Source organism: Arachis hypogaea, chromosome 10 (assembly GCF_003086295.3).
Source record: "Arachis hypogaea cultivar Tifrunner chromosome 10, arahy.Tifrunner.gnm2.J5K5, whole genome shotgun sequence".
Taxonomy (NCBI): Eukaryota; Viridiplantae; Streptophyta; class Magnoliopsida; order Fabales; family Fabaceae; genus Arachis; species Arachis hypogaea.
The window spans coordinates 28,864,772-28,936,860 of record NC_092045.1 but is presented as its reverse complement, the minus strand read 5'-3'; the positions used below and the strand labels follow the sequence as shown (position 1 = coordinate 28,936,860).

Below are 72,089 nucleotides of genomic sequence, written 5' to 3'. Positions count from 1 at the left end.
CAATTGTTTCTATTTCATTCAAACGTGTGTGTGTTCCTATCTAAGATGTTCATTCGCGCTTAATTGTGAAGGAGGTGATGATCCGTGACACTCATCACCTTCCTCAATCCATGAACGTGTACCTGACAAACACCTACGTTCTACATTAGATTGAATGAGCATCTCTTAGCTTCCTTAATCAGAATCTTCGTGGTATAAGCTAGAACTGATGGCGGCCATTCTTGAGGATCCGGAAAGTCTAAACCTTGTCTGTGGTATTCCGAGTAGGATTCAAGGATTGAATGGCTGTGACGAGCTTCAAACTCGTGATTGCTGGGCGTGATGACAAACGAAAAAGGATCAATGGATCCTATTCCAACATGATCGAGAACCAACAGCTGATTAGCCATGCTGTGACAGAGCATCTGGACCATTTTCACTGAGAGGATGGGAAGTAGCCACTGACAATGGTGACACCCTACATACAGCTTGCCATGGATGGAACTTTACAAACAATTGAGTTGAATATTACATTGCAGAAATTCAAAGGACAAAGCATCTCCAAAACTCCAACATATTCTTCATTAATAAAGTAACAATTCCTTATTCCAAACACTTTTACTTCTTACAATTAAATCCAAATAATCTTATTGGCATCCTGACTAAGATTAATAAAATAAACATAGTTTGCTTCAAACCAATAATCTCCGTGGGATCGACCCTTACTCACATAAGGTATTACTTGGACGACCCAGTGCACTTGCTGGTTAAGTGTACAGATTACAAATTCGTGCACCAGCGGATTAATAAATGGTTATGGAGTTTTCGAAATTAATAATAAATAAAGCATAAAGTAAATATAGAGATACTTATGTAATTCATTGGTAGGAATTTCAGATAAGTGTATGGAGATGCTATGTTCCTTCTGAATCTCTGCTTTCCTACTGCCTTCCTTCAATCCTTCATACTCCCTTCCATGGCAAGCTGTATATAGGGCATCACTGTTGTCAATGGCTACATCCCATCCTCTCAGTGAAAATGGTCCAAATGCTCTGTCACAGCACGGCTAATCATATGTCGGTTCTCAATCATGTCGGAATAGAATCCATTGATTCTTTCGCGTCTGTCACCACGCCCAACAATCCCGAGTTTGAAGCTCGTCATAGTCATTCAATCCTTGAATCCTACTCGGAATACCACAGACAAGGTTTAGACTTTCCGGATTCTCAAGAGTGACCACCAATAATTCTAGCTTATACCACGAAGATTCTGATTAAGGAATCCAAGAGATATTCGCTCGGTCTACGGTAAAACGGAAGTGGTTGCCAATCACGCGTTCATAAGGATGGATGATGATGAGTGTCACAGATCATCACATCCATCAGGTTGAAGTGTAACGAATATCTTAGAACAAGAATAAAATGAATTGAATAGAACATAGTAGTAATTGCATTAAAACTCGAGGTACAACATAGCTCCACACCTTAATCTGTGGTGTGTAGAAACTCCACCGTTGAAAATACATAAGTGATGGTCCAGGCATGGCCGAATGGCCAGCCCCCAAAATGTGATCAAAGATGTAAAATCCCAGATTAAAATACAGTAGTAAAAAGTCCTATTTATACTAGACTAGCTACTACGGTTTACAGAAATAAGTCTAAGTGCAGAAATCCACTTCGGGGGCCCACTTTGGTGTGTGCTTGGGCTGAGCTTGAGCTTTACACGTGCAGAGGCTTCTTTTGGAGTTAAACGCCAAGTTGTAACGTCTGTTTGGCGTTTAACTCTGGTTTGAGACGAATTTCTGGCGTTTTACTCCAGAATGCAGCATGGAACTGGCATTGAACGCCAGTTTTCGTCATCTTAACTCAAACAAAGTATGAACTATTATATATTTCTGGAAAGCTCTGAATGTCTAATTTCTAACGCCGTTAAAAGCGTGCCATTTGGAGTTCTATAGCTCCAGAAAATCCATTTTAAGTGCAGGGAGGTCAGATTCCAACTGCATCAGCAGTCCTTTTTCAACCTGAATCAGATTTTTGCTCAGGTCCCTCAATTTCAGCCAGAAAATACCTAAAATCACAAAAAAACACACAAACTCATAGTAAAGTCCAGAAATGTGAAATTAGCATAAAAACTAATGAAAACTCCCTAAAAGTAGCTAGATCCTACTAAAACTACATAAAAACAATGCCAAAAAGCGTATAAATTATCCGCTCATCACAACACCAAATTTAAATTATTGCTTGTCCCCATGCAACTAAAAATCAAATAGGATAAAAAGAAGAAAATATACTATAAATCCCAAACTATCAATGAATATTAGTTCTAACTAGATGAGCGAGACTTGTAGCTTTTTGCTTCTGAACAGTTTTGGCATCTCACTTTATCCTATGAAGTTTAGAATGATTGGCATCTATAGGAACTCAGAGTTCAGATAGTGTTATTGATTCACCTAGTTAAGTATGTTGATTCTTGAACACAGCTACTTTTATGAGTCTTGGCCGTGGCCCTAAGCACTTTGTTTTCCAGTATTACCACTGGATACATAAATGCCACAGACACATGACTGGGTGAACCTTTTCAGATTGTGACTCAGCTTTGCTAAAGTCCCCAGTCAGAGGTGTCCAGAGCTCTTAAGCACACTCTTTTTGCTTTGGATCACGACTTTAACCACTCAATCTCAAGATTTTCACTTGGACCTACATGCCACAAGCACATGGTTAAGGACAACTTGATTTAGCCGGTTAGGCCTGGATTTTATTTTCTTGGGCCCTCATATCCATTGATGCTCAAAGCCTTGGATTCCTTTTTACCCTTGCCTTTTGGTTTTAAGGGCTATTGGCTTTTTCTGCTTGATTTTCTTTTTCTTTCATATTTTTTTTTGCCACTTTTTTTTTCGCAAGCTTTGTTCTTCACTGCTTTTTCTTGCTTCAAGAATCAATTTTTTTTATTTTTCAGATTATCAATAACATTTCTCTTGTTCATCATTCTTTCAAGAGCCAACAATTTTAACATTCATAAACAACAAGATAAAAAATATGTACTGTTCAAGCATTCATTCAGAAAATAAAAAGTATTGTCACCACATCAATATAATTAAACTAATTTCAAGGATGAATTCGAAACTCGTGTACTTCTTGTTCTTTTGTATTAAAAATATTTTTCATTTAAGAAAGGTGAAGGATTCATGGAATTTATTCATAACCTTAAGACATAGTTACTAAACACTAATGATCATGTAATAAAGACTCAAAACATAAACAAATATGAAGCTTAAAACCGAAAAACAGAGAAATAAGAACAAGGAAGTTAAGGAATGAGTCCACCTTAGTGATGGTGGTGCCTTCTTCTTGAAGGACCAATGATGTCCTTGAGCTCCTCTATGTCTCTTCCTTGCCTTTGTTGCTCCTCCCTCATAGCTCTTTGATCTTCTATAATCTCATGGAGAATGATGGAGTGCTCTTGGTGTTCCACCCTTAATTGGTCCATGTTATAACTCAAGTCTTCTAGAGAAGTGTTGAGTTGTTCCCAATAGTTGTTTGGAGGAAAATGCATCCCTTGAGGCATCTCAGGGATTTCTTGATGGTGAGCTTCCTCATGCGTCTCTTGAGATCCATGAGTAGGCTCTCTTGTCTGCTCCATCCTCTTCTTAGTGATGGGCTTGTCCTCTTCAATGAGGATGTCTCCTTCTCTGATAACTCCAGCTGAGTAGCATAGATGGCAAATGAGATGAGGAAAAACTAGCCTTGCCAAGGTAGAGGGCTTTTCGGCTATTTTGTAGAATTCAAGAGAGATGACTTCATGAACTTCTACTTCCTCTCCAATCAGGATGCTATGGATCATGATGGCCCGATCCATAGTAACTTTGGATCGGTTGCTAGTGGGGATGATGGAGCGTTGGATGAACTCCAACCATCCTCTAGCCACAGGCTTGAGGTCCAGTCTTCTCAATTGAACCGGCTTGTCTTTAGAGTCTCTTTTCCATTGAGCTCCTTCCACACATATGTCCATGAGGACTTGGTCCAACCTTTGAACAAAGTTGACCCTTCTAGTGTAGGGGCGTGCATCTTCTTGCATCATAGGCAAGTTGAATGCCAACCTTACATTTTTCGGACTGAAATCTAAGTATTTTTCCCGAACCATTGTAAGATAATTCTTTGGATTCGTGTTCATACTTTGATCATGGTTCCTAGTGATCCATGCATTGGCATAGAACTCTTGAACCTTTAAGATTCTGACTTGTTGAATGGGGTTGGTCAGAACTTCCCAACCTCTTCTTTGGATCTCATGTCGGATCTCCGGATACTCATTTTTCTTGAGCATGAAAGGGACCTCAGGGATCACCTTCTTCTTGGCCACAACTTCATAGAAGTGGTCTTGATGGGCTTTTGAGATGAATCTCTCCATCTCCCATGACTCGGAGGTGGAAGCTTTTATCTTCCCTTTTCTCTTTCTAGAGGTTTCTCCGGCCTTAGGTGCCATCAATGGTTATGAAAAAACAAAAAAAGCTATGCTTTTACCACACAAAACTTAGAATGTTGCTCGCCCTCGAGCAAAGAAAAGAAAAGAATAGAAGAAGAAGAAGAATATATGAAGGAGAGTGAGGGAGAGGTGGATTCGGCCAAGAGGGAGAAGAGAGGGTGAGTTGAGGTAGGTGGGGATCCTGTGGGGTCCACAAATCCTGAGGTGATGCTGTGGGGTCCACAGATCCTGAGGTGTCAAGGTTTTATCATCCCTACACCAATTAGGCGTGTAAAATGCCCTCTACATGCAATCCTGGCATTTAACGCCAGATTGATGTTTGTTTCTGGCGTTAAACGCCGATTCTATGCTTGTTTTGGGTGTTCAACGCCAGCCTGCAGCATGTTTCTGGCGTTGAACACCAGTTCCATGCTTGTTTCTGGCGTTTAACGCCAGCTCTCCTCAAGGTCTAATCCTGGCATTTGAACGCCAGACTGCTGCTTGTTTCTGGCGTTCAACGCCAGATTCATGCTCTGTTCTGGTGTTGAACGCCAGCCAGATGCTCCTTACTGGCGTTTAAACGCCAGTAAGCTCTTCCTCCAGGGTGTGCTATTTTTTATTCTGTTTTTAATTTTAGTATTTGTTTTGTGACTCCACATGATCATGAACCTAATAAAACATAAAAGAACAATAAAAATATAGATAAATAAAAATTGGGTTGCCTCCCAATAAGCGCTTCTTTAATGTCAATAGCTTGACAGTGAGCTCTCATGGAGCTTCACATATGTTCAAAGCATTGTTGAGACCTCCCAACACCAAACTTAGAGTTTGAATGTGGGGGCTTCTCAACACCAAACTTAGAGTTTGGTTGTTGCCTCCCAACACCAAACTTAGAGTTTGATTGTGGGGGCTTTGTTTGACTCTGTATTGAGAGAAGCTTATCGTGCCACTTTTTCATGTTTACAGAGGGATACCCTTGGGCCTTAAACACAAGGTAGTTCCCATTCAATTGAATGACTAATTCTCCTCTGTTAACATCAATCACAGCTCCTGCTGTGGCTACGAAGGGTCTTCCAAGGATGATGGATTCATCCTTCTCCTTCCTAGTGTCTAAGATTATAAAATCAGCAGGGATGTAAAGGCCTTTAACCTTCACTAACACGTCCTCTACTAATCCATAAGTTTGTCTTATTGACTTGTCTGCCATCTCTAATGAGAAAGTGGCAGCTTGTACCTCAAAGATTCCCAACTTCTTGATAAACCACTATTTTATGGTTTATATTGTATTTAATTGAGTGGTTTTATCAAGCTTTTCACCCACTTATTCATATGATTTGCATGATTTTACAATTCCTTCCTAGTTTAGCTCTATGATTGAAAACATGCTTCTCTGGTCTTAATTTAGCTAATCTTAATCTTCTCCTATTACCATTCGATGCCTTGATCTATATGTTAAGTGTTTTAGGCTTTATAGGGCATGAATGAGTGAGAGATTGGGAAGGAAGCTTGCAAAAATGGAAGGAACACAAGAAATTGAGGAGATGATCAGTAAGAAGTGACGCGTACGCGTCAGCGACGCGACCGCGCAGAAGAAAGGAATTCGCAGTGACGCAGCCGCATGGCTCACGCGACCGCATGGATTGAAAAAGCACAAGTGACGCGGAAGCGTGGACGACGCGAACGCGTCGCAGGGAAAAACGCGAATGACACATCCGCATGGATGACGCGATCGCGTGGCGTGCGCGATCTGCAGAATTACAAAAGTCGCTGGCAAAGATTCTGGGCCGCATTTCAACCCAGTGTTCGGCCCAGAAATACAGATTAAAGTCAGGAAACTTGCAGAGACTCAGGAGGCTCTCATAATTCACGATTTTAGGATTAGATGTAGTTTTTAGAGAGAGAGGTTCTCTCCTCTCTCTTAGGATTTAGGATTTTAGGATTTCTATTAGTTTAGTTCAATTCATCTTCATTTCAGGTTCTATATTACTTCAATATTTATTTTTTACTTTTATTTACTCTAATACTTTTATTTGTATTTGATTTATGTTGCCCAATTGGCTTATGAACCTTTCCATGTTATGACTTGAATTTATATTTAGACGTAGTTTGATTGCTTTATTTACATGAATGCTTTTAATTTAATTTAGATATTTTTCCCTTTTGGCTTTGGTTGATTAATTGGTGACTCTTGAGTTATCAAACTCATTGTTGATTGAAAATTGGAATTCTTCAAGAATTGATTCGAGATTCAATAACTCTAACTTTTCCCAAGGAAAGACTAGGACTTGAGGATTCGAATTAATTCATCCACTTAACTTACCTTCATAGCTAGAGGTTAACAAAGTAGAAGAAAAATCCAATTCTCATCACAATTGATAAGGATAACTAGGATAGGACTTCCAGTTCTTATACCTTGTCAAGAGATTTTATTATTGTTAATTTATTTTACTTGTCATTTAAATATACCTGTGCCCATTGCCCAAACTTCAAAACCCCGATTTACAATCTTCATAACCAATAATAAGAACATACCTCCCTGCAATTCCTTGAGAAGATGACCTGAGATTTAAATACTCGGTTATCAATTTTAAAGGGGTTTGTTACTTGTGACAACCAAAACGTTTGCACGAAAGGATTTCTGTTGGTTTAGAATCTATATCTACAACGCGACTATTTTTATAAAATTCTTTACTAGCAAAAATCCTAACGTCACTTCTCCATTACAGAGAGTGGCATAAGATTTATACCTGACCCCAGGTCACACAGAGCCTTCTCAAAGGTCATGGTGCCCATGGTACAGGGTATTAAGAATTTACCAGGATCTTGTTTCTTTTGAGGTAAAATTTTCTGAACCCATGTATCTAGTTCACTAATGAGCAAGGGAGGTGCGTCTTCCCAAGTCTCATTACCAAACAACTTGGCATTCAGCTTCATGATAGCTCCTAGATATTGAGCAACTTGCTCTCCAGCTACATCTTCATCCTCTTCAGAGGAAGAATAGTTTTCAGAGCTCATGAATGTCAGAAGGAGGTTTAATGGAATTTTTATGGTCTCTATATGAGTCTCAGATTCCTTTAGGTCCTCAATAGGGAACTCCTTCTTGTCTGAGAGATGTCCCATGAGGTCTTCTTCATTGGGATTCACGTCCTCCCCTTCCTCTCTAGGTTCGGCCATGTTGATTATATCAATGGCCTTGCACTCTCTTTTTGGATTCTCTTCTGTATTGCTTGGGAGAGTACTAGGAGGAGTTTCAATGATTTTCTTACTCAGCTGGCCCACTTGTGCCTCCAAATTTCTAATGGAGGACCTTGTTTCACTCATAAAACTTAAAGTGGCCTTAGACAGATCAGAGACTATGTTTGCTAAGCTAGATGGGCTCTGTTCAGAATTCTCTGTCTATTGCTGAGAAGATGATGGAAAAGGCTTGCTATTGCTAAGCCTGTTTCTTCCACCATTATTAAAGCCTTATTGAGGCTTTTGTTGATCCTTCCATGCGAAATTTGGATGATTTCTCCATGAGGAATTATAGGTGTTTCCATAAGGTTCACCTATGTAATTTACCTCTGCCATTGTAGGGTTCTCAGGATCATAAGCTTCTTCTTCAGAAGATGCCTCTTTAGTACTGTTGGATGCATTTTGCCATCCATTCAGACTTTAAGAAATCATGTTGACTTGCTAAGTCAACATTTTATTCTGAGCCAATATGGCATTCAGAGCATCAATTTCAAGAACTCCCTTCCTCTGAGGCGTCCCATTACTCACAGAATTCCTCTCAGAAGTGTACATGAATTGGTTATTTATAACCATGTCAATGAGTTCTTGAGCTTCTGTAGGCGTTTTCTTTAGGTGAATAGATCCACTGCAAAATGGTCCAGTGACATCTTAGACAACTCAGATAGACCATAATAGAATATATCTAAAATGGTCCACTCTGAAAGCATGTCAGAAGGACACCTTTTGGTCATCTGCTTGTATCTTTCCCAAGCTTCATAGAGGGATTCACCATCTTTTTGTTTGAAGGTTTGAACATCCACTCTAAGCTTGCTCAGCTTTTGAGGAGGAAAGAACTTAATTAGCCAAGAAGGCCGTGACCAACTTATTCCAAGAGTCCAGGCTATCCTTAGGTTGTGAGTCCAACCATGTTCTAGCTCTGTCTCTTATAGAAAAAGAGAAAAGCATGAGCATATAAACTTCAGGATCTACTCCATTAGTCTTAACAGTCTCACAGATCTGCAAGAACTCAGTTAAAAATTGGTAGGGATCTTCTGATGGAAGTCCATGAAACTTGCAATTCTGTTGCATTAGAGCAACTAGTTGAGGTTTCAGCTTAAAATTGTTTGTTCCAATGAGAGGGATTGAGATGCTTCTTCCATCAAATTTAGAAGTAGGCGTAGTATAGTCACCAAGCATCCTCCTTGCATTATTATTTTCGGCTGCCATTTCATCTTCCTTTTCAAAAATCTCTGTCAGGTTGTCTCTGGATTGTTGTAATTTAGCTTTTCTTAGTTTTCTCTTCAGAGTCCTTTCAGGTTCAGGATCTGCTTCAACAAGAATATTCTTGTCCTTGCTCCTGCTCATATGAAAAAGAATGGAACAGAAAATAATAATAGGGATCCTCTTTACCACAGTAGAAGGATTCCTTTATGTGAGTAGAAGAAGAAGAATAGAGAAAGGAAAAGAGGAAAATTCGAACTCAGAGAGGAAGAGGGGGTTCAAATTTTAGGATGAAGAGAAGTGTTAGTAATTAAATAAATAAATAGAAAGAGATGAAAGAGAGAATTTCGAAAATTAATTTTGAAAAAAGGGTTAGTAATTTTCGAAAATTAAGAGAAGAAGTACAATTAAAATTAAAATTTGAAACAATTAGTTAATTAAAAAATTTTTGAAAAAGAGAGAGGTATTTTCGAAAATTAGAGAGGAAAAAGTAGTTAGGTGGTTTTGAAAAAGATAAGAAACAAACAAAAAGTCAATTAATTAGTTGAAAAAGATTTGAAAATCAATTTTGAAAAGATAAGAGGTTAGAAAAGATTTTTGAAATCAATTTTGAAAAAGATATAATTTGAAAAAGATATTTTAGAAAGATATGATTGAAAAAGATATTTTGAAAAAGGTTTGCTTTTTTTTAAAATAAAATTGATTACTTGACTAACAAGAAACTAAAAGATATGATTCTAGAAATTAAAGATTGAACCTTTCTTAACAAGAAAGTAACAAACTTCAAATTTTTTAATCAATCACATTAATTATTAGTAAAGTTTTCAAAATTTTGAAATAAAGATAAGAAAAAGATTTTGAAAATCAATTAAAAAATATTTTCGAAAATATAAAAGAAAAATGAGAAAGATTCGATTTTTGAAAAAGTTTTGAAAAGATAAGATTTTTAAAATTGAAAATTTGACTTGACTTATAAGAAATAGCTAAGTTTTAAAAATTTTTGACTAAGTCAACTCAAATTTTCAAAAATTATGAGCAAAATAAGGAAAAGATATTTTTTTTATTTTTGACTTTTTAATGAGGAAAGAGAAAAAAGAAGAAAAGATGTCATATTTGTGTTTTTCTCTTTTTTTTTTTTTGAATATACAGCAAGATCGACACACGACATGAAAAATTAATATCAAAACACATAATGCATGCGAGAACACTATGAATGTCAAGATGAACACCAAGAACACTTTGAAGATCAAGATGAACATCAAAACTTATTTTTGAAAAATTTTCAAGAAAAGAAAAACATGCAAGATACCAAACTTAGAATTTTTCAATGCTTAGACACTATGAATGCAAAAATGTACATGAAAAACAAGAAAATATGAAGATCAAACAAGAAGACTTATCAAAAACAACTTGAATATCATGAAAAACACATGCATGAATTTTCGAAACATGCAAAAGTTTTAAAAAAACATGCAATTGACACCAAACTTAAAAATTGACACTAGACTCAAACAAGAAAAACAAAATATTTTTTATTTTTATGCTTTTATTAATTTTTTTGTAAATTTTTTTCGAAAATTATTTTTGAAAAACGAAAACGAAGAAAAAAATTTTTGAAAACTTTTTGAAAATAAAATAAAAGAAAATTACCTAATTTGAGCAACAAGATGAACCGTCAGTTGTCCAAACTCGAACAATCCCCGGCAACGGCGCCAAAAACTTGATAGGCAAAATTGTGATTTACACTTTCTATAACTCGAACAATTCTTAGTAATGGCTCCAAAAAACTCGGTGCACACTACTATGGTTCACTCACATTCTTCATAACTTTGCACAACTAACCAGCAAGTGTACTGGGTCGTCCAAGTAATAAACCTTACGTGAGTAAGGGTCGATCCCACGGAGATTGTTGGTATGAAGCGAGCTATGGTCATCTTGTAAATTTCAGTTAGGCGGATTAATAAATGGTTATGGAGTTTTCAAAATTAATAATAAATAAAGCATAAAGTAAAGATAGAGATACTTATGTAATTCATTGGTAGGAATTTCAGATAAGTGTATGGAGATGTTGTGTTCCTTCTGAATCTCTGCTTTCATACTGCCTTCCTTCAATCCTTCATACTCCCTTCCATGGCAAGCTGTATATAGGGCATCACTGTTGTCAATGGCTACATCCCATCCTCTCAGTGAAAATGGTCCAAATGCTCTGTCACAGCACGTCTAATCATCTGTCGGTTCTCGATCATGTCGGAATAGAATCCATTGATTCTTTTGCGTCTGTCACCACGCCCAACAATTGCGAGTTTGAAGCTCATCACAATCATTCAATCCTTAAATCCTACTCGGAATACCACAGACAAGGTTTAGAATTTCCGGATTCTCAAGAGTGACCGCCAATAATTCTAGCTTATACCACGAAGATTCTGATTAAGGAATCCAAGAGATATTCGCTCGGTCTAAGGTAAAACGGAAGTGGTTGTCAATCACGCGTTCATAAGGATGGATGATGATGAGTGTCACGGATCATCACATCCATCAGGTTGAAGTGCAACGAATATCTTAGAACAAGAATAAGCTGAATTGAGTAGAAAATAGTAGTAATTGCATTAAAACTCGAGGTACAGCATAGCTCCACACCTTAATCTATGGTGTGTAGAAACTCTACCATTGAAAATACATAATTGGTGGTCCAGGCATGGCCGAATGGCCAGCCCCCAAAATGTGATCAAAGATGTAAAAGCCCAGATTAAAATACAGTAGTAAAAAGTCCTATTTATACTAGACTAGCTATAGGGTTTATAGAAATAAGTCTAAGTGCAGAAATCCACTTCCGAGGCCCACTTTGGTGTGTGCTTGGGCTGAGCTTGAGCTTTACACGTGCAGAGGCTTCTTTTGGAGTTAAACGCCAAGTTGTAACATCTGTTTGGCGTTTAACTCTAGTTTGTGACGTGTTTCTGGCGTTTTACTCCAGAATGCAGCATGGAACTGGCGTTGAATACCAGTTTGTGTCATCTTAACTCGAACAAAGTATAAACTATTATATATTTTTGGAAAGCTCTGGATGTCTACTTTCCAACGCCATTGAAAGCGCGCCATTTGGAGTTCTGTAGCTCTAGAAAATTTATTTTGAGTGCAAGAAGGTCAGATTCCAACAGTATTAGCAGTCCTTTTTCAGCCTGAATCAGATTTTTGCTCAGGTCCCTCAATTTCAGCCAGAAAATATCTGAAATCACAGAAAAATACACAAACTCATAGTAAAGTCTAGAAATGTGAATTTAGCATAAAAACTAATGAAAACATCCCTAAAAGTAGCTAGATCCTACTAAAAACTACCTAAAAACAATGCCAAAAAGCGTATAAATTATCCGCCCATCAATACCCAACCCAAAACCTACTACAAAGCCCAATACAACCCCAACTGTCAAGTAGAATCAGAAACCCAAGTAGAACCAGAAACCCAAGAAAGCTCAACCAAAGCCCAAGCCCAAGTTTACTTCAAAAATCAAGCCCAAATTTAACCCACCTAAAAGAATCAAAATATCTCAGGCAAGGGGACATTGGAGTGATAACAAAGGAAAGCAAACTTTTCATGTGGATTTAACTGCAAACGGATCAAGCAGTGATGAAGGGAGTTCAGAGGATGACTCTTATGTCCCTGTCCAGGAGGCCAGCTCTAGTAGTGATGATGAATTGGTTACACAACCAATTAGGAAAGAGGTCAAGAAGGTTCAGAAGGCCTCAGCCATGGACAAAGAAAAGGAAAAGATGTATAAAGACACTATTATTCAAGATGATGATGCAATTGTGGCAGATTTATCTGATGTAGAGGTGGAAATTAGTTTTCTAGGCAATCCAGGAGACGGATTGATGTTTGATGCTCTTGACCCAGGTGCAGAATCTGATAGTGCCAACTCGAGGCACTTGGAGAAGATGAAGACTCCTCCTAATTCTGAAGATGAATTGGAATCTGATGGAGAATCGGATGAATTTCCAATCTTCCAAAAGGGCCAGAGATTTAGTGAGTTATAACTTCAAGTAGGCATGAAGTTTAATACTAAACAAGACTTCAAGGATGTTGTGCGAGAGTTTACCATTCAGGAAGGTAGGAGGATTAAGTTTGTAAAGAATGACAATGTGAGGTGTAGGTTAGTGTGCTAGGTGGAAGAGTGCTTATGAGTTGTTTACGCCTCAAGGGATCATGAGGACTCTTGCTGGCAAATCAAGACTTTTTATGACGATCATACATGTCCGAGAGAGAATTCTAATAGGGCTGCAAACAGAGCTTGGCTGGCAAGTAAGTTGGTCAAAAAGGTTAGAAAGTACCCAAATTTCAAGAAATGTGAGGCTGCAACATACTTTAGGTCAAAATGTGATCTCATATTGCATAGGAATTCAATAGCCCGAGCCTTGGATGATGCAAGAAATGTTGTCTACGGGATGAAAAGGCACAGTATGCCTTATAAAGGGATTATGCGGAAACGCTGCTAAAAACCAATCTGGGATCCACTGTAAATATTGGGGTTACTCCACTGCCTGACGGCCAAGTTATGTTTGATAAAATGTACATTTGCCTGAGTGGTTTCAAGAACGGGTTTAAAGCCGGGTGTCAACCTTTGATCGGCCTCGATGGTGCATTTCTAAAGACGCAGATTGGTGGACAGATATTATCAGCTATCGCACAAGATGCAAATCACCACATATATGTGGTTGCTTGGGCTATAGTCAACATTGAAACAAGGAGAACTGGAAATGGTTTTTGGAGTTACTCCACGATGATTTAGGAGACTATAAGGCTAACGGGTGGTGTTTCATTTATGATATGCAGAAGGTTAGACACTTTATATTGTGGACTTAAATATTTCTTAATCTATTTACATTGTTGTAAATGAATGACTAGATGTTGTAAGCAAATGTATATAAGTTTATTGTATAAACTATTTGGTTATATGTCTTAATTGGTATGGATAATTGCAACTTGCTGATTTCATGATATTAGGATAGATGGTTTGGTTATTTAGGTTGTTTGGTTATTTAGGTAGTCTGAATATTTAGGGTGATTGGTTATGTAGGTAGTTTGGTTATTGATGTTGTTTGGTTATTTTGGGTGTTTGGTGTCTGCTATATCTTTCTATCAAATGCAAGGGTTGATTTCAGTTGTGGAGGAGGTCATGCCACAGGTCCACCATCGTTTCTGTGTATGGCACCTGTGGCAAAATTTCAACAAACAGTGGAAGGATCTTGAGCTGCGGAGACTCTTTTGGGATGCTGCAAGGTCAACCACCTTCCAAGATTTTATTGGCAACATGGACAATATCAAAAGAGTCAGTGAGGAATCATGGACATACCTTAACAAGTGGCCTAGGCATTCATAGACGAAGTCTCAATTTAGCCACAGGCCAAAGCTAGATAATATATGCAACAACGCATGTGAGGTCTTCAACGCAAGGATCAAAGAAGCTAGAGCAAGCCAATCATCACACTGCTTGAAGAGGTAAGGATGTTTGGTATGAGGTCCATTGCAAAGAACAAGATAAAGTTGAACAACCATGTTGAAAAACTTCCTCCAGTTATTTAGAGCCGGTTAGAAAAGGTAAGGAAAGAGTCAAAGAACTGGGTTCCTATATGGACTGGGGATGAAGCCTATGAAAAGTTTGAGGTTTATGGACACCCAACAAACATGGTTGTCGATCTAGGCAAAAGACTTTGCACCTGCCAGTTTTGGATGTTAACAGGTAATTTTTTTTACATTTACATTATATTTATTTTCATTTTAGGTTGTTTTTACTTGAACTATTAATTGACATGGTCTGGACTTGAACTGCCTTTTGTTTGGTGTGTTTTAGGCATTCCCTGTGTTCATGCATGTGCTGCTCTTGCACGGGTGAACAAGAGACCAGAGGATTTCTGTCACCCCTTGGTCACAATGGATTCATACAGGAAGAGCTATGAACATTACATCAATCCTCTCTCGGGCCAATTCATGTGGAAAAAATCAGCATATAGTCAGCCCCAGGCTCCAAACATCAAATAGAAACCAGAAAAACTCACAACCAAAAGAAGAAAGGACGTTGATGAGGGTCCTAGTGTAAACAAGAAAGCTAAGCAGACTATTACCCTAAAGAGATAGCTCAAACCATTCACATGCACATATTGTGGTGTAAAAGGCAACACCAAGAGGGGATGCAAACAGAAGAGAGTTGATGAGCTTGCTGCAGCTGCAACTTCCAAGGCCAAAGCTACTCTTACTGGGAGTACACCTGTAGCTGAAGCAAGCAACACTACCACTCCGGGACCACAAGCAGCTGACATTCCACCACCAATGTCTGCACCGCAATCTGAAGAGGTTAAATTATCCCAATCAAGCTATGGTGGAACACAAGATGAGATATAAAATGTCCCAAAATATTTGTTGTTTACTTCCTAGATTTAACTCCCCTTTTCACACTAACTCATACAAATTATCACACTTTATTCAGGCACCACCACCAACAACAACAAGGCCACCTAAATTACCAACCAAATAGAAGACCTCACCACAAACAATAACTACTTCTGTCGATCCCATGTAAGGAGCAAGTGCAGCCACATCTTTAAGGTTGACAAGATTCATGAAGTTTGTTCCAACACCACAGTTCAAGGCACCAAGAAAGAAAAATCCTTGATTTTTGATGTTTTAGCTGCTGATTTCAGAATATATATGGGATTTGGCATTAGTTGATTTTTTGGGTTTTTTGTTATTTCTTTAAAAGAATAGCTCTTAGCCAGACTGTATGGTTTATTTTGATTTTCTGGTAATAAATACTTTAACAGAGTTTAAACTCGAAGGTCTTCTTGTTTCCAAATTAGTAGCTGTTTCAGTTTGTTTATCCTTATGTAGTCAACTGATACCGTGTTACATTGACAATGTCTTGTTTATAATCTACAACTACTATTATCAATTTACCTCTTCTGTTCATTCAGTTTGGATTCTATTTTTGTAAAATCTATATACAAATAACACACCAATAAGCTAAACAGTTTCCATACATTCATTAACAGATGCTTTCAAACACAGTTCTTACATTTTTGCCATCACAACTAAAACAATAACTAACAGAGAAAAAAACAGCAATCCTAACATTTGTATCATATATTTCTGGGTCCTTAACTCAGCCTCTAAATTGCCAATCCTCAAAGCAAGACTGACGCTCACTTCTTCATTGTTGTATGCCGCAGTGTCTTCCAAATTTCCTTTATCATCTTCTACAATGTCTGCCCATTGAAAGAACCCACATTATCTTCTTCCACTACTCTGTGAACATGAAATTTAACAGTTACCATCAAAATAGTCAAAAACAAATCTTCAGGAAACACTCACGTTGTATTTCGGGCATCCAAAGAAGGCTGATTTGGGTTCCAGACCATCGGAGCACAAGACGTTTTTCACACCCACACCGCTCGGGTACACGCGTGCCTCTGCTTTGACTTGGCCTCCTTGTGGTTGATTGCATAAACTTCCCTCTCTTTCATCTGCACGTCCAACCATCATCCAACCAGTAAAGCAATGGGTACGAGAAGAAGAAGAAGAAGAAGAAGAAGAAGATGAAGAAGAAGAAGAAGATGATGATGATGATGATGATGATGATGATGATGATGATGATGAAAGTGCTGCACCAACCAACCATTAGACACTCCAGCGTGTCACTCATTCGCCACGTCATTCCCGCCGGCAAGGTATGACCGGAAAATATGAGGGGGACCACGTTGATGCATTTTTTCCAATCTAGAGGACTTAATTAGTGCAATTGGAAAGTCAGGGACAAAATCGGTGCATTTTATAAATCTCAAGGACCACTTTGGGGTTTAACTCTTGGATTACACTACTCAAAATTAGTTTTAGATAAAAAATTACTAAAATAAACATCAATTTAAATAATTTTCTGTATATTATCTTATCATTTTAATTTAGATATTTTAATAAATCTTATTAATTAATTTTATAGTAAAATTAATATTTACTTACTAAAATAAAAATAACATATAAAAATTGATAAAATATATTTTTAATTAAAACTAAAAAATATAAATTTTAGAGAGTACTAAAAATAAAAAAATAAATATTTATCTTGGTAGTGATTGAAATATATTAGAAAATTTTTTATGATATTTTTTATATAATATAATTTTAGTACTCTTAGTACTCTTTGTTAGTATGCTATAATTTTTTACTATTATTATTAGTTACGATTAATTTTTTGTTTAATTTACTTTACCTAATGGAATCAATAAATCATATTATGAAAAGATAATAAAAAAATAATACACCAAAATCATAATTATAATCATAATTATAAAAGTGTATAATGTCAAACAAATAGTTAAAAAAAATAAAAATAATAAATAATAGAAAAAGAGAGTTCATATAAAAAGAAATAATAAGAATTTCATAAATAATACAATAACATGCCTAAAAGATAAAGTTGATAAGAAGTAAATAAAAAATTAGTGTTGATGACTAAGAGCCTCTTAGTGAAACGCAAAAGTTAAAAATTGTTGTTTCTTGTAAACGTGATTTTGAGTATAAAATCACTTCTACATTCATAAATAAAAAAAATTGCTAAATAAAAAATTAAAGCTTTTAAAAAGAACGTGCTTCTTTTCTTCCAGTAAATTTGCCAAACATATCCTTAGTAGTGCCGATTACTCGTCTTCTCATGACTTTCTATTGTTTTTGTGTTTAATTTGTAATTAATTATGTAACCTAATAGTTCTTACAATATTTTATTATTCTGGTTCCTTCTTTGTTAAGTTTCATTTCAATCTTGAATACAACTAATAACGATAAACAACAACTACTAATGATAATACTAATTCTTACGTTGCTCATGTCCTAATTCGTGGGTGTCTCGCGTTAATTGTTCTAATTCATGGTCGCTATGTCCGAGGTGCTCCAACTCGTAGTCGCAAGGCTTGAGTTGGCTTCGGTTCTTGCTTGAGTTGGCTTCAGTTCTTGTTTTTCCCAGGCCGCACTCCACTTTTTTTTGCCGGTTCTTTCATTTTGTGTGTGTTGCCCATAAATTGGAGTGTAAATCCATTTTGTGTGTACTCACCTTGAAATGGCCAAGCGTATTTTTGTCTCACTTTTTTCTTTTGCCTAGTTTAAAAATTAATCATTTTTGTTTGTTTATTTGAATAAAAAAACTTTATATTTGTGTAAAATTAATAATTTAAAATATTATTATTTTGAGTTAGTAGTTGAAACTTAAAGATTTACACCTATATTTACAAATATTTACACACATGAAACGTAATAATTTGTACCTATATTTATCCAAATTTATACTTATATTTTACATACATAAATTAATAAAATTTATTTGTCGAAAATAGTTTGACATTTTTGCTGGCCAAATACTAATCGAAATTGATGAAAAAAAATACCGGCCCGCAAGAGTTTCTGAACGAAAAAAAGAAAGAAGCACTACTACACTAACCTATACTACCCACATATCATCTGCATATTATAAGAATGATGAACACAAGAGAAGTAACAAACTTACAATATTATACACAAATGAATCAAATCCTAGTTGATGTTGTCATAAATCTTAGATTTTAGGTGAAGGAAGCATTTTCTTACTCCCTCTCTCGCACCTTGTCACCTTTGATTTTGAAAATATAAGAGAGAAAGGGATTAAAGATAAAGTAAAGGGCAGAGACCACCATACTAAGTACAGATCTTCTTCCTTCTTGAGGAACAAAGCATTCCTCTTCCATCACTTTAGTCGAAGCAGCCTTGTCATTATCATAATCTCTAGTAGTATGCAGCTTTATGCAAGAACGAGCAACCACTTTAGACGAAAAGGCCTTGTCAGTCTCATAATCTCTAGTATTATGCAGATCTATGTAAGAACGAGCAACATCCAACATCACCGCAACTGCTTGCTTGTACTACATTGATAAGCCACAATTTCATTATCAACTGTTAATACTAAAGATTTAAAGGAAGGATGTAGAAACTAGTACACAAAACCAAGTCAATCATGTAAAAAATGATTCTCTTATAACAACAGATTCAATTACTTTCTCATCAAGTTAGTATAGTTGTTAAGTAACACTAGTATATATGTATGATCTCTCTTTCTCTTGTACATACGTAATAATGCACTTCACTTAGCAAATTCATTTTTTCATTCATTAAACTTGTCTTGCCAATTAGTTCTTGCATAAATTTTGTGCTCTATTATTTTCTCTACAATTCTACATGGTATCAAGAGCCTCATGCTTGTTCTTTTCTAACAAAAAAGCCCTCTTCTAACTCATTTTTGGTCTGCAAATTCAATAAAGCTCTTCATGGCTTAAAGAAAGTCCCTAAATCTTGGTACAATGAGCTATGTTCCACTTTTCTTCAGTCTCAGATCCTTCACTTTTACCAGATTTTCCTCTACATCTACTATTTACAGGTGATAATGCCACTGCAATTTGCTCTTTGATTTCTCAGTTAAAATCCCTTTTGCTTACAAGATTTAGGCAATGCCAACTATTTTCTTGGTCTTGAAATTAAAAGATTATCGAATCATGCATGATATGCTCCAAATGTCACAGACCCAGAATGAGGAAGTGAGGAGGAAAAGGAGGTGAACTCGGTTTAAGGTAGGTGCTGGGGGAGGTGATTTTGCGCTTCACATTCATCTCCAGAAGCCACCTTTTCCTTCAGCACCTCTCTTGAGGAAGACACATGCCAAATTAATGTTTTCTCTATTTTAGGCACTTCTCAGTTAGCACACAAAAAATAAATTTTAAGAAGACTAGAAGAGTGACATTTAGAGGGAAAAAAGCCAAAGAACTACTGAATCAACAATCTACCAACCTCGTTGTGTGCCATCGATTTTATTTTTGATTGCATCACACACCATTTCTTAAAATACGCACCTGCAGACGATTTAACAACTTGTTTATCATTAGTCCTGAACATAAAAGTTAAGGAGAAAAAAAAGAAAAAAAAAGAAAGAAAAAACCACAGCTATCATTTTGGTCCCTCAAATCCTTAATTCTATCTTGCTTGCCAGCGTCATCAATTAAAAGATTTAGAATGCAATCCCCTCCCCTCCCCTCCCAATAGTAGATCAAGAAGATATTACCCTAAAATACTAAAACTGATCATGAAAGATTATTATATTGACAAATATAACTATGGAAGAATTAAAACTAATTTGTAACATAAATGATAGGTTCCTATAGACAAAACTACTCGAACCCTAGAAAAAACTATAAAAATTTATCAATTTACCACTTTAACCTAATCTAACCATTTTCAAACTCTAACTTTATCTCATCCCTAATCTCCAATACTCTTCACCACCACCCCCAATCTACCTACAGCTACCACCACCTTCATGGAACGCCCCCAATTCTCTTTTCTATTGTCAATATTATACACAAGCTTAAAGGGAGAAGCAGGAAAAACATCACAAGTTTCAGCCGGAACTTACCCGCTTCTATGTGGAGGGTACATGAACTTTTATCCGTTGTCACCAAACTATATTTACAGTGTACCTATTTGACCAAGAACTTAATGTTATCTATTATGATATTATCTCAAAAATAAAAAAACAAATAAATATGTTGTGGATCAGAATATTGTTAATATGCTTTCTATTTTCATAAGTTTAGCTATCTATGATTTCTGGAGGGGAAAATCACAAAGACCTATCAAGGATAAATGGATAATGGTTTATCTACATTAATATTTAAAATGCAAAATATACAAAATGATTTTGGTAGCTGAACTCTAAACAAGATAATCACTTCAGCGACAATATGCTCCTGTAATATATTGCCACCCTTTACTAGAATTTAAACCCTTTCTCACATAGTGACTTTCCGTTTTCCTGACTTACCACACATATGGACTTCAATAGACATATCGAGTGTGCCTCTAATAAATACTAAATCATATATGATTGCATTTAGTTTTGAGTACAGAATAAGATATGATACGACAATAGGACACAAAGAAGACATAAAGTTAGTGTTTTTATACTTTGTTTGGTAATAAACTAAATACAAGATAGAACAAATAATAAAAAATTTAATTTACCTTATTTTTTCTTTCATGCAAAATTAGAAAGAAAAATAGAATAGTAAAAATTGTAAATATAAGAAATTGATAGTAAAAATAAAAGGAAAAAATAGATATAAGTTATCTTTTCTCTCAGTGTTTTTATGTTCTTCCTGATAAGATGGACATAAAATATACAAATCCAGTGACTTGGGATACAATGTCTCTGTCCATGTCTCATCTACCAAATAGGATTTTGTGTTTCAGTGTCCTGTACTTGTAAACATATGCAGCCATAGAGATGGATTGATCCAGAGTTTGATTTCATGAATAATTAATATTTAAAAAGGAAAAGAAAAGGGTAGGAAAAATAGCTAAGCATCAAGGTAAGATGCCAAAGTATTCCATACCTCAAAGAAAGACCCAAATGGAACATCATGAGCCTGATGTACAATCCCAAACACCTTCATGACATTACAATATTCCATTATATATTACAAAATCAAAGAAGATAAGATAAGAAAAGGGGACAATAGAAAAAGAGTAGGATAATAGTTGCGATGGTGAAGTTAGTTAAAGGCTACTAGGCACCAGCATTCTGAATCATCAAATTCTTCCTGGATATATAATCAAAAGTAAATACAACAACCACCTTACCAATTTTTTCTTGTCTGGTGATAGAACAACATGTTGCCACTCTGTCACAGCCGTGTCCGGAGGGCACATAGGGTTGTTACAGAGGGACCTAAAGGTTATTTCTCGAAGTTGACCATCAAATTCATCTCCGTAATGCCATTGTCCTATCTGAATGCAATATAAGCACACAGTTAGCAAGAACTTTAATATTTGATACCATTTGATTAGTTTTTTTTAATCGGTGCAACAAATGGATAATTCACAGCATAAAGATTTAATTATGGCCACAGCACAAAAATTATAAACCACCAAGCATCTAAGCCCTTAGAGCACTAAATTTTGCATTGAGAAAAAGCAATCAAATTTTAACTTAGACCAGCAGAGTGTTATGCAAATAAATAATGACATATACCACCTTTTCTAAATTAACAGAATACATTTAATGTTTTAAGAGAAACAAATACTTACTCAATGGAAAATTACACTGACTCAAGTTACAAACTTCTGTTGAAGTCAAATTTCACAGCTACATATATAAAGTTAACACACTCTTAGATATGTATATGTGCCTTTAGAATTCTATGACCAAAAGGTCTAGATTTCAATTCTTGTTAACCCCAACAAATCAAATTCAGCATAAGCCACAAATGGACCAATGCTAGTTTACGCGTTAAGCTCTGAAATCTCACAAAAAAGGGGAAGGATAAGTGATTATAAATCAGGTGCTGACGCAGAGAAAACCTAAAGAAACAAATATGTTACACAAGAGAAGGGGAAGAATTCTCTAGCCATTGTAAAAGCCACCAACCAACTCAAATGCAACTCATTCTAACTATTTGATCAGTTGACAACTTTTAACAAGAAGTAAAGAACAAGATTCAAGAAGTACAGCAACGGTTTAGGAAAACTTACCTCAAGATTATTATCCTTTCGTACTTCATGGTAATTGCTAGTAAATTGTGAACCATCATTTAGTAATAAGTTTAAAAAATGCTCAGCTGTGGAGGGAAAAACATCCTGGAGAAGAGCCACTAGTTATTATAGTTTCTAACTTTTTTAAAATGATTAACTAAGTCCCTTTAAAAAATATGACTGTGTTGGTCCTGACCAAACTTTTGTCATCATATTTGTTATTTGAAATGTTAATGTGAACAGGTGAATGCTATCCCGGTATTGTAATGGTTAATTGATGTCAACACCTTTGAATTGTGGTCAATATGGTGTCTGAAAATAGTTCATAAGACTTAAGTAAATCAAAATTAGTAAATACCAATTAAGTCATATGAACCAATTTCAAATACCATATTTACTACAATTAAGTAGTGTTTAGTTCAAGTAACTATTATGAGTAGCATTTAACTTTTTAAAATGAAGAACTTAATTGGACAATTTAAAAAGTTATGGACCAAATTGACTCATCAAATGAAATGAGCATTATCTCCTAACTAAAATGATAGTTAATCACTTAAATCATTTCATTAAGATAAAAGGAGAAAACAATGCATACACTGTATATACCAACTAAAACCTCTTCTTTGATAAAAGGTTTAAGTTTTCTTGTTTCTGGCATGCTTTCTTCAGTAGCTTTATCCAGTATCTTATGTGCTGCAACAGAACTGCTATGTGCTTGCAGCTCAGATTCTATATTCTTCTATACCAAAAACAATAATAAATTGGAACAATCTCGAAGTTATCCTAAAATGTTGAGCAAAAATTCATATAAGATAGCAAGAATAAAAAGAATGAGGATCAGCCTACTATATTATTTATCCTTCAGAATCCTTGTAACAGTATCTTTTATAATATTTGTTTTTGCTTGTTTTTTGTGAATAACTGCAATCAATGTCCTCTCACAATGATAAAATACAAATCATAAATAAAAGAAGAAAGGTAAGCCATAGTACATGGTGCTTTAGTTACAAATTGAAGGTGTTCATTCTTTCATGTCAAAAAAGACAACAGAAAACTAGGGGGAAAATAAATAATATTAACTAAATACTTCTTAAGATTGTCACAAGCACATCATGTTATGGTGATATGAGAATAAGAAGAAAGTATAGGAAACCAACTTTCAGAGTTTAGGTTCATAATTTAGAATTTATGATTAAGGATTATGATTTAGGGCCCAGAATTCAAAACTAACAAAATAATTTTAAAAGAGTTAGCTGATGTTGGCTGAAAAAAGTTGGTTCCCTAGCATTACTCGAGATTGTATATCCAAATAAATCCATTAAGGTGTCACAAGTTGATGAACTTCTGATTCCATCATAATTCAAAAGAAGATCTACTCAATTCAAGCTCAGCTTAATATTATTAGCTATCAGTCAAATGGAAGGGTGATAATAACTAATATCACTAAGAGGGGCTAACAGAAGCAGTAAGTACTTATCCTTTATCAAAGGAACTGAAATTTATTAAACAAATCAATTCAAGGTTGGGGCAGAATAATTGGACAAAAGTGCATCAGAGCATGATCTATCAGTTTCATAGTGTATATTCACAAATTACATGGTGCAAGTGTATTATTTTCAGTTTAAAAATCTACAACTGCAATTTTGTAACTGAGATAGAGAAACCATATTAACTAACCAAGAGATGTTACCTTCTTTGCTGCATGTTGTAGATTTTTAAATGCATCATTCCTGTTCCAAAATAATGTAAACTTATACCTCAGTCTACCTGAAATGATCAAGAAAATGAGGATTAACCAAATCATCTACATCTAATGTAGCCAATTATTTGTGACAAATGATGGTAATAATGTTTAGGGTTTAGGGTTTATCTAATCGAATTAAGATACAAGATAAAGTATCATCTTTTAGATTTCGATATAAAAACAGCCAGCAATATATCAAGATGCTATTCTGTATGAAAGCAACAAAGCCAGTGAACAATATTATATAGCATTCTTGCACTAAATTCCATTGTGATACATAGATAACATGTATAGTCGCATCAATATAATAAAGAAACCAAGTTGACGCATTAATCTATTAATGAAATTCTGGACAAGGATCACAGTATAAACTTAACAATGAAATAGTGTTTAAAGCAAATTACTAACCATCTAGACTTCGCAAGGGAGGAACACCATGTCCACCGGAACCCTTGCGGAGAATAATTTCTACACCAGGATTTATAAACGCATGTTGAATCCTTTGAATCTTAAGAAAAGATGGAAAGTACAACAGATGTAAGGTATAATGGAAAAGGAGTTAGAAACTCGCATACAGTTGTCGTCATGTGAAGTTGATATTTGAGAATTATTAGATGATTTAACAAGTTTAACTAAATTATTATCTAACAGTTCTAGACTATTAACATCACATGAGGACAACTGCACGTGAGTCTTGAAATACGACATGGCAAAGCATTGCGACAAAAATCGTACCTCGTCAATATCTTCAAATGGAATAACCACCTGTGCAGATTCCCTCAAAATAAATAAATATATAAAATAAAAGCTGAAACTCAGGTGCAGTTATGAAGTTAATAGCTGAGAGTTATTTGATGATAATTTAGTCAAATTTATCAAATCATTTAACGATTTTCAGCTATCAACTTCTCATAAAGTTAACTGCGCACTTGAGTTTTTACCTAAAATAAAACTTAGAAAAAAGCTACTCTAAATGATACAATGTGCACCCAACACTGGAAAGAGAGAAGGAGAGTTTCACCTTTAATTCCTTTAACACTTTGGAATGGAAGCAAATGTGCCATGCAGAAACATACATACGACCATGATACAATAATGATCCCACAAGTGCACAAGAATAACTATGATCAATAACCTGAAATAGAAACCTCACTTGTTATTGGAAACACATTGTAAAATCACAAAAAGAAGATATACACACATGCATGTTTGTGTCTAAGGATGTATGACCTTAGAAAAGACTTCTAACTTGTAATCCTTAATAAAAATAACAAAAAACTGACAAATTTCATTTCAGTTTTAACCTCGTTTGGAAGAAGATCAAATATTATTTGAAGAGGCCCTGGCTTCTGATCAACAACAATGGGGCCTGGTTTTTCCAAAGGCATCATCCTTCTCTGTGTATTGTCTCTGCCAAAATAATTTTTTCAATCACTCAAGTCAGTTAATAATATAAGAAATAGACCAATATATGATGATAATAACACTTCTAAAGTATTTAGAACCATGATAATATACATGTTATAAATTTTTGTTTAAAAAAAAACAAAAGAAAACCCACCTGAAAGAATTTGCAGATAGTTTTCTTGTTTCTATATGAAGACAAACCTGAAAATTAGAAGATCCATAATGGAATTTGAAAGGTAAAAAGCTTACTACAAACATAGTTAGGAAAAAAAAGGTATTAAGTTATGAAATTTCTCTTGAAGTAGGTATTACCTGCCCTGATGGGCCATCCAAAAGGTACCACAATGCACCAGTTTGACCTTCACTTTCAACGGGAACAGTCACTGAACCAAGAACAACACTTTTTCTAATTTTCTCCCAATCATATATTGTGACATTCATCTGCTAAACCAGAAAGGAAAGAAGTCGGTTTCAGAAAAATAATATGCATTGATAAATTTATGGAAGCATCCTTCTCAACTTATATTTTGGCCCTTTCTTTTAAGAAGAATGAACAAACATAAATAATTTATTAATGGAAATGTACAACTCAGTTCCAGACAATATATAATTGACGACTTAACAAAATATTTTCCTCTTAAATAAGCAAAAGTGTATCAATTTTAGTTTCAAAACAACACGCTGAATAGGAGGATGAGATACTAAATAAGAACATAAAAGATAAGTTCTACAACAATGAAATTCAATACTTAATGGAACTAATAGGTTAAACCAGCAACCTGAACAGGAAGTTCACGAGCATAAAAATTGAACTCCTCGCCCCACATAGGATTTCTTGAACCAGAGACCATGGAACTGCATCAGAACAAAGATGATTAACTTAGAGGCCCCCAATATAGCTACTTCTGCTGTGATGAAAAAGAAATCTTGTCAATATGTAACACATCTAACAGACTAGACCACATTCTTGATTTGTGTGTCATCCTTGTCAAAGGGTCAAGGAGCACATTCCTCAATTAATCTTAAGATAAATCCTTAAGTAAAGTGGGTGCACACCTAGGAAGCATAGATACGACACGCAACACAAACACGATACGACCATACGGTGTTTTTATAAAAGTATATAAGATACATGCATACGTCATGTAATATAATAAAATATATGAATAATAATTATAAATACTAAATAATAAATTGCAATGAAAAATAATATTAAAAAGAATTAAAACTATTTATTATTACTAAAATTTATGTACATATACTATTAACCAGCAAAAGAATAGATCAATATAAATACTTTAAACTATATGCGCGTCGTATCTACAATGGATATAGATATGACACGGCTACATTAAGGTTTTAGACATGAACACGGTGATATATGTCTGCTGATTGATTTGGTGAGATAAATTTTTAAAAAATACAAAAGGACATAACTTATACATTTAATTTTTTATTTATTTGAATTTTGATTAATCTTTGATAAATTATAGACTTTGATTTTCTGTTTTTTATTTTAAGAAAAACTGTATATTTAATATTGAATACTAAATGAGATGATATTAGAAAAAATAAAAAATACTGGAAGAAATAAAAATTTAATAATGATGATATACAGTGTTTAAAGTGATGAATGTGCAGTGATAATAATAAAATTTGTAATTAAAATAAAGGATAATTTAATTTTTTTTCAAATATTTATGTGTCTTATTCATTATTTTTAACAAACATAAAACATAAATACAAATATTTTATGTCTATCTTTAGTGTTTGTGTTTATATCTCATCCTATTCGTCAACCAAAAAGAGCCTAAGTGCACACACAAAAAAGTTTAGATGGGGAAACATGCACATACAACATGAGTGCTAAACTATCTGAACATATGTTGCACCTAGTTTGAAGCAACACAAAATATTGTTCCTTCTGTAAAAAGGGGTTAATCCTGAACGTAAAGGATAACAAGAAAAGATCATTGCACCTGAATTGCCCTTCATTGCCACATGTGATGATTGCATACGGATCAGATGTTCCATTAAAGTTAACTCCAACGAGATTTTTAGCAGCCAATAGTTCTAACTGCAAAGAGAATCAATACAAAAAGTCAAACAAGCATAAGCTTTTAATCCATTTTGAGTTTTAAACTAGTGAAGGAAGAACCAAATACATTGATGAAGTAGACCGAATTTGCTTCAAAATCCCCTTCTACCTGAATCTACAAAAAAAGGGTGCAAAACTGCAAGTTAACATGTTAAAATTTGCTAAGCTAATCAACTTCAAAACAATACAACCGCTTTTCGTTCTTGACAAGTCAGATTTGCTGCAAAGGGGAGCAAGCAATTACAAAAGTGACATAACTGCAAAGGGTAGGATTGTAGGAACTGTGGTAGAGGAAGATAATGGTGGCTGTTCTATCTTTGTTATTTGATTTCTTGTTCTGTTGTAAACTTGTAGTGTCTTATAGATGTTATATTTGTCGGAAAGAAGAGAAGAATGAATGGAAGAAGAGACTAGGGGAGGAAGGATGACCCATATATAAAACAACCATGTTAAAATATATATTAAAATATAAAATATGTATTAAAAATAAATTAAATTATATATATATATATATATATATATATATATATATATATATATATATATCATGATTAATTTAAATAATTGATTTTAGTGTATAAATAATATTTTTTAATTTAAACTTTATGTTATATTGCTCTCTTTTTTTTTTTTAAAGGAAAACGAACCAACATGAGATTGTTCAGGGTTGGTTAGTGTGGTTATGCGTACTTAAACTCTTAGGAGCATATTGCTAAAAAAATTTTAATTTTCTAATTTAATTATAGGTAATACATATTTTAGGTATACTTTCGTGCTCTCAATTTTTTTTAATTATTCAAGTCTTAAGGTTAAAGAATTCTAAAATTTTTCAACCTATATCAATCATGAATCAAATAATATTTACTCGTCTTTAAATATATTACTAGATTCGATTTAGTTTAAGAACAAATATACATAAATAAGAGCTTTTGTTCAAATTTTAACCAAATTCTTTTTTTTAACCTTTATTTTGGCATTTTGGACAAATAATTAGATATTTCATAAACATTTAAATTATTAAATAGTCTTAATAATAAAATATATTTTTTAAATTTTTAAATAATTGTTAAATAGCTCTTTTAATTTTATTTATTAATTAATTTTTTATATATTATTTAATTTTAAAATTTATTTTTTATTTTATAAGATATTATTTTATTATTTATCATCTATTTTATCTTTATAATTGTATTATTAACAATTCGAAACGGTTAAAAAATAGAACATCCATCAATGGTGACTTTAATTCTAATTTGATATGTTTTATAAATATCATCATGAGTTTGATGTAGGAACAACTTCAACTAATTTAATTTCTTAAACTCAAGTATTATATTACAAAATTAAGATTCAATATTTATCATTCTTTTGAAGTGAACTGTTATTGAAACAATATGAATTATTTGAGAAGAATTTATATCATAAATTGTATATTTGATAGTGCAAACAATTGAAAAAATGTGTTTGTTATGAATACAATCGATTAAAAAAATCTTTCGATCAGTTAGTTGTTATTTGTATAAAGAAAAAATAGATTCTAAAAATATCTAATCAATTGTTTTCTTCAACCAATTAATTGGATCTCTCAACAATTCAATTTGATATATAATAAAATCGATTGACTAGCAAAATAACTGGACTTTTGCTCGTCGATTGATGTAGAAGGAAAATGATTTTCATTCACTAACTAATAATCAATTACTTGAATGGAAAAATCAATTATTTTTCTGCAAATTGCGATTCTTCTACTAAGATGAACGCATACCTAACAATTGATAAATGATGATTAGAATCACTGTAATAAATCAATAATCAAAGTGAATCATAAACAATTATAATTATAGAATTGGACAATTGAAAAGAGATTGATGATGATAAACTATAAAATTATTAATCTTAGAATTGAAAAAAAATAAAATTAGAATTTTAAACTCAAAATAAAATTAAAAAAGAGATTGAAGAGATACTAATAGAATATCAAATTGTTAATGTTAGAATTATAAAAATAAGATAAATAATGAATAATAAAGTAATAATTTATAAAATACAAGATAAATTTTAAAATTAAATAATATAAAAAAGATACTTAATAAATAAAATTAAAAAATTATTATTTAATAATTATTAAAAAATTTTAAAAATATATTTTATTATTAAAATTATTTAATAGTCTAAATATTCTCGAACCATCAAAATCGGAATCTAATTTTTATATCTCAATTTTTTTTCTACTATCAATTACATATATGGCATTACTCATAAATTTTCTACTATCCAATACTTTTTTGAAATTAGAGGGTAAATCATTTTTCTTATATATTATGGCATAATAAATCTAATTGTACATGTTTTTAACACATGTTCTTTTATTTGGATATAAAGTTGAATTAATTCTAAATAGTTAATTATTGTGTCATTTCTATTCTCATATACTATAAAATTTGAGAAAATAATTATATAGTATAAAGTACGAATATTTTTTAATTTGTCGTGTTCATATGTCTGATACATTTTAGATATAACACTTATCAACACTCGTTTGACATAAGTATTTTTTGTGTCCATCCGTATTTTAGTAAAAAGAAATAATAAATTCTTCTCCAACTAACACGATTGGACATATCTAAATTCCATCACATATCAGTGTATCAAGCCTTATTCTTTTAACATGTATTCTTGAAATAAATTTAGAAATAGTATATATTATTAATTATTAAAACAAGAGTAAAATATCATTTTTGTCCCCAATATTTCGGATAAGTCTTAAAGTTGTCTATAATGTTTAAATCGTCATATTTAAGTCCCTAACATTTCTAAATAGTCCCAATATTGTCTGCCGTTAGTAATCTGTTAATAGAATTGACGATGGGACAAAATTGAGACGATTTTGAATAACGTTAGGTACTTAAATAGGACAAAAAAACGTTGGGGACAAAAACGATACATTATTATTCTTAGAAAAATTACATAATGAATTTTAATGGAATAAATTCCATTACGAATTCAAGGTTTTTACTCATATTTATAGAATGACTAGTATATAAACTTTCAAGAAAGAAAAAAAGAGCATGTACACATACAATAAAGTACAAATGATATATTTTTGTCTTTAATATACCAAACTTCTTTAATGTTTAATTTAATTAAATTTTTTTAATAAATTTTAATATTTTTCAATAATTTCAATTTTTTTATGATAGATGTAAGACCCATAATTTTTGAAAAATATTATTATGAGTTAATTTTAATTTATATATTCATTAAAAACTTTATTTCTAGAAATTATTTTATTAAAAGTAATTAAATTAAATTTTGATAATTAAATTAGAAAGTTTACTTAATCTTATAATATTGAATAATTTTCGATATTTAAATTATAGAACTTGATAGTCGTAAAAAACAATAAAAATAAATAAGAATTTTGTATGATTTAGTTTGAATAATTGAGATTTTAAAATTTAATATTTTAATTTTTATAAACAAAGAAAATTAATTATAATATCTCTAATTTTAAATTAGATTACTTGATTTAAAAGAAAATTAGCAAATTGATGACCAAATAATATTTTTAAATTAATTTTAAAGAATTAAATTATATTTTTATTTAATACTCTATACCCTAATTTAATTAAAATTACCAAATTTCAATTTACCCAAAATCCCTAATTCCTAATCCTAAATTTTCAAATTAATTTAGAAAACCCTAACCCTTTTACTCTAACCCTTCACCGCCACTCCCATTAGCTTAGCCCAGCCCCAATTCCTTCGGAAAGAAAGAAAACCAAAAAGGGAGAGAAAGAATCAGTGAGGGAGAATGGAGAAGAGGGAAAGCGAGAGAGGGACGAGCCGGCACCGGTTGGCCTTCCCGTCGCCGTCGAGTTGCTCGCCGCCCGTCGCCTTTGTGAAGAAGCCCAGAACGGAGGGAGGGAGAGCTGCGCGAGGAGGAAAGGGCTTGCGCCAGCCACGTGTACCACCGCCACGTCGCGTTTGTCGCCGTCTTTGAGAGTTCCTGTCACCGCCGTTGTCCTTGCCGTGAAGCCGTTGCTGTTGTTGCAGCTGTTCGCGCCGTTGTAATCGCCAAAGGAAGCTAGCATCACCGCCGTCCATGGATAAAGCAGAGGAGAGAGATCCGCGAGGAGGGGAGGACTGCGGCCTGTCCAGCCTCCGTGCTCAGTCGCCGCTCGTGTTGCCGGTGCCGTCCTCGTCCGAACCGTCACCAGATCTTCCGCTGCTGAAGCTTCTGGCCGCACCTCTACGTCGCTGAAGCTCCACGCCGCCGCCACTGCCACCAAAAACCACCACTGAGGTCCAAGTCTATTTGGGTAAGCGATGCATTTTGAAATCTTTAAAATTAGTATTTCTATTTTAAATTGTTTGAGGATCTGAGGTCTTGGTGTCGTAGGATCGAGTTATGGGTCTTGATTGCTGAGTTTTTATGGCATTGGGGCTGCTGTTGCTCCGTTTTCTCGATCATTCGCAAGCCCAGTAAGTCGTTCCTTGTTCCAAACTCCTTTTAGTTGATGTTCTGTTACAGATTAATGAGTTTTACGCGACATTAATGTTTTAGGATTGAGCTAAGGCTATGTTTAGAGGTTGTGGCTGTTGCTGGGACAGTCGGTATTGATGTTGTTGCTGTGTGATAGGAATAGAAATGCCGTTTGTCGCGTAGTTGAATCGTGAACGAGGTAGGGGTATTTTAAAATTCATTTTATCTTACAGAGTTGTTATAAATAGATGTTAATGTGAGAAACATATGTCTGTGATTATGATTGTCTGCTGGACTGTATGACTGATTGCTTGATTGCCTGAGTAGTTTGTGATTGCTGAAAAGAGATTAGTCTGAAACGTTATTTAGTAGATTATTATGAAAAATGGTTTTCTTGGTTTTGAAGCAATTCTTATAATGTAAACAAATCGGGTTTGGAAATGATTTGGAACACGAAACTGAATTAATTTGAAAACGGTTTAATTTTGAGTTTGTCTGATTTTGTAAATGGTCTGGTATTTGAGCTAGTTTGATTTTAAAAAAAAAAGATTTATTATTGTCACTGATTCGCCTTGAAAACAGTTTGACATTAGAACTTATTGAATTTTGGAAGTGAATGAGATTTGGAAAAGGTTTGTGAAATGTTTGGATGGGACTCGAAAAGGGTGGCAGAATCCGAGTTTTAGAGGAGATGCTGCCGAAATTTTGTAAAATCAAAGGTTTCATTGGAAGTAGTTATTTTAAAAGGTTTTAAGTGTTATATGGAGAAAAAGACAGATAGGTTCCTGACTTTTCAAACTTTTGACAAATACATCCCTGACAAAATTTAAATACAAAAAAGTTCCTAACTTAAACAAACAGAGGACAATTTAGTCCTTCCGTCTATTTGCCTCTCATACACCTAACGGAACTGGCTGACGTGGCTGAAACGGTGTATAGGTGTCCGTTACGGTGCCACGTTGGAAGGGGAAAAAGTTCGAAGGACAAAAGTCATTGACGTCATTTTACAAATAAAGTTCGAAGGACAAATAGGTCCTTGAGAATTTTTTTTTTCATTATACTTCTATTATGCTTTTATTATGAGAATTTAGTTTATAAAATTAGGCTATTTTTTTGTATGGAAAAAATATTGGTGTTTTTGTTGAAAATGGGAGAATGTGGTGTAATTATAGATGGGTGAATTTTTTTGGTAGGAAGTCAGCACGTGGGGGGCGTGGTGCAACACGTGGGGGCGTGATGAACACGTGGCATCATTCTGACCAACACGTGGGGGCGTGTTGAACACGTGGCAGCATCTTAGCCAACACGTAGGGGCGTGTTGAATAATTTCCACAATACTGTAATACACTTCAAATGTCAATATTCAACCAAAACACCAATTTTCTTTCCATATTAAAAATAATTTCTGATAAAATTATGCTTGTATTTTGAAATCTAGTTAACTTGTTTTATTCTACAATTTAAATTATTTGTATTAAAATTGCAGAAATTGGGCTTGTTATGTTTCTAGTCTTTTTCTTAAATTGCATTAGTTTAGTTTTAGTACATTTGTGTATTATATTAGAATTTGTTAAATTGCATTAGTTCAGTTTTCATCATACCAGTGGTATTAGTTAGCATCATTTCATTTATGCATCAAGTTAGCATTAGTTCATATGTGCATCATTCATGTATTAAGTTAGTATTAGTGCATTTGTGTATTATATTAGAACTAGTATTTTTATGCATAATAACATTACGAGAATATTTTTTTTAAATTATAGTTCACTTTGTTCTAACAGTATAAATTATGCATGACACAAAAAATTTATAAAATCAAATTACTTTTACAAAAAAGTCGTAAGTTGACAAAAGTTTCTGACTAAGAAGACCAAGATATCTGCAGATAAAAAAAATAAGATTTTTAGTTATTATTTTTATATGAAAAAGTCTAATTTTTTATTAGTAATTAATTTTAACATTCGTTATCGAAAATTTAAAATAATTTAATGTGTATAATTTTACATTTAAAATATTTTAATTGTAAAAAAATATCGAATGACATATTTTGATTTGTCAAATTACTAATATAAAATATAATTATATATAGAGTAAAAATAGTAGAGAGAAATATAAAAATGAAGAGAGGTAGAGGAGAGAATTTAGGAAATGAGTTTATTAATTTTGAAAAAAAAAATTCTTAAGGACCTATTTGTCCTTCGAACTTTATTTGTAAAATGACGTCAAGGACTTATTTGTCCTTCAAATTTTTTTCCTCTTCCAACGTGGCACCGTAACGGACACCTAGACACCGTTTCAGCCACGTCAGCCAGTTCCGTTAGGTGTATGAGAGGCAAACAGACGGAAGGACTAAATTGTCCTCCGTTTGTTAAAGTCAGAGACTTTTTTGTATTTAAATTTTGTCAGAGATGTATTTGTCAAAAGTTTGAAAAGTCAGGGACCTATTTGTCTTTTTTCCTGTTATATGATTTAAAATTACCTCATTTATCAAAGGAAGAGTTATGTTTTGGATTGGGAATTGTTAGTGAATGGAATGAAAAGGATGATTGAGAATTTTCTTTGAAATATGGTTTTTGAATGAATTTGGAAATGAGATTTGGATTGATGAATGATGATGATACTGAGAATGAGGAGAATGTTGAGATATGGATTGAGAATGTTGAAATATGATTTTTAAATTATTCATTTGGCTTATTATTTTGAATTATCTGAGAAACGAGGTTTCCTGGATAAAGTACTACCATGGTTTGCCACCATGTGTACCAGGTTGAAAACTCGATACTCTGTTGACCCTACGACGTAAGTGTGACCGGGCACTATATAAATTCCTGGGAATGTTACCCCCATTGAGAAATATTGATTATTTGAGAAAAAGCTATGCATAGACTCTTGGGGATGCACGTCGGGGGACAGTCTAAGTACAATTCAGACTTGTCGGGTTGGCTGGATAACCGACAGATGAGCCTCATCAGCCATAGGACAGGCACGCATGATATGCATTTGTATGCTTTGCTTGGGTTTGATCTTGTTTTGTTTTGCCTAATTGCTAAACTGTTCTTAACTGCTACTTGAACTATTTGCTGTAACTACTACCTAAACTTGTGCTTTCCTTGTGTGTCTTGCTTGTATTTGTCCTGGCATGCTACATTTCATAATGAACTTTGGTGCTGAATTAATGATTGTGTTGTTTGATTGCGTGGTTGGTTTCTGATTGGGTTTTTCTTATAAGAAAGGAAATGTTTGGATTTCTGAAAGATTGAACATTATTTCTTAGAAAAAGGTTTTAAACAATTACCCTTTTGATTTTTAAAAGATTTATAAGGCAATGATAATCACTGAGTTTGAAAACAGTTAAATATCTTCTTATGACAACTTTGAAATTCCATGGTGAGACTTTGTGGTTAGGTTATCATCTCCTACAGCTGTATCTTTTCAGGAACCGTATGAAGCATTATGAAGAGTTATGCTGCGTTTGATTTATATGTTGTATTAATTAGATTATTTTCTTCTCTCGCCTTTGTTATCACAAGTTTGTAAAAGGGATAGGAGTTGTATGTTTTATATGTGTATTGTATCAAGAGGTATTATGTAAGGAGTATAGTTTATGAATCTATGCCTGCATGTGCTTTTCTTAAGATAAAGTATTTATTTTCGGTTTTCAAAGAAATAAGCGATACGGTTTCGAGTCGCAGGCTCCTATTTTAATAATTAGTATATAAAGTAGTCATAATACTTCTTTCTATCAGAATAGCGCATCCGGAAGCGTGACATTCTGATAGTGAGGGTGTTACAATAGATAATTATTTAATTTATTTTTTATTTTTTATATTAATCAAAAATAAATTTACTTAGAACAAAAATAATGTGATTAAGAGAAAAATTAAAAAATAAATTTATATATAATAAAAGTAATATGATTAAGAGTAATTTATTTAGATGCAATTAAAAAAATAATTGAATAATTATCTACGATAAAAAATTGATATTATAGAAGAATAAAATTAAAATTTATTTTAAAATTAAAAATAAAATTTAATTAAATTTAACATTAAAGAATGACTTTCAATACACTAGAAACAAAAGGTATAATTTATACTTTATTGTATACGTACCATGTTTTTTTTTTTCTTTTCTACAAATTTAGGTACTAATCATTCTATAAATATTTTATGATGAGTAAAAGTCTTTTAAGAGTAAAATTTAAAAAAATAGAATAAAAGTGTTACGATGGGTAACCGGAGATTAATGGACTGGACTGTATTGGCTGGCCCAATCGTCTGCGGATGGTAGCCTCCGAGCAGGTTTGCGCGCTGGAGCCTTCTTCCGACTTGTGTACGCGAGTGAATGGAGGGTGATACCTGCAAAGACACTCCGATGCCTAAGTTATCAAGGGTGTGAGCAGGTTTAGAATGTATTGGGCTTAGAGATACCTGAAGAGTGTCAGTGTATTTATAGTGGTGAGCCAATAACCACCGCTGAAGTAGTGCCACCCTTTTAGGGTGATAACCGTCCCTTTATCTTAGGGAGGTTAAGATATGGCTCCTGGAAGTGGTTAGAGAGATTTTAGGGACAGTTACTCATTTGGATTGATGTTGATCTGCCAACAATTCTCCGTCTCGACTTCTTTAGAGCAAATCGTAGTCAAGACCGACTTCTCATTACGAAGGTCGGTGCTCAGCAAGGCTCAATCCTTTGGACTAGGCCTTTCGTTTGGACCTGGGCCTTTATTATTGGGCCAGGGTATGAACAGTGCCCCTACTCGAGCCCAAGATCTCTTTAAGACTTGGGTTCGAGTATTTTACTCGGGTTCGTAGCCGACTTTCATAGAGGAGACGAGGGTTTTTAAACCGACGTGGTTTTTGCGACCTTTTGTTTCTGACAGTTACGTCTATTCAAGCGTCACGTCCGTTAGGGATGCGCATAGGGATTGATGGCTTTGGTAACGGTGCACTCTTATTAATGACTGCACTGTTTTTACCATTATGCCCCTAGAGTATTTATAAATACTTTTCCCTCTCTTTCATTATTTTCTTTCTGCGATTTTCTTAATTTTTCTCTTCGTTCGTTCTTCATTCGTTCGTGCCACACTTCTGCGTCTCGAAGCTTTTACTTCCTGCAACCCTCATCTTCAGATAAAGGTCAGTTTCTTTTTCTCTTTCATATTTTTCGTATGCCTTTATTTTGTAGATAAGTAGGTTTGTAGACTTCTGCTTGGTTCCTCTTTCTCCCCTCTAGAGACCTTGTTTTTTATTTTTTCTTTTCTTTTTCCCTTTGTAGGTTTCCTCATCTTCTTTAAGAAAAGAAAATGGCCTCCGTAGATTGGGTTGATGTTACTGTCCTAGGGGAGGAGCCGTTGGTTGATGTTGAGTTTATTACCCATCTTCGTACTCACCACCGGCTCTGTACCTCGGATGAGGATGAGCCTAAGTATGAATTGCTTATCCCAAGTCCAGAGGACCGAGTTTGCCATGGGAGGGCCAATGGAACGGCCCCTCATTTCTTCTTTATGTATGAATGCATGATCACCCGTTTGGGCGTTTTTCTACCTTTTTCAGATTTTGAGATGTCTATTTTGCAACACTGTCGGGTTGCCCCTACCCAGCTTCACCCCAACTCTTGGGGTTTTTTGAAAATTTATCAATTTATTAGCCATGCTTTGGAGTTCCCGACCTCTCTGAAAATTTTTTTCATCTTTTCCATATGACCAAGCCCTTCAGTGGGCTAAACAATAAACAACAATGGGTTTCCTTCCGAGCCATACAAGGTCAGAGAATCTTCACCCTTTTTGACGAATCCTTCCACGACTTTAAAAATTATTTTTTCAAAGTGCAAGCTGTAGAGGGTCACCACCCTTTTTCTTGGATGATAATTCTTCTCCTTGCTTTCCTTTATACTGGCTGGAGGCCTCCCCTTGTGAGAAATATGGTCTGGATGACCTGGATGAAGTAGAGGCCGCCATTGTGGGGTTCCTCCGAGAAGTGTGGGGGAGGGCCCCATATTTGGACACTAAAAAGTTTCTCCAAGGGTCTCCGACCTTTATCCAAGCACAGCTAGGTAGCTTTCATTCGTTTGTTAGATTCCTGACTCGTTAACTGAACTTTCCGACTTGTTTAATTCATTAGCTATTGTTTTATTTTTCAGAAATGGCGAAGACGAACGCTCAGGAATCTTACCAGAGAGTCCAGGAGGCCAAAGCAAAGTCTCGCGCCAGGACTGGTGGTACAAGGTTATCTCTCCTTCTCCTCCTCCTCGGAACGTTGGGACTCTCTCCAAGCCCATTGTGATTTCTTCTTCAGCTTCCTCTCAACCGCCCCCCGTCGTCCGACCCTCCCCTGAGCCAGAGAAGAAGAAGCGCAAGACCTTAGAGTCTGGCTCTTATGGTGAGGTTAAGGCGGATGCTCTTGCATTCGTCCGAAAGAACATCTACCCCCATGCTCGTATAAGCATGGATGATGTGTCTGTTCGGAGCCACCTTACCACTCTGGTTGAGGAGAGTCTCAAGGCGGCGGGGGTTTGCAGCAAACTCTTGGATATTTTTGAGAAGGCTCCTCTCAGCTCTTTAGGGATGACCTCGAGGGTCGAGGAGCTAGAAGGAAGGCTTCGCTCATACCAAGAGCATGAGAGGGAGTTGAAGGAGGAAGTCGCCAAGCTGAAGGAGGAGAGAGATGCCCTCCGGGAGAAGGGGAAGGATTTAGAAGCCCAATGCAACATGGAGGTGGATTTGAGGAAAGCAGCGCAGGCCAGCTATCAAAGTTTATTCAATGATCTTGTGTCTGTGAAGAATGATCTGCTGAATTCTCGGAAGGCATACGATGAGTTGGAGGACTCTATTGCTGATGGCGCCGAGGAGTCTTGGAGGATCTTCCTGGAGCAAGTCAGAGTTATTGCTCCCGACTTGGATCTTTCTCCTTTACATCCTGACAAAGTTGTTATTGACGGAGCCATAGTTGATCCCCCTGTCCCTGTGGTCGTTTCTGGATCAGAGTTGAAGACTCGGGGGCAGAGGATCATTGAGTCTCCTCCTCATGGAAAGGATGTTCTGAGTTCTTCAGCAGTTCCTCCTATTTCCTCTTCATCTCCTATGGATGCCTCTCTTCGCGGTCCTGGCAGCGCTCCTCCTGACTCTGGTGGTGGTGATCTGTCTACTCCTCTTCCTAAAAAATGATTTGTGGGCTATTTGGGGGCCCGGCCTATGGGTCCCCCATTTTAAACTCTTTTATTTGCTTTTGGTTACATTTGAACAATTTTTTGGCCCCTTAAGGTCGTTAACAAAATACTGTATAATGCCCTTTTTTAATAAGGGTTTTAAGTTAAACAATAATTAAACGCCCTTTTTTGGATAAGGGTTTAAGTTACCTTTAGCGTGTATGCTTTTCTGATTTTGATTTTTCAAAATCCCCTTGATCTTTTTCTGAAAACCTTTCCCTTTGGCTTGTCTGTTTTTCTGAGCCTTTTTGTTTAAGGACTTTTGGACAGCCTTTAAACTTTTTCCTAGATTTTTTCAATCTCTTTTTGTTATTTCCTATACTCAACTTTGTTTTATTGAGTTCTTATGACTTAGGTTATTTTTGCGATGCGTTTTTCTTCTACTCGGTTCTTCATTCGAAGTGTTTTCGAGCTTCTCTACTCGGGTTTTCATTTCGACTTATGAGTCAGATTGTTTCCGAGTTTTTTACGATCAACTTATATAACCCCTTTACACCGACTTGTACCTCGTCGTTTTATCCTGACGACCATATAGGTCGGTTCATGGGATTTTTACGTTTTGTCGAGCTTAAGTCGGCGCGTTTCGTAGAGAGAAAGAGAAAATAGAAAAGGAATTTACAAGAGACATTTGTAAGATGCAAAAGATCTTTATTAATTGGGGAAGGTACTTTATTGCTACTAAGGGTTTTTGACAATCTATTTCCCTTAGCCCCTACTATGATGCCTCGTTAAAAACCCACCTCCAGAAAAAACCCTTTGATTTTGGGAAAAAATCGTGCAGTTGGGAAAAGAGTACATCAGGGAGTAGAGTTCGCTTTTAACTGTAGTACCTTTTCATATTACAAGCATGCCACGACCTTGGTAACTCGGTGCCGTTTAGGTCGGCTACTTTATAATAACCTTTTCCTAAGACTTCATTGACTTTGTATGGTCCCTTCCAATTTGCGGCGAGCTTTCCTTCCCCTGATTTGTTGACTCCAATGTCGTTTCTGATCAAGACCAAGTCACTTGGGGTGAATGCTCTTCGAATGAATTTTTTGTTGTATCTTGTAGTCATCCTTTGCTTCAACGCCGCTTCTCTTATCTGGGCTTCTTCTCGGACTTCGGGGAGCAAGTCGAGCTCCTCTTTGTGCCCCTGTATGTTTCCAATCTCGACGTGGAGAACTAACCTTGGGCTTTGTTCATTGATTTCTATTGGTATCATGGCTTCCACGCCATAAACTAGTCGGAAGGGTGTTTCTCCAGTGGCGGATTGGGGGGTTGTCCTGTAAGCCCATAGCACTTGTGGTAGTTCTTCAGCCCAGGCTCCTTTTGCTTCTTGTAGCCTTTTCTTTAGCCCTGCCAGTATGACTTTGTTGGCCGCTTCGGCTTGCCCATTGGCTTGCGGGTGCTCCACCGAGGTGAACTGATGCTTGATTTTCATACTGGCTACTAAGCTTCTAAAGGTAGAGTTGGTGAACTATGTTCCATTATCTGTAGTAATGGAATGAGGTATCCCAAACCTGGTGATGATATTTTTGTAGAGGAACCTCCGACTTCTTTGTGCGGTGATGGTGGCCAATGGTTCTGCTTCTATCCACTTTGTGAAGTAATCTATTCCTACGATCAGGTATCTGACTTGTCCTGGCGCTTGGGGAAAAGGACCTAACAAATCCATTCCCCATTTTGCAAAGGGCCATGGAGAAGTGATACTGATGAGCTCTTCTGGTGGAGCCACATGGAAATTTGCGTGCATCTGACATGGTTGACACTTTTTCACAAATTCTGTGGCATCTTTCTGCAAGGTCGGCCAGTAGAATCCAGCTCGGATTACTTTCCTGGCTGGTGACCTTGCTCCGAGATGGTTTCCGTAGATCCCACTATGTACTTCCTCTAATACCTCGGCAGTTCTCGAGGTCGGTACACATTTTAATAATGGTGTTGATATCCCCCTTCTGTAGAGAATATTTCTCACCAAGGTGTAGTGTTGTGCTTCCCTTCGGATCTTTTTTGCCTCTTTCTCCTCTTTAGGGAGGATGTCGAATTTCATGTATTCGACCAAGGGATTCATCCATCCGAGGTTTAAACCGACTATCTCAAGTACTTCTTGTTTGTCTTCTGTTTTTACTACTGAGGGTTCCTGGAGGGTTTCTTGGATCAGGCTTCTGTTGTTCCCTCCTGGTTTGGTACTTGCTAACTTGGATAGGGCGTCCGCTCTGCTCTTTAGATCCCGAGTTATGTGTTTGACCTCGGTTTCTGCAAAGCACCCAAGGTGCTCCAGAGTTTTCTCCAAGTACCTCTTCATATTCGGGTCCTTTGCCTGATACTCTCCACTTATCTGGGAAGTCACCACTTGTGAGTCGCTGTATATCATCACGTTTGTAGCACCGACTTCTTCTGCCAACTTCAATCCAGCGATCAAGGCTTCATATTCTGCCTGATTATTTGAAGCTGGAAATTCAAATTTTAGGGAAACTTCTATCTGGGTTCCTCTTTCATCTACCAATATTATGCCTGCGCCGCTTCCTATTTTATTGGAAGATCCATCTACATAGAGTTCCCATGTAGTTGTTTTTTCCTCCTGATCCCCTGTGTATTCTGCAACGAAGTCGGCGAGGCATTGGGCTTTGATCACTGTCCGAGTTTCATATCTTAAGTTGAACTCGGAAAGCTCTATTGCCCATTGAACCATTCTCCCTGCAACATCCGTCTTTTGGAGGATTTGCTTCATGGGTTGGTTCGTACGGACTCTTATTGTGTGAGCCTGAAAGTAAGGTCGTAGCCTTCGTGAGGCTATTACTAAGGAGTAGGCAAACTTCTCTAGTTTGTGGTACCTTAGCTCAGGGCCTTGTAGAACTTTACTGATGAAATAAACTGGATGTTGTCCGACCTCATCTTCTCTTATCAGGGCTGATGAAACAGCCTTGTCCGCTACGGATAAGTACAGGACGAGGTCTTTTCCAGATACTGGTCGAGTCAGAATAGGAGGTTGGCATAAAAACTTTTTGAACTCCTGGAACGCCTCCTCGCATTCAGGAGTCCATTCAAACTGACATCCCTTTCTCAATAAAGAGAACAGTGGAAGGGATTTTAGTACCGATCCTGCCAAAAATCTGGAGAGGGCTGCAAGTCGGCCATTCAGCTGCTGGACTTCCCTCAAACAAGTCAGACTTTTCATCTCTAGGATGGCTCTACACTTATTGGGATTGGCTTCGATCCCTCTTTGTGTTAGCATAAATCCTAGAAATTTTCCTGCCTCCACCACGAAGGCGCACTTTGCGGGATTTAGTCTCATCCCGTGCAGCCTTATGGTGTCAAAGACTTGTGAGAGGTCGGACAAGAGGTCGACTTCTTTCTCGGTCTTTACCAGCATGTCGTCGACGTATACTTCCATTAGATTCCCAAGGTGAGAAGAAAACACTTTATTCATCAACCTTTGATATGTGGCTCCTGCATTCTTCAATCCGAATGGCATGACCACGTAGCAGAAATTAGCTCTGGGTGTGATGAATGATGTCTTCTCCTGGTCTGGCTCATACATTGGGATTTGATTATATCCCGAGTAGGCATCCATGAATGATAAGTATTGATACCCCGAGCTGGAGTCCACTAGGGTATCAATGCTTGGCAGCGGATAGGGGTCCTTGGGACATGCTTTATTTAAGTCGGTATAGTCGACACACATTCTCCATTTGCCATTCTGTTTTTTGACTAGCACTACATTGGCTAGTCATGTTGGGTATTTGACTTCTCTAATGAAGCCAGCTTCCAGGAGCGCCTGTACTTGTTCTTCTACTACTAGGGCTCGTTCCGGGCCGAGCTTGCGTCTTCTTTGTTGAACAGGTCGGAATCCCGGGTAGACCGAGAGCTTGTGTGACATGAGCTCGGGATTTATCCCGGGCATGTCGGAGGCCTTCCAGGCGAAGAGGTCGGAGTTGTCTCTTAGGAGCTTAGTCAACCCTTGTTTTAGGGTTTCTCCTAGGTTGGCTCCTATGTGAGTATTTTTTCCTTCCTCTCCGCCGACCTGTATCTCCTCGGTTCTTTCTCCCGGCTGTGGCCGCAGCTCTTCTCTGGCCCTTGCACCACCGAGCTCTATTGTGTGTACTTCTCTGCCTTTTCCTCTTAGGTTTAGGCTTTCATTGTAGCATTTCCTTGCCAATTTCTGATCTCCCCTTATCGTTGCTATTCCCGCTGAGGTCGGAAATTTCATGCAGAGGTGGAGAGTGGATACCACTGCTCCGAGTCGATTAAGGGTAGCTCTGCCGATTAAAGCATTATATGCTGACCCTACATCGATGACTATGAAGTCTACACTCAGAGTCTTTGATTTTTCCCCTTTTCCAAAAGTGGTGTGGAGGGGCAAAAATCCCAGTGGCCATAGTTATCAAACCCGGACCGGACCGGTCGGTTCGACCGGAAAACCGGTGAACCGGACCCTTAACCGGTCCGGGTTAACAATCAAACCGCACAAGCATACAAACCGGTCAAACTCGGAAGACCCGGTGAAAACCGGAGTGAACCGCGCATTGAAACCGGACCGGTCAGACCGGGCACGTGGATTTTAAAAAATTTTGACGCTGCATCACCTGACACTCCTTGGAAAATAAAGGAATCTGTAACCACCAGGCTACCATGCTTTTTTGGTATTTTTGATGCCTTTTTATAAATATATTATAACTTATTAGACATATCCTAATTAATAACTTTATCTTATTAACTCTTTTATTCATGTAAAATTTAAAATCTCCTTACACTTTTGTCTTTTTATTCTAATGATTAATTTTATATTTAATTTAATTAATTTTTTATTTTATATTTACTCACTTAAATTAATTATTTTTTAATTTTACATAATTATTAAAAATATTAAATGTTGTTAAATATTCTTTAAATTAAAAAGATAAACAAAAATATTTTTATTAATCATACCATATTTTTGTTATTGATAATTATATAATATTTATTAATATTAACTCTTTTTCAACATATATTTGATTAATATAATTAATTAATAAATTATTGATATATTAAAATAATTTAATTTTGCATAAAAAATTTTAGTATAAAAAAATTAAATTTTATATAATTATTTAATTATAACCGAGTCAACCGGTTCAACCTGTGACCCAACGGTTGAACCAGTGACCCGGTGACCCAGTGATCTCACCGGGTTGATTACCGGTTCGGTTCTGATAACTATGCCAGTGGCTTTATTGGTGTGTCGCCTAGTCCATACAAAGTGTCGGGGTAGGCTCTTAGTTCCTTCTCATCTAACCCTAGTTTATCGAAAGCGGGCTTAAAAAGGATGTCCGCTGAGCTTCCTTGGTCTACTAGGGTTTTATGGAGATGGGCATTGGCTAGGATCATATTTATTACCACTAGATCATCATGTCCAGGGATTATTCCTTGCCCATCTTCTTTAGTGAATGAGATGGTGGGGAGATCGGATGACTCTCCTCCGACCTGATAGACTCTCTTGAGGTGCCTTTTGCGAGAGGATTTTGTGAGTCTCCCTCCCGCGAACCCCCCTGAGATCATATGGATATGTCTCTCAGGAGTCGGCGGTGGTGGGTCTCTTCCGTCGATATCATCTCGCTTCCTCTTCCCATGACTGTCCGACCTTTCTATGAGATATCTGTCAAGCTGACCTTCTCTAGCCAGCTTTTCTATCACATTTTTAAGGTCGTAACAATCGTTCGTGGAGTGACCATATATTTTATGGTACTCACAGTAGTCGCTGCGGCTTCCCCCCTTTTTATTTTTGATGGGTCTAGGGGGTGGCAGCCTTTCAGTGTTGCAAAGTTCTCTGTACACATCCACTATTGAAACTTTTAGAGGAGTATAAGAGTGGTACTTCCTTGGTCTGTCGAGACTGAGTTCTTCCTTCTTCTTGGTCTCCCTCTCCCTCTCTTTTGTTGAGGGAGGGTGCCCAGGTCGCCAACTCAGGTCTCTCAGCTTAGTATTTTCCTCCATGTTGATGTACTTTTCAGCTCTTTCCTGCACATCACTTAAGGAGATGAGGTGTCTTTTGGATATGGACTGCGAGAAGGGACCTTCTTTAAGCCCATTGACTAACCCCATTATTACTGCCTCGGTGGGCAGGTCTTGAATCTCCAAACATGCTTTGTTGAACCTTTCCATATAGGCTCATAGGGATTCTCCGACCTCCTGTTTTACTCCTAGGAGGCTTGGTGCATGTTTCACTTTGTCTTTCTGGATAAAGAACCTCATCAAGAACTTCCTTGAGAGGTCTTTAAAACTGGTGATTGACCTTGGAGGGAGGCCCTCGAACCACTTCATCGCTGCCTTTGACAGAGTGGTCGGGAAGGCTTTGCAGCGTGTTGCGTCAGAAGCATCAGCCAGGTACATCTGACTTTTAAAATTGCTCAAGTAATGCTTTGGATCCGTGGTTCTGTCATAGAGGTCCATATCGGGGCTTTTGAAGTTCCTCGGAACTTTTGCCCTCATTATATCCTCGCTAAAAGGATCCTCCCCTCCTAAGGGCGGCTCTTCTCGTTCGTCGCGGGAGTTGTGACCTTTGAGGGAGGATTCTAACTTTAAGAGTTTTCTCTCTAACTCTTTTCGTCGTTCCGTCTCCTCTTTTAGGTTCTTTTCGGTTTCCTTTTGTCGCTCCCATTCTCGTTCTAATTGTTCCAGGCGACTGTGGACTAATTCCATGAGTTCAGTTACATGGGATGGTCCCTCTTTCTCTGATTCGCGCCCCTCTGAAGAGTTTACCTTCGGGTTTTTTACTCCGGAGGTACCTTCCCTGTGTTGATCATTAATTCCCTGGTGGAGGGTCAAGTCTACATCATTATTGCCTGTGTCTAGATTCTCTTGTTCAGAATCTGACTCCACATGACCCTCTTCAGGGGATCTGTCTGCCATTACTGGTTGATCTCTCGGGTCCCCAGCAACGGCGCCAATGTTACGATGGGTAATCGGAGATTAATGGACTGGACTGTATTGGCTGGCCCAATCGTCTGCGGATGGTAGCCTCCGAGCAGGTTTGTGCGCTGGAGCCTTCTTCCGACTTGTGTACGCGAGTGAATGGGGGGTGGTACCTGCAAAGACACTCAGATGCCTAAGTTAGCAAGGGTGTGAGCAGGTTTAGAATGTATTGGGCTTAGAGATACCTGAAGAGTGTCAGTGTATTTATAGTGGTGAGCCAATAACCACCGCTGAAGTAGTGCCACCCTTTTAGGGTGATAACCGTCCCTTTATCTTAGGGAGGTTAAGATATGGCTCCTGGAAGTGGTTAGAGAGATTTTAGGGACAGTTACTCATTTGGATTGATGTTGATCTGCCAACTATTCTCCGTCCCGACTTCTTTAGAGCAAATCGTAGTCAAGACCGACTTCTCAGTACGAAGGTCGGTGCTCAGCAAGGCTCAATCCTTTGGACTAGGCCTTTCGTTTGGACCTGGGCCTTTATTATTGGGCCAGGGTATGAACAAAAAGTAATGTGATTAAGTTGTAATTTACTTAGATGTGATTAAAATTAAAATAATTGGATAACTACGTATCATAAAAAATTAATATTATTGAAAGATAAAATTAAAATTTATTTCTAAGTTAAAAATAAAGTTTATTTAAATTAAACATTAAAGAAGTTCTACACAATAAAGACAAAAAGTATCATTTATATTTATTATATATGTATCATACTTGTTTTTTTTTCTTTTTCCAAAAATTTATCTATTAGTCATTCTAGAAGTATTCTATGATGAGTAAAAATTTTGAATTCTTAATGCAATTTATTCCGTGAAAATTTACTTTCATTTTATTTGATTTGATAATTCTTTTAAGAGTAATGTAGTATAGTTTTTTTTTTCAACTTTTTCGTTCTATTTAAGTCTCTAACGTTTTAAAATCGTTTCAATTTTGTCTCACCGTCATTCCTATTAACAGATCCCTAAAGACAAGACAACATTGACAAAATTTTGAAATGTTATAGATTTAAATAGGATGATTTAAATATTAAGGACAACTTTGAGACTTATTCCAAACATTGAGGACAAAATGATACTTTGCAAAAAATATTTTAAATACTTTATAAAATTAGAAAAAGATATTAAAAATAATTAAAAAATTAATTTATATTTTAATATCAATAAAATACCAAAGTATCATTACAATTTATCTAAAAATACTTTATATTTGATATATATGTTGTTTTCCCATATCTTATAAGAATTTCAAATTCGTATGTCTACGTATTCAGTGTCCCATGTCCTATGTCGTGTCTTATTCTGTGTCCGTAACAGTATCTATGCATCATAATCACATGAACGGATTCAAGGTGGGAGCAAGTAGCGGCCTTGTCCCCCAAAAAAATTTAAACTCGTATAGTATTATAATGAATGTATTATATTATGTAGAGTAAAATTTAATAGTGTAATGATAATAAAAAGAATTGATATTCTTTGTGTATTAAAAGTCAAATCTCTTTACATGCATTTATATTATTTGTATTTTTTACTTGATTTAGATTTTTTTATTTTATATTTTCCTTTTTTTAAATTAATTTTAACATCTATAATCATATAAAAAGTATTTTAATATTATTTATAATAATATTATTCTTTTTTTAATTTTATTTAGTGGTTTCTTTTTTTATTAATTTTTTATTTTTACTTCTTTTATTATATAAAAATACTTTAATATATTTTAAATTCATATAATAAAATTATTAGTGCAATCAATTTATATTATTTTGTATTATATTTTTAATAATGATATAAAACATAAAAATATAACTCACCATTACATAAATACTTCACAAAATAAATTAATTAATAAAATATTTAAAAATAGATAATTTTATATTTTATTAGATCTAAAACTATAAAAAATTAAAAAAAAGGAAATAATTTTTTTATTTGATAAATATTTATTAAATTTTTAATTAAAAATTAATTACAATTATATCTATTATCAAATATATTATATTTCTATATTTAATTATATAAAATTTTAATTTTTAACTCCTCCACACTTAGATTCTTAAATCCATCTTTGATCATAGCTATTAGCTAATACTAGAACAATATATTTAATGAGTGTTGCAAAAATTTATTTTTATTCAAAAGGAGTGTTAGAAGACCAGTAATTTTTGTGATTTGTAGTCATTAAATAACTATCAATAATATTTTTAATAGTGTAAAATTACTCATTTTTCTTTTACTAATTACTAGCCAAAATTTAATAAAATTGCTAACCTTAGACTTTTCCTTATTCAAATTCTATCTATATATGTATTGGATTAATTAAAAATAAAGAGAACAAAGATATTATACAATAATGCATGAAAGATAAGAGGCGATCATTTACTCTCTAGTTGGAGAAAGAAAGATAGAAATGAAAACATAAAGTTGGAGTTGGTTTGTATTTTTATTTTTAGTAAATTTTTTGAATTTTGTAAAAAAAAATATTTTATTTTATTTTTTTATAAAATTTTAAAAACAAAAAATACTAAAAATAAAAATACAAATCAAAACACACTCTAATTCTTTTTCAGAAATTGAAAATGAATTTACTATTCTACAAAAAATTCGAGACATTTTTATGCCAATGGCAAAAAAAAAAAAAAAAAGCTGTGAGCTGAAGCAGTAGAGAAGTGAGAAGAGTGGAGAAACTTACTTGGCTATCTTCTTCTAAGATTTGGTCAGCAGAAATAGTCCTACTAGTATATTCAGTTAAAATTGACTCACAAATCCCCAACTCAACAATTTCCTCAGCAGAATTTATATCCAAGAGATCTGAAGATGAATCCGTTGGTGTTGTAAGGGGCAGGTTTTTAATAGCATTCTTTATTCTACGAACCTCGATCAACGTCTCCTTCAAATCTCTTAAAATCTGGGCTTGCATATCAATGCTAAAGAACCTGCTGAGACAACGTTCTAGTTCTTCCAATTGCTTCTGGCAATAGATCTTTGCAGGCAAATTCAACTTGTGTATCTTTGAACACTTGTAAACAAGCTTTGTGCCATCTTCCATGTCTCGAATCAGAGATTCTAGTTCTGCCTTTGGACGACAGAGTTTGTTGTTGTGTTGTTCTATCTCTTTCATGAGAGGTTTTAATGATTCTAAGGTGGTTTGGAGGTAGGACAAGGTTGGCTTGAACATGATGGTCTTCTCCTTCATTTCCAAAACCGCCTTCAGCAGTTCTCCGAACACTGCTCCCACGGCAGCTCCGCCTATTAGAGCTGCTGCCATGATTTTCCAGATCCCAAGAAATGCACAACTTCTTTGGTCGATTCTTTGTTTTTCAAAAGGTTGGTATTCTTTTTTGTTTGCGTAAAGGTGCATATGGAATATTTTGGATATTAGTAGTGGACGACCTTTTACTTGTGAGTCTTCGCATAGCCTTTTTTTTATCAGAAAGTTTTCTAGCAAATTTGATTATTTTTGTTCAATAATCGACCGGGATGTTGCTTCGGTTCTAATAACTATAAAAAATACTAAAAAAATAAAAAAATGAAAGATAATTTAACTCGGTAATTTTTATAGCCAAATTGAACATTAACCCAATAAAGTTTGACAGTCATTTGTTAATTATTCTTGTGATATATAAAGTTGTGTTTGGCTGCGAAAACAAAATAAAATAAGACATTAAGAATAAAATAGAAAGAACAAAAATGTAAAAATTAATATTTTTATATTTTGTTTAGTAATAAATTAAATATAAGAAAGAACATATTATAAAAGTTTAATTTGTTCTCACTTTTTCTATACGAAGATTTTAAGATGATTTTAAAAAAATAATAATAAAAATTATAATTATAAAAAATTAATAAAAATAATATATCATTTTACTAGTATTTTTATATCTATATTTCATCTGTCAAATATAATTTTATATTTTTATTTCGCTGTTTTTCATCTCTCGTTCCTATAAAAAAGTGCAGCCTTAAGGTCTAATTGTCACATAAATTAAATTGAAGGATGCCATATTGCTAGTATGAGTCTATATGCTAATAATAATTTTTTTTTTGCCCTTCCAAACTTAAAGAAAGACCTATCGTAGAAAGATAGGTGAATGCTAATAAGCTTTCTGAAAATTAACTAGTAATTAAAGGTTTATAAAAAGCGACGAAAAATCAAACACCCTTGTTTATATTCTAACTCAATGCTAAGGTCCAGGTTCAAATGACAGGCCCAATCCAGAGAGTTGAGCCTCACAGTACGCCGACCTTCCCCTGAGAAGTCGGCTCTCACCATGACTTGTTCTAAGGAAGTCGAAAACGAGGATTAGCTGGCAGATAATAACTGCTCCTAAAATCTCTCAACCCACTTCCAGGAGCTATATCGCAACTTCCCTAAGATAAAGGGACGGTTATCCACCTTAAAAGGTGGAACTACTCCAACGGTAGTTATTGCTTCACTACTATAAATACACTGACACCCCTCAAGTATCTCTAAGTCCCAATACTCTCTAGACCTGCTCACACCCTTGTTGACTTAGGCATCGGAGTGTCTTTACAGATACCACCCCCCGTTCACTCACGCTCACAAGTCGGACAGAGGCCCCAAAGGTGCGAACCCATTCGAAGACTTTCCTCCTCAAACGATTGGGCCAACCTAAAGAATCCAGCTCATTAATCTCCGGTTACCCATCGTAACATTGGCGCCGTTGCTGGGGACCCAAGAGATCAACTAGTAATGGCGGACAACTCATCAGAGGATGGTCATACATCGTCTGATTCCGAACAAGAAGCAGAGCGAAATCTCAGGGAAGAGATAGAGCGACGAAAAGAGTTGGAAGAAAAACTCTTGAAGCTCGAATCTTCCCTTAGAAGTAGGAACTCCCGTGGCGACCGAGAAGAGTCGCCCCTGGGAGGAGAGGACCCGTTCAGTGAGGACATAATGAGGACAAAAGTTCCAAGAAACTTCAAAAGCCCTGATATGAATCTCTATGATGGAACCACAGACCCGAAGCATCATTCAAGCAATTTCAAAAGTCGGATGTATCTGGCTGATGCTTCTGATGCGACTCGCTGCAAAGCTTTCCCGACCACCCTGTCGAAAGCAGCGATGAAGTGGTTCGATAGCCTCCCCCCAAGGTCGGTTACCAGCTTTGAGGACCTCTCGAGAAAGTTCTTAATGAGGTTCTCCATCCAGAAGGATAAAGTAAAGCACGCACCGAGTCTCCTAGGAGTTAAACAGGAGGTCGGAGAACCTCTACGAGACTACATGAAAAGGTTCAACAAAGCGTATTTGGAGATTCAAGACCTGCCCACCGAGGCAGTTATCATGGGCTAGTAAATGGACTTAGAGAGGGCCCCTTCTCTCAGTCCATATCAAAAAGGCACCCCACCTCTTTGAGTGATGTACAAGAGAGAGCAGAAAAGTACATCAACATGGAGGAAAATGCCAGATTACGGGAGCCAAGCTGGCGACAGGGCCCCCTCACTCAGCAAAAGAGAAAGAAAGGGAGCCCAAGAAAAAAGAGGAGGCCGGTCCCGACAAGCTGAGGAGATATCACTCCTATACTCCTCTAAAAGTCTCCCTAGTAGACATATACAGAGAAATCTGTAATACTGAAAGATTGCCGCCCCCTAGACCCATCAAAAACAAAAAGGGAGGAAGCCGCGACGACTACTGTGAGTACCATGAGATGTATGGCCACTCAACAAATGATTGCTACGACCTTAAAAATGTGATAGAAAGGTTGGCCAGGGAAGGCCGACTTGATAGATATCTCATGGAAAGGTCAGACAATCATGGAAAAAGAAAGTGAGATGATGAGGACAGAAGAGACCCACCACCACAAACCCCCAAGAGACACATACAGATGATCTCTGGAGGATTCGTGGGAGGGGGACTCACTAAGTCATCTCACAAAAGACACCTAAAGTGAGTTTATCAAGTCGGAAACGAGTCTCCCGATCTCCCAACCATCTCGTTCACCAAAGAGGACGGGCAGGAGATCATGCCCGGGCATGACGACCCGGTGGTGATAACCATATTCTTGGTGAATGCCAACCTCCACAGAACCTTGGTGGACTAAGGGAGTTCGGCGGACATCCTCTTTAAGCCCGCATTCGACAAATTAGGGTTGGACGAAAGGGAGCTAAAAGCTTACCCGGACACCCTGTATGGGCTAGGAGACATGCCAATTGAGCCACTGGGATACATCCCCCTCCACACGACCTTCAGAAAGGGGAAAAATTCCAAAACTCTGAGCATCGACTTTATCGTCATCGATGTCGGATCGGCATATAACGCCTTGATCGGCAGGACTACGCTAAATCGGCTCGGAGCGGTGGTGTCAACCCCTCACCTTTGCATGAAGTTCCTAACACCTAAGGGAATAGCGACGGTACGGGAAGACCAGAAGTTGGCAAGAAAATGCTACAATGAAAGCTTGAACCTCCGAGGAAAGAGCAAGGAAGTTCACACTATAGAGCTCGGGGGAATAAAAGCTAAAAAAGAGCTGCGGCCACAGCCGGGGGGAAGAACTGAAGAGGTTCAAATCGGAAAAGAAGAAGGAAAAAATACCAACATAGGGGCCAGCCTAGACGGAGATTTAAAACAAAGGCTGATAAAACTCCTGCGAGATAATTCCGACCTCTTTGCTTGGAAAGCTTCCGACATGCCAGGGATAGACCCTCAGCTCATGTCCCACAAGCTTTCAATACGCCCCGGATCATGACCCGTACAGCAGCGCAGGCGCAAGCTCGGAACAGAACGAGCTCAGGTGGTGGAGGAGCAAGTGCAAGCCCTCTTGGAGGCCGACTTCATCCGAGAGGTCAAGTATCTGGCATGGCTAGCAAATATAGTGCTAGTCAAAAGCAAAACGGCAAGTGGAGGATATGCGTCGACTACACCGACCTGAACAAAGCGTGCCCCAAAGACCCATATCCACTTCCCAGTATTGACACCATAATAAATGCAAGCTTAGGGTATCAGTACTTGTCATTTATGGATGCTTACTCAGGATACAACCAAATCCCGATGTACAAGCCGGATAAGGAAAAAACTTCATTCATCACACCTAGAGCAAACAACTGCTATGTGGTAATGCCTTTTGGATTAAAAAATGCTGGGGCCACATATCAAAGGTTGATGAATAAAGTGTTCGCTCCCCACCTCGGGAACTTAATGAAGGTCTACGTAGATGACATGCTGGTGAAAACTAAGGAGGAAACCGATCTCTTGACAGATCTCTCGTAAGTTTTCAGCACCGTAAGGTTACATGGGATGAGACTAAATCCCACAAAATGTACCTTTGCGGTGGAGGCGGGAAAGTTTCTAGGGTTCATGCTAACACAAATGGGGATCGAAGTAAACCCCGACAAGTGCAAAGCTATTCTAGAAATGAAAAGCCCGACTTGTCTAAGGGAGGTCCAACAATTGAATGGCCGGCTCGCCGCCCTTTCCAGATTCTTGGCGGGATTGGCACTAAGATCCCTTCCACTATTCTCTCTACTAAGAAAAGGATGCCAGTTCGAATGGACTTTGGAATGCGAAGAAGCATTCCAGGAGTTCAAAAGGTTTTTGAGCCAGCCTCCGATTCTGACCCGACCCATAGTCGGGGAAGAGCTCGTCCTGTATCTGTCAGTAGCAGACAGAGCTGTAGCATCAGTTCTAATACGGGAAGATGAGGTCGGGCAGCATCTTGTGTACTTCACCAGCAAAGTTTTACAAGGCCCAGAACTAAAGTATCAAAAACTTGAAAAGTTTGCATACTCCTTAGTAGTAGCCTGAAGAACTAAAGATTGATGGTTTAGAAGTTATAATAAATTCTTGTTGCAAGTATAGTTTCTAAACCAAGCAATCAACCTTTCTTACAAACGTTTGGTTGTCACAAGTAACAAACCCAATAAAATTTATAAACTGAAGTATTCAAACCTCGGGTCGTCTTCTCAAGGAATTGCAGGGAGGTGTGTTTTATTATTGATTATGGAAAACAGTGTTTTGGGTTTTGAAAAGGGTTTTGAGCAAGAGAAATGGATTGCAGGAATTAATAAATTAATAACTAATAAAACTCTTGGCAAGGTATGAAAACTGGAAGTCCTATCCTAGTTATCCTTATCAATGGTGATGAGAATTATATTTCTGCTACCACTAAGTCAACCTCTAACTATGAAGGTCAGTTAAGTGGATAAATTAATTTAACACCTAAAGTCCTAGTCAACTCCTTAAGGAAAGACTAGAGTTATAGGAATCTAAATTAATCAGCAAGAATAACAATTATCAATCACGATGAGTTTGATAACTCAAGAGTCACCAATTAATCAACCAGAACCAAGAATATAGAAAACTAAATTAAAATCATAAATATCTGGAATACCTCAAATTATATTGAATGAAGATGTCAATTCTAACATGAAAAAGTTCATAAGCCAATTGGGCAACATAAATCAATTACAAATATTAAAGTATCCAAAAGTAAAAGAGAAATATAAAGTAGAAGGAATATTGAACCTGATGAAGAGTTGAAATCCTAAATCCTTTAAGAGGAATCCTAATCCTAGAACCTAAGAGAGAGGAGAGAACCTCTCTCTCTAAAAACTACATCTAAATTATGAAAAGTGAATTGTTGGAGATCCCCCCTTGAGTCTCTGCATGTTCCCTGACTTTAATCTGTGTTTCTGGGCCGAACTCTGGGTCAAAACACGGCCTGAAACTGTCTTCAGCGTATTGTGTAATTTCTGCAGATCGCGCAGGTCACGCGTACACGTCAGTCACGCGTATGTGTCATTCAGCGATTTCCCTTCCACGCGTGCGCGTTAGGCACGCGCTCGCGTCATTTGTGCGAACTCCAATCCACGCGTACGCCTCAAGCACGCGTACGCATCGCTGTGATTTTGTCTAATTTGCGCGCACGCGTCAGCCATGCGTGCGCGTCGTTGTTCGCTGGTTGTCTCCCTTATTTCTTGTGCTCCTTCCCTTTTTGCAAGCTTCCTCTCCATTCTCTAAGAAATTCCTGCCCTATGAAGCCTGAAACACTTAACACACGGATCACGGCATCGAATGGTATAAAGGAGAATTAAAATACACAATAAAAAGATCTCTAAGAAGCAAGTTTTCAATCATAGAACTAAACTATGAAGGAATTGTAAAATCATGTAAATCATATGAATAAGTGGGTGAAAAGCTTGATAAAATCACTCAATTAAACACAATATAAACCATAAAATAGTGGTTTATCATAGCTTCACGCCGATTACGGCCGTATTTCCAAGCGCACACGATAAAAGTCCAAACAAACCAGCCCATGAAGCAGATCTTCCAGAAGATGGACATTGCGGGCAGAATGGTTCAATGGGCAATAGAGCTCTCTAAATTCGACCTGAAATATGAAGCCCGAACGGCAATAAAAGCTCAATGCCTCACCGACTTCCTAGCAGAATACGCCGGAGATCAAGAGGAAAAATTCACTACATGGGAGTTATATGTAGATGGGTCCTCCAACAAGGTTGGAAGCGGTGCAGGCATAATACTGGTCAGCGAAGGGGGAATGCAAATAGAAGTCTCCCTTAAGTTCGAGTTTCCAGCTTCCAACAATCAGGCAGAATATGAAGCCTTGATTGCAGGGTTAAAGCTGGCAGAAGAAGTTGGTGCAACCAAAGTAATTATATTCAGCGACTCTCATGTGGTGACCTCCCAAATAAACGGAGAGTATCAGGCCACAGATCCTAACATGAAAAGGTACTTGGACAAAACCTTTGAGCACCTTAGGCACTTTGAGGAGACCGAGGTAAAGCATATAACTCAGGACCTCAACCGCAGGGCAGACGCCCTCTCCAAGCTCGCAAGTACCAAACCAGGAGGGAACAACAGAAGCCTGATCCAAGAAGCTCTCCCTGAACCCTCTGTGGCCAAAACGAAGGCTGTTTAAGATGTCTTTGAGGTCGCCGGATTAGATCTCAGGTGGATGAAGCCCTTAGTCGAATACCTGAAATTCGACATCCTCCCCAAAGAGGAAAAAGAGGCCAAAAAGATCTGGAGGGAAGCACAAAACTACACGCTGGTGAAAAATATCCTCTATAAAAGGGGGATATCAACACCACTACTAAAGTGCGTCCCGACCTCAAAGACAACCGAGGTGCTAGAGGAGGTACACAATGGAATCTGCGAAAACCATCTTAGAGCAAGGTCATTAGCCAGAAAGGTAATCCGAGCCGGGTTCTACTGGTCGACCTTACAAAAAGATTCCACAGAATTTGTGAAAAAGTGCCAACCATGCCAAATGCATGCAAACTTCCATGTAGCCCCTCCCGAGGAGCTCATTAGTATAACTTCCCCATGGCCTTTTGCAAAATGGGGATTGGACTTGCTAGGACCATTCCCCTAAGCACCGGGGCAAGTAAAGTATCTAATAGTGGGAGTGGATTATTTTACAAAGTGGATAGAAGTAGAACCATTGGCCACCATCACCGCTCAGAGAAGTCGGAAGTTTCTCAACAAGAACATTATCACCAGGTATGGGGTACCTCACTCCATCACTACTGATAATGGCACTCAGTTCACCGACTCAACCTTCAAAAATCTGGTAGCCAGCATGAATATCAAACAACAGTTTACATCGGTGGAACATCCACAAGAAAATGGACAAGTCGAGGCCGCAAATAAGGTCATACTGGCAGGGTTGAAGAAAAGGTTACAGGACGCAAAGGGAGCCTGGGCTGAGGAACTCCCACAAGTACTTTGGGTTTATCGGACCACACCTCAGTCTGCCATAGGAGAAACACCCTTCCGACTTGTTTATGGCATAGAAGCCAAGATACCGGTCGAAATCAACGAGCAAAGCCCAAGGATGAGCTTCTACGACGAGGTTGAAAACATACAGGGACACAAAGAAGAGCTTGAGCTGCTCCCCGAAGTCCGAGAACGAGCCCACATTAGAGAAGCAGCATTGAAACAAAGGATGACGAACCGATACAACAAAAAAGTCATTCGAAGGAGCTTCGCCCTAGATGACTTGATCTTAATCAGAAACGACATTTGAGTCAATAAATCTGGAGAGGGAAAGCTCGCTGTTAATTGGAAGGGACCATACAAGATTAGTGAGCTCTTAGGAAAAGGTTATTACAAGGTGACCGACTTAAACGGCACCGAGCTACCTAGGTCATGGCATGCTTGTAATATGAAAAGGTACTACAGTTAAAAGCGAACTCTACTCCCTGATGTACTCTTTCCCCAACTTCGTGATTTTTTCCCAAGAGAAAGGGTTTTTTCGAAGGGGAGTTTTTAACAAGGCATCATAGTAGAGACTAAGGGGTCATAGACAGCCAAACACCCTTAGTAGCAGTAAAAGTACCTTCACAAATAAATAAAGATCTTTTACAATATCTCTTATAAATTCCTTCTCGCTTTCTTTCTTTCTATGAAACGCGCCGACTTAAGCTCGACAAAGCGTGAAAATCCCATGAACCGACCTAGATGGTCGTCAGGATAAAACGACGAGGTACAAGTCGGTGTAAAGAGGTTACAAAAGTCGATCATGATAAACTTGGAAATTATCTGACTAACAAGTCGGATAATACCGAGAAACAAAGAAATGCGTCGCAAAAGTAACCTAAGTTACAAAAACTCAATAAATTAAAAAAAAAATTGAGTATAAGTAATACCAAAAAGAGATCAGAAAACCTGTAGAAGGCGTTAAGGAGAAGACTGTCCCAAGCCTTCAAGAAAAATTTGAGAAAAAACTTAGAAGAAGGGACAGCCAACCAAGAAAAAAGGTTTTCAAAACAAGGATCAAAAAGGTTTTTTTTTTGAAACCTAAAACAAAAAGGCATGCACACGACCAATAAAGATAACCTAAACCCTTGTCTAAAAAAGTGTATTTTTAAATATTTTGTTTACGGCCCTAAAAGGCCAAGAAAATGTCAACAGTACACCACCACAAAATAAAAATAAAATAGTTTAAAAAAGGGGGGACCCACAGGCCGGCCCCCATATAGTCACAAATAATTTTTTCAGTTTGGAAGGACGTCACCACCAGAGCTAGGGAGAGTAGTCGGAGCACCAGAGTCAGGGAGAGAAATGTCCATAGGAGATGGAATGGAAGTTTCAGGAGCCTTCGAAGAACTCGGGACATCTTCTGGTCGGGGAGGGGATTCTATTATCCTCTGGCCCCGAGTTTTCAACTCGGACTCAGACACAAGTCGGGGAGGAGAAACAATAGCCCCGTCGATTACGACCTTATCAGGATCCAAAGGGGAGAGATCCAGGTTGGGGGCAATAACCCCGACCTGCTCCTTAAAGACCCTCCACGCCTCCTCGGATCCCTCAGCAATGGAGTCCTCCAGATCCGCATAAGCATCCCGAGCTCTTACCAAATCTTTTTTAACCTCCACAAGGTCCTGGAACAAGCTCGAATAGCTCTGCTCCGCCTTCTCCCGCAGACCCTCTGCCATAGAGCACCGGCCCATCAACTTCTCCTCCTCCTTCTGGAGATTATCCCTCACATCCTTCAACTTGGCAACCTCCTCCTTCAGACTCTTCTCAGCCTCCTGATACAAAAGAATCCTCCCCTCTACCTGTTCAACCCTCAGGGATGAACCCAAAAAGCTGAGAGGAGTCTTCTAAAAAATATCAAGGAACTTTGTGCACACCCCTGCCGCCCTGATACTCTCCTAAGCCAGAATAGTAAGGTGGTTTCGAACAGAATCATCATCCATACTTATACGAGTATGAGGATAGATATGCTTCCGAACAAACTGAGACACATCCACCTTGGCCTCACCTTCGAAAAAAGAGCTAGACTATAAAGTCTTGCGCTTCTTCTTTTCTGGCTTAAGAAAAGATCGGGGAGGAGGGGACGGCAGAGAAGAGGCTGAGGAAGAAATGACAATAGGATGAGTGGGGGTCCCCAAATTATGAGAATGCGGGGGAGAGGAAGGACCAGCTGCCCTGGCACCGCCGACTCTGGCACAGGATCTCGCTTTGGCCTCCTGAACCCTCTAGTAAGACTCTCTGGAATTCTTCTTCGCCATTTCTGCAAGAACAATTAGGTAGCTAAAGTCAGTAAAACAAGTCGGAAGAAATAGTCGTGCAAACATCAAGTCAGAAAATATGATAAACTAAGAAAAGCTACCTAATTGAGCCTGGACAAAGGTCGGAGACCCCTGGAGAAACTTTTTCGTATCTAGGTAGGGGGCTCTCCCCCATACTTCTCGGATAAACTCCACACTGGCCGCCTCCACCTCATCCAAATCATCCAAACCATATTTTTCACAAGGAGAGGCCTCTATCCAGTACAGGGAAAACAAGGAGAAGAAGTTTCATCCAGGAAAAAGGGGTGGTGACCCTCTATAGCTTGAACTTTGAAAAAGAAATTTTTGAAATCATGGAAGGACTCATCAAAAAGGGTAAAAACTCTCCGACCTTGTATGGCCCGGAAAGACATCCACTGCTGTTTGTTATTTTTTCCACTGAATGGCTTAGTCATATGAAAGAGATAAAAGAAAATCTTCAAAGAAGTCGGAAAGTCTAAAGCATGGCTGATAAATTGGTAAATTTTTTTTAAAAAAAAACCCCAACAGTTGGGGTCGAGTTGGGTAGGAGCAATACGACAGTGGCATAAAACGGCTATCTCGAAGTTGGAAAAAGGGAGAAAAACGCCTAAGCGGTAATCATGCTCTCATACATGTAAAAAAATTGAGGGGCTGCCTCAGAAGCCCTCCCAAAACAAACCCGGTCTTCCGGACCAGGGGCAATCAGTTCATATTTCGGCTCATCCTCATCAGAAGTACAAAGTCTATGATGAGTGCGAAGGTTGGTGATGAAGTCAGTATCAACAAGAGGTTCTTCCCCCAGAACCGTGACATCCACCCATTGAGCAAGGGTTTCTACAGAAGACATTTTGTTTTTCTAGAAAGGGATAGCGAAACCTACAAAAGAAAAAGTAAAAGGATAAAAAATAGGGTCTCTAAAGGTTCGAGGCAAGTATCTCAAACTAAGCAGAGAAACACCAAGACTACCATCCACACTCTACCGAACAAAACATGCAAACGAAAAACTCTATATAGAAAGAGTAAGAAAAGAAACTGACCTTTTTCCTCGCGCAGAAAGATTGAAGCAACAGCACTCGAAAAGGAAGGAGCTTTCTTCTTTCGAACAGTAAAGGATGCAGGTAGAAAAGTTTTCAAAAACGAAACAAGCGAGGAGACGAAAAAGTATTTATAAACACGTTAGGGGCACAAAGGTAAAACGACACAGCTATTTACCGTTACCACCGCCCCCACGTATGAATGCTAAAACCTCTAAGAGACGCGACGTTTGATTAGACGCGACTGTTGAAAATTTTTAAAACACGTTGGTTCCGAAAAATCACGTCGGTTCCTTATCAGGTCGGCTACGGTCCCGAGTTATAATACTCGACCCCAACCCTTAAAAGAAATTGGGCTCGAGTAGGGACACTGTTCATACCCTGGCCCAACGTTAAGGCCCAAGTCCAAACGACAGGCCCAACCCATAGGGTTGAGCCTCACAGTACACTGACCTTTCCCTGAGAAGTTGGCTCTCACCATGACTTGCTCTAAGGAAGTCGAAAACGAGAATTAGCTGGCAAATAATAACTGCCCCTAAAATCTCTCAACCCACTTCCAAGAGCCATATCGCAACTTTCCTATGATAAAGGGACGGTTATCCACCTTAAAAGATAGAACTACTCCAACGGTAGTTATTGGTTCACCACTATAAATACACAGACACCCCTCAGGTATCTCTAAGTCCCAATACTCTCTAGACTTGCTCACACCCTTGCTGACTTAGGCATCGGAGTGTCTTTGCAGGTACCACCCCCCGTTCACTCACGCTCACAAGTCGGATGGAGGCCCCAAAGGTGCGAACCCATTCGAAAGCTTCCCTCCTCAGACGATTGGGTCAACCTAACGAATTCAGCTCATTAATCTCCGGTTACCCATCGTAACAACCTTAAACTTCAAATATAAGCATGTAAAATATAATAAATAAAAAACTAAAATTTATTTAATTAACAAAAATTTCAATCTTTACTTAATAAAGACTGTATAAAGGATAACATAATTAGTAAAGAAGGTCTCAACCATTTTATCACGCATGAAACCTTGATAGCATGAATTAATAATGATGATGATATTATTATTAGGTTTAATTACTCTGTTGGTTTTATAGTTTTGCGAAATTTTCAATTAGGTCCCTATATCTTTTTTTTCCCTTTAATTGCACAAATTTTTTTTTTGATTAGGTCCCTCTTGACAGTAATTGATTTAATTATATAGGAATCCAACTAAAAAATAAAAAATTGGTACAGCGATCCAAATAGAAGAAAATAAAAAAGTATAGAAATCCAATTAAAAAAAATTAGTGCAAAAACTCAATTAAAAGAAAAAAAAAGTATAAAAACCTCATTATAAATTTCGTGAATCTATAGAAACCAACAGAGTAATTAAACTTTATTATTATTATTATTATTATTATTATTATTATTATTATTATTATTATTATTATTAGTTGTTGTACACACACCACGACAGTAACAAGTAACGAGACAAACTTTTCACCAACGAAATACTACAAGACTAAAGTTGATAAAATATGTTTAAATATGCTATCAATTGTCTTAGGTCATTCAGGTCACTTGCCAAAGTTTAATTGATTTGCCCAAGTGATTACCATATATACTCTCACTCTGTTTTTGGTCAAATTTTGAACGGAGTTAAGACATACATAACGAGAATTAAAATGAAGAACGTGGCGTAGCTGATAACGGGTAAATGGGTAATAGCTTCTCAATTAGCCGCCACAGGCTTCACCTTCTCTCGCATGAACTGCAGTATATGATCGCGTTTCCAATTATCGATTCTGCAACGGGGAAGAGATATTCAATCAGAAACAAGCTAAAACACCATGTTTTACCTTTAAATCCTAGCACGCAAGAAAGGCATCATTTTGTTGGCAGGGTTCATTGTTAAAGAGAACTCAAACCTTCCACCTAACTAGTAGATTCTTTTATTTCAATGAAAAGAGCTTTTCCCACACAATTAAACTATTCATTTACACATAAAAAAGCTTTGGTATTTGTTAATGTTACCGATCAATTCCATAAGTATTGTAATGGAGGTTATCAGTACATTACACAACAATTGTTTATCAGAACTATGTCAGGTGTATTCACAGCATCTAAAACACAGGCATCTATGATCTATGGGAAGTCACTGCATTTTAATCGATCCTAAAAAACCAAAGTTCTCATAGCAAGATGCTCTGACAAGAAGATCAGAAGTCAGGACATTATCCTACTAGATGTGGTAACCGAATCAAAGTCTATCATGGATGAAGCAAGAAGTTAAAACCATAATTTAATTTAATTAAAGAAGTCATACCTGATTGTTTCTTTCTGATCACCTGCATGATCCAGCATGATTAGCTTTGGTGGGGAATTAAAAACATATTGAACTTTGACGGTTGGAAATTTATCCTTCTCCTCTTCAATGAAGCCAACAACTTCAGGATAGAAAACAAGCTTCCTCATGCAAACTTCCAAAATGGCTCCAGAGTATGCAACCTAAAGAAAACAATAAACAACCATTAGTACTATTTTTTGCATGCATAGCACTCTCATGAAGGATCCAGGATTTTCATTATTACTTCAAAAGCCAAAACTCTGATGCCGGTTAAGGCAAACTGAAAATTAAAATAGTATCACTCACCTTCCTATTTCACTTGACCTTAGTGTGTGTTTATATGGTGTTGGAAGATTCCAAACCATAGTTTGAAGGATGCAAACTGAATTGCAACTCTTTTTCACAATTTAACTCAAACCATGGTTTGATTTGGAAAAGAAATAAAGAAAAGTTGCTTTCCCCTTGAATCAAATTATGACTTACCATCTACAAACCAAAACACTCTAAGGCCCCATTCGGTAACTACAGGCACATGCGCACACGCAAAGAGATAATTTGCCTAACTCTGTACTTGTCTCCTTCATCAAACAAGTTTGTGTCACCAAATGTCTCAGTATTTTCCTTTTATTTTCCTAAAGTTGATAAATTCTCGCCCTTGAAAGGGAGAAAAGTACAGAATAGTGTATCTTTAAACAAAATCCAGCACTACACTAGTTCCTCAAATGCAATTTGGTGAGACCACAAGATATTATTCAACAATAATAATACACATGAAGTAATATAATTTGCATCAATAATAGTGCACGTGAAGTATACTAGTTTCTTTCTATTTGTAACCAAGAGTAATTAGTAAAAGGTAATTGCAGTTATCATAATATAAGTATTAGTGATTAATTGTGAAATCATCGTTCCCTAACTATATATAATTATCTATATACCTTGGCAGTGGCATCATTGGAATCTTCCGTGCAACACTTGTAACAATCCGATACCAGCTCTGCAACCGGAATTCTGAGCTCAATTCAAAATTTGATGGAACTAACCAAAAATAAATAAATAAAGCACGAGATCGAAAATTAAAAAGAAAAAGGAAAATTGAGATCGGAAATTGAAGAATGGAGATTACCTTTGTCTTTGACGTACTCGGAGAAAGTCTTGCAATCGGAGCACAGAGCGAGACCGGAGAATCCAAGATTCTCGCATTCTCTTGTGCTCAGTTGCTCCGCTGATGTACCTATACTCAAGGCGGCCAACAAGACCACAACCACCACCGCCGCCGCAACGCCGTAGCTACTCAGCCATCTCCTCTTCATCTCTCTCTCTCTCTCTCTCTCTGCGAGATCCAACGAGCTGAAGAAATATGAGAGGGCTGGACTCATTCAATGGGCCTTATTGTCACACTATAGTTTTCGTCTTTTGTGCTTTAATTGGATCATACCAAAAAGAGAACAGGAGTCTTGTCAAGACCAGAAAAAAAAATAACAAAGGAGTCTCTTTGACCCCAGGAAAAAAAATTATTTAAAAAAGAAAGAAAGAAAAACAGTTATGGAGTTAATTTGTATATAATTTAAAGGTTAAAAAATATATTTCAAAAAATTATATTCTTAAAAGTGTTATATCCGGATATTAAAAATGTTTATTTAGTATTATAAATGGTTATAAATTGTTTTTAATATTCACAAGAATAAGTTACAAACATATTTATTCATTAAAAGAAAAAAATATTTGACAATTAATATTGTAATTTTATATGCTGATATTTAGAGTTTAATTTTGATGTATTGACAATATAAAATGTTTTATATAGTTGTCTAATTACATTCGTTCTTTTGTATAATTATTTATGTGGTCAATATAAAATATAGTTATTTTTGTTGATGTTGCATAATTAGATATACATATAAAATTGTTTTTAATATTGGATATACATATCAAATATTCGTTTCTGTAATGGAAATAAGAATTTCAAAATTCTGATAACTATTTTTTTCCTGAGAATAATTATTTTTATGAATTAAATTTCAAAATTTCAAACAAATATACAAATGATTGTTTTTATAGACAATTTTTTAGAATAAATTAAAATCCTTTGAACCAAACACCCAACTAAAGAAGTTTTTGACATGGCTATATAATCTTTTTATTTTAATTTTTCAATTGAAAGCTTGATGATGATTGATAGTTTGATACACATTTGTTTGCAATCTATTGGCGGGAAAATTGTATGTAGCAAGTAGTCATAGTAATGAATTAGAAAAACTATAGTAAAGTAGTCACCTACTTCTAGTTTCTAACAAATATTCTCATCATCTAGCATTTTCGTCAAAGAAAATTTCTTGTATGAAGAAAGTATTTTTAAGATCTTTAAAGTTCTTGTTATTAAAAATTTTTAGGAGTCCTGGTTCATATATATATATATATATATATATATATATATATATATATATATATATATATATATATATATATATATATATGTGGTAGCAAACAAATTATATAAAGGTAGGAGATTTAGTTTGAATTTTAGGTTTTAAGTTTTGCAATGCTTTATACCACAACTTATTATTAAATCGGAGCTGTTTACGAGTAATTAATCTGAAACAGATCCTTAAATTAAGCGAGAAGGACAACAGTTTGCTCTTGTTGGAGGAGTGGTGTGGGTGGGCTCTCGAATTTGTGAGTGGCAGCAAAAAGTTTAATGAAAAGCTCCGAAGTATTGTCAGGTTTGATTTGAGTCATAGGAGAGTAATCATGTATCGCCCTGAACTGCGAAGGAGCAGCAAACAATAACCATGGAGGTGTTTTCGGTGCAGGCGAGGGGTAACCCACTAGAACAATTCCTCTAAATGTATTTAGTAACTATACTAATACAACATACCTTTTTGTTAAATATTGTTCTCAATTTTTTCATTGATAAAATTTTACCAACAATCACATTATCTAACAACTACAACTACAACTACAATATCAAAATTCAAGATACAACTGGAGAAAAATAGGTGATGGACTATACCAGTATACCTCGGCTTAAGGATCTTTGACGGAGTATAATAAATATTGGTGCTATTAATAAACATTTGTGCCACTTTTCATCTTTGCGTATGCAACTTTGCAAGTGCCTACGCACCTTTGTAAGAATTATACTTGTGCGTAAGCATTCTGCTCCATGCACAAACATACTTGCCATCTCTTCCTTTTGTGCTTACACACACGGATCGTGCATACGCATCCAAGCCAATTTTTCCAATTCCCAATTTCAAAATCTATCGCAATCGCTTTTGGGCATAGCGCTAGCACTGCTGGCGCTGAAGTGTGTTTGAAAATTTGGCCCTGGCACTACTGGACATAACGCTAGCGCTACTGGCACTAAGGCATGTTGCAAATGAGGCCCTGCTGGACATAGCGCTGGCGCTGCTGGAGCTAAAGCATGTTGCAAATGGATTTAATAGTTACATCTTTTACTTAATAAGCTAAGTACTACATGGTTATTAAATTGTCTCCATCAAAATCTGTAAACCACTAATGTGCTTTGATATAGGAGCCGGAAGCACTCCGTTGCATTATGCTGCTTGTGGGAAAAATTTGAAATACTGTCAGGTAAGAATAGCTTCAACTTTGATCTGTAATATTCCATCTTTTCCTTTGAATCTAGCAAAAATGTTTTTATTCTTCTAGATCAGATCCTCCTTTCGGGATGTGCAACTCGAAAAGCTTTGAATTGCAATGGGGATAAGGTATTCTAATTTGACTGTTTATTACTAAATTTTTGCTTGTTCTACAATATATATGATACAAAGATGAAAGTTATTATTTCTTACTATCATATGGGTTACAGTGAGTTTGAACTTATTTGAGAAAAAAATGGAAGGAACCACTTCCAATTTTTTTTACTGATCTTATACTTCCAATCAAAAATATTTTCTACTCAGTGGTGATGCCTATTCAATATTGGTTCGAATAACAGTGATCACAATGCAAGAACACATGTACTAGGTTGATTATTTGGTTAGCATCTCAGTAAACTATCTCCTTCTATAGATTTTCATACAAAAACAAGAATCATGGACATAAGCAATTGGTGGAAAGAGGAGGTTGAACGGTAAGATAGTGTAGATAGATACGATGTGTTGAAAGAGAAGAGTCAGAAAGTGAAGTGGATGATGATCCTGAAGCCTTCAAGTATTAACAAAGCATCAGAATTATGCTATAATCTATCATCAATTGAAAAGAAAGTTTGGGTCATAAGGTAGAACTTAGTGCTTACCAGCTAGTATTCTCAAATTACATTGCTTATTATTACCAGCTAGTATTATTGATGCCGAAGCATCTTATCAGTTATTTTAGTACTTTTTCATTGAATAAATCATTCATTTGATTCATTAATCAAGTATATTAAGGGTCATTTTCAATTAATGCTTGCATGTGAAAGAATTATTAGAGATTAGTGATTTTTGTGCTAACTCATAATCTTTCAAATCAAGTTTTGATGCATCTTGCTTAATAAGTTTTAAAAGGTTTATGAACACAAGATACTTCAAAGACTGTGTGTTTGATCGTAGGTAAAAAAAAAAAAGAAAAGAGATTAAGAGTTGATTGAAGAGAGACGTGGAGCCCTTATTCACTTTGGGTCATCCAAGATCAAACTTCCAAAGTTCTCCCAGGGAGCCTTAAGATGTTGCTAACGTCAGGTCTGCATGGAAAGCCCCCTCACAGACGTGTTCGAGAATAGATTATCTAATCTTTTTGGAAGTAATAGATTATCTAATAGATTATTAGGTGTATTTTTTTTAGTAGTAGCAGTAACTACAGAATGTATATCGTATGAGTTGGAGCTAAATTAACTTGTACTAACCTTATCTATTGCCATCTCTTGATTCTTGATATATATAGTGTATTTTTTGGTTAACTTAAAATCCTCCTCATGCTACTAATTATAGTAGATTGTTGTTAGTTTTCAAATTAATCTCACTTTCATATTATGTATTTGTAATAGGGATCAATTTCTTTAAATATTTTAGCACTAGAAACATATAAAAGCTACTTGCAATTTTAACATAAATGCGAGTGGTAATTGATAAAAAAATAGAAGAAATATTTAAATACATCTCAATGAAAACACAATTCTAATCATCTAGAAGCACACCAATCTTATTCCTCTACATCATTTTCTTCAATATGACAACTGCATCATAGATCCTGTCAGCAACCTTCTTCACATATCCAAAGTAAGCATAACTCCAATTATTTTTGAAATACAAAATCCCAATAATTCTTCAGAAATCAGTTGCAAAGCCAAGGGATGCAATTGAGTAAAACAACGCTTTGTCAAGCTGGTCATTTTCCATGTCTTCATCTTCATAGCCTTCAAAGGTAGAAACATGATGAAGACCATGACCGGGACAATATTTTGGGAGTAGAGCTCAACAGAGATATTAATTACCAGTGTAATTGAGTGAATCATTCAAGGTTTGAAATTGCTTTTCAACTGAAATTGGTCCTAAGAAGTTGTTGTATGATAAATTCAACTGACTTAGAGAATATAAGTCAATCATACTTTTTGGAATACCACCACAAAGATGATTATGAGACAAGTCAATAGACTCCAATGACCTCATGTCTCCAATCATTTCAGGAATCTTGCCTGACAAATTATTGTAGGAGAAATTGAGTCCAATCAATCTTGACAGGGAAGATATTCCAGTAGAAATTGATCCAGACAATAAGTTATTTGAGAAGTCCAAGTTACTACATATATCAAATTACCAATGTAATCAAGTTCTCTTCCTTTAATGACTTCCTTCACATCCTCTTTGTCCCACCATTACGAATTGGACAAATATGAATTCTCGTTATATAAGAGTATATGCTGAAATCATTCCTGTAATATTGGCAATGCAATGAGGAATTGGGCCTACTAATTTATTTTCAGCAAGGTCCAAGATTTGCAATGCATCAAATTGACAGAGGCTTAAAGGAATGCCAACATATAACCAATTTCTTCTCATCCTAAGAATTTGGAAGTATGAAAATTCACTGCCATTCCAAGAAGGTATGAAACCTGATAGTTGATTCTCCCCAACATCTAATGATCTCAAGTTTTTCATGTTTGACAAACATGAAGGAAGTTTTTCTTGAAACTTATTATTATTCAGATGTAGTAACTCCAATAATAAAAGATTTCAAATTGTGCTTAGAATTTTGCCAGATAGATAATTATTGGAAACATCAAAATACAACAAACATTCAAATTTTTCAATGAACTTGGCAACAAACCATTCATGAAGTTATTACTGAGAAGCAAAGACTTCACGTTGGGGATTTTATGTGGAAAGCTTTCAGAAATGAATCCAGTTATTTAATTATGCGAAAAATCTAAGTACAAGTGGCTCATGACCTGAGGGCACGAATTTATTAATCCATTCATTGAGCCTTGTAAGTAGTTTGAAGAAAGATCATGCACAACCAAATTTTTGAGTTGACCCAGATTTTGAAGAATATTACCACTCAAATTATTATAAGAAAGATATACAAGACATAGATCAACAAGTTTTTCAAGACTCAACGATATTGATCCATTAAAAAAGTTAAATGCAAGAATTAACTTTCTCAATTTTTTTAAATTTTCAATAGAAGAAGGAATGGGACCGGAGAATGAATTCTTAGACAAATAAACTTCTATTAAATTTTTAAATTTTCCCAACCAACTGTGCAAAAGACCATCGAATTTATTCGTATTCAAATATAGGTACTCTAAAGCATAGCCATTACAGCCAAATAGAGTTACTTTGTTGTTGAAAGCCAATCTTTGAACATTGCTGTCAGACAAATCCATGTATTTTACATGACATAGATTACTCAAAATTAATGATAGAAAATCCTCTTCTATGGTAGTGACTGTGAAATTATTCATAGAAAGATCAAGACTCATTAGACTCTTTAACTCGCCTAACCACGAAGGAAGTGAATTAAAGTAGTTTTTAGAAAGTTTAAGATGTGTGAGAAATGTCAAATTGCGTAAACTATAAGGAATTGGACCATCAAGCTTATTAGCCTAAAGATTTAACTCAACAAGGTTTTCAAACTTCCTCAACGGTACTATTGAAGTTAGGCTATTTTCACTGAAATCATGAGACCTAATGGAAGTGATGTTCTGAAGAATAGATGGGAGATCACTAACAAAACCACAGTCCCTAAGGATTATTACTTGAAGGTGCTCAAAATGAGCAAACCATTGTGGCGGCCAAATTAAATTCTGATTAGAAGAAAGACGGAGGTCTTTAATGGAGGTCAGATTTCTCAAAGGATCAAGGACTGTAATATTATTCAGAGACAAATCCAGTTTAATAAGATTGTGAAAATTGGCTAACCATGATGGCAAAGAGTTTAGATCATTACCTGAGATGTCAAGGACTTTGATGGAAGTGGTATTCTGAAAAGGATGTAGGACTGATGATGAAGGGTGATTAAGAGAATTTCATGCAAGACTGAGGACTTGGAGACGAGTGAGATTTATGAGAGGGAAAATAGGATCAGAAACAAGTGATTTTGCAAAGTTATAGGAAAGTAGATATAAATGTAAGAGAGAAGGAAGCATGTTGAGTACCTTATACAGATCCATGGAAAGATCCATTTGTGTCAAGCCAAGATATTGTAATGAGAAAAATGGAGCAAGCCAAGTACTTTCAGTACCGTTGGTGAAAGTGATTATATCATCGAGATAAAGAGCACGCAAGTTAGTGAGGTTGCTAATAGTGCTGCTGGGAACGGAATAGCGCGCCTTCTCCTTGCAAAGAAAGATAGCTTAGGCGTTGCATAGGTGATGAGCGGATAATTTATACGTTTTTTGGCATTGTTTTTATATAGTTTTTAGTAAGTTTGAGCTACTTTTAGGGATGTTTTCATTAGTTTTTATGTTAAATTCACATTTTTGGACTTTACTATGAGTTTGTGTGTTTTTCTGTGATTTCAGGTAAATTCTGGCTGAAATTGAGGGACTTGAGCAAAACTCTGAAGAAGGCTGACAAAAGGACTGCTGATGCTGTTGGAATCTGACCTCCCTGCACTCGAAATGGATTTTCTGGAGCTACAGAACTCCAATTGGCGCGCTCTCAACGGCGTTGGAAAGTAGACATCCAGGGCTTTCCAGAAATATATAATAGTCCATGCTTTATTCGAAGATTGACGACGTAACTTGGCGTTGAACGCCAAGTTCATGCTGCTGTCTAGAGTTAAACGCCAGAAAAACGTCATGATCCGGAGTTGAACGCCCAAAACACGTCATAACTCGAAGTTCAACTCCAAGAGAAGCCTTAGCTCGTGGATTGATCAAGCTCAGCCCAAACATACACCAAGTGGGCCCCGGAAGTGGATTTATGCATCAATTACTTACTCATGTAAACCCTAGGAGCTAGTCTAGTATATATAGGACATTTATCTATTGTATTAGACATCTTTGGTCTCAGTTTGGTTTTATTCTTCATCCTAAGAGATCATTGATCACGTTAGAGGGGCTGGCCATTCGGCCATGCCTGAACCCTTTGCTTATGTATTTTCAACGGTGGAGTTTCTGCACACCATAGATTAAGGGTGTGGAGCTCTGCTGTACCTCAAGTATTAATGCAATTCTATTTTCTTTTATTCAAATCTCTCTTATTCTTATTCCAAGATATTCATTCGTACCCAAGAACATGATGAATGTGATGATAAGTAACCCTCATTATCATTCTCACTCATGAACGCACGTGATTGACAACCACTTCCGTTCTACATGCAACAGAGCTTGAGTCTTGTGTTAATCTTTAAGTTTGGTGTCAATTGCATGCTTTTAAAATTTTTCTTGCATTCTTTTCGAAAATCTCATGCATTCATAGTGTTCTTCATGATCTTCAAGTTGTTCTTGATAAGTCTTCTTGTTTGATCTTGATGATTTCTTGTTTTGTGTTGTTTGTTGTTTTTCATGTGCACTTTTGCATTCATATTTTCCATGCATTAAAGATTTCTAAGTTTGGTGTCTTGCATGTTTTCTTTGCATTAAAAATTTTTCAAATTATGTTCTTGATGTTCATCATGATCTTCAAAGTGTTCTTGGTGTTCATCTTGACATTCATAGCATTCTTGCATGCATTCATTGTTTTGATCTAAAAATTTCATGCATTGAATATTTTTGTTGTTTTTCTCTTTCATAATTAAAAATTCAAAAAATCAAAAAAATATCTTTTCCTTATTTTCCTCCAAATTTTCGAAATTTTGGGTTGACTTGGTCAAAAATTTTTAAAATTAGTTGTTTCTTACAAGTCAAGTCAAAATTTCAATTTTAAAAATCTTATCTTTTCAAAATCTTTTTCAAAAATCATATCTTTTTCATTT

The 72,089-nt window shown here is 36.3% G+C and overlaps 2 protein-coding genes and 1 non-coding gene across 13 annotated transcripts; 1 reads left to right on the top strand and 2 right to left on the bottom strand.

The window, feature by feature from the left end:
* Positions 1 to 8,375: 8,375 nt before the first annotated feature.
* Positions 8,376 to 8,483, top strand: LOC112719355 (small nucleolar RNA R71). Its single transcript, XR_003161658.1, has one exon. It is a non-coding gene; the product is annotated as a small nucleolar RNA R71 (small nucleolar RNA).
* Positions 8,484 to 18,401: 9,918 nt separating this feature from the next.
* Positions 18,402 to 49,780, bottom strand: LOC112715470 (BAG-associated GRAM protein 1). Of its 11 annotated transcripts, none has more exons than XM_072204737.1 (18): positions 49,024 to 49,780; positions 27,779 to 27,820; positions 27,593 to 27,690; positions 26,393 to 26,468; positions 25,926 to 26,057; positions 25,768 to 25,814; positions 25,511 to 25,616; positions 25,228 to 25,341; positions 24,942 to 24,971; positions 24,615 to 24,714; positions 24,153 to 24,229; positions 23,058 to 23,201; positions 22,463 to 22,567; positions 21,572 to 21,718; positions 21,325 to 21,378; positions 20,346 to 20,409; positions 19,724 to 19,785; positions 18,402 to 18,804 (listed from the first exon to the last, which is right to left on the bottom strand). In XM_072204737.1, exons 1-18 carry the CDS (start codon positions 49,690 to 49,692, stop codon positions 18,490 to 18,492), a joined length of 2,382 nt encoding a protein of 793 aa, XP_072060838.1. In that variant the 5' UTR covers positions 49,693 to 49,780; the 3' UTR covers positions 18,402 to 18,489. The 11 variants fall into 11 exon arrangements, with proteins under 11 accessions (XP_072060838.1, XP_072060836.1, XP_072060837.1 ...); XM_072204735.1 differs by having other exon boundaries at positions 27,779 to 27,826; positions 49,024 to 49,779; XM_072204736.1 differs by having other exon boundaries at positions 23,058 to 23,198; positions 27,779 to 27,826; positions 49,024 to 49,779.
* Positions 49,781 to 61,873: 12,093 nt separating this feature from the next.
* Positions 61,874 to 64,254, bottom strand: LOC112715469 (uncharacterized). Its single transcript, XM_025767231.2, has 4 exons — positions 63,850 to 64,254; positions 63,662 to 63,720; positions 62,703 to 62,884; positions 61,874 to 62,181 (listed from the first exon to the last, which is right to left on the bottom strand). The coding sequence occupies exons 1-4, from the start codon at positions 64,100 to 64,102 to the stop codon at positions 62,109 to 62,111; spliced, it is 567 nt and encodes a 188-aa protein (XP_025623016.1). The 5' UTR covers positions 64,103 to 64,254; the 3' UTR covers positions 61,874 to 62,108.
* Positions 64,255 to 72,089: the final 7,835 nt, after the last annotated feature.

Bases quoted from the DNA above. Each gene is read 5' to 3' on its own strand.
- LOC112715469 (XM_025767231.2), bottom strand. From the start codon at position 64,102: ATGAGTCCAGCCCTCTCATATTTCTTCAGCTCGTTGGATCTCGCAGAG. The intron at 62,885-63,661 runs GTATATAGATAA...TGTTTTCTTTAG, and splicing joins CCAATGATGCCACTGCCAAG to GTTGCATACTCTGGAGCCAT. The intron at 62,182-62,702 runs GTATGACTTCTT...TCCCCGTTGCAG, and splicing joins GATCAGAAAGAAACAATCAG to AATCGATAATTGGAAACGCG.
- LOC112715470 (XM_072204735.1), bottom strand. From the start codon at position 49,692: ATGCACCTTTACGCAAACAAAAAAGAATACCAACCTTTTGAAAAACAA. The intron at 25,815-25,925 runs GTAATACCTACT...TCTAATTTTCAG, and splicing joins TGGATGGCCCATCAGGGCAG to GTTTGTCTTCATATAGAAAC. The intron at 24,230-24,614 runs GTTAGTAATTTG...TGATCATTTCAG, and splicing joins TCCCTTGCGAAGTCTAGATG to GTAGACTGAGGTATAAGTTT.